Source organism: Heterodontus francisci, unplaced genomic scaffold (genome assembly GCF_036365525.1).
Source record: "Heterodontus francisci isolate sHetFra1 unplaced genomic scaffold, sHetFra1.hap1 HAP1_SCAFFOLD_75, whole genome shotgun sequence".
Taxonomy (NCBI): Eukaryota; Metazoa; Chordata; class Chondrichthyes; order Heterodontiformes; family Heterodontidae; genus Heterodontus; species Heterodontus francisci.
Window position 1 is genome coordinate 6,627,046 of NW_027141820.1, and position 72,089 is coordinate 6,699,134.

The window sequence follows — 72,089 nt, forward strand, 5'->3', positions numbered from 1 at the left end:
AATCAGGGGAACACACTCTCCTCACTTATATTGTTCACCTGGTAACATGTCCTGTGTGCATTAAACAATCAGGGGAACACACGCTCCTCACTTATACTGTTCACCTGGTAACATGTCCCGTGTGTATTAAACAATCAGGGGAACACACTCTCCTCACTTATACTGTTCAACTGGTAACATGTCCTGTGTGTATTAAACAATCAGGGGAACACACTCTCCTCACTTATACTGTTCACCTGGTAACATGTCCTGTGTGCATTAAACAATCAGGGGAACACTCTCTCCTCACTTCTACTGTTCACCTGGTAAGATGTCCTGTGTGCATTAAACAATCAGGGGAACACACACTCCTCACTTATCCTGTTCACCTGGTAACATGTCCTGTGTGCATTAAACAATCAGGGGAACACACTCTCCTCACTTATGCTGTTCAACTGGTAACATGTCCCGTGTATTTTTAACAATCAGGGGAACACACTCTCCTTACTTATACTGTTCACCTGGTAACATGTCCCGTGTATATTAAACAATCAGGGGAACACACTCTCCTCACTTTTACATGTTCACCTGGTAACATGTCCCGTGTATAATAAACAATCAGGGGAACACACTCTCATCACTTATACTGTTCACCTGGTAACATGTCCCGTGTATATTAAACAATCAGGGAATCACACTCTCCTCACTTTTACTGTTCACTTGGTATCATGTCCTGTGTATATTAAACCATCAGGGGAACACACTCTCCTCACTTATAATGTTCACCTGGTAACATGTCCTGTGTGCATTAAACAATCAGGGGAACACACTCTCCTCACTGATACAGTTCAAAAGGTAACATGTCCCGTGTATATTAAACCATCAGGGGAACAAAATCTCCTCACTTATTTTGTTCACCTGGTAACATGTCCTGTGTGCATTAAACAATGAGGGGATCACACACTCCTCACTTATACTGTTCACCTGGTAACATGTCCTGTGTGCATTAAACAATCAGGGGAACACACGCTCCTCACTTATACTGCTCACCTGGCAACATGTCCCGTGTGTATTAAACAATCAGGGGAACACACTCTCCTCACTTATACTGTTCACCTGATAACATGTCATGTTCGCATTAAACAATCAGGGGAACAAACTCTCCTCACTTATACTGTTCAACTGGTAACATGTCCCGTGTATATTAAACCATCAGGGGAACAAACTCTCCTCACTTATATTGTTCAACTGGTAACATGTCCCGTGTATATTAAACCATCAAGGGAACAAACTCTCCTCACTTAAACTGTTCACATGGTAACATGTCCCGTGTATGTTAAACCATCATGGGAACACACTCTCCTCACTTATACTGTTCACCTGGTAACATGCCCTGTGTATATTAAACAATCAGGGGAACACACTCTCCTCGCTTATACTGTTCACCTGGTAACATGTCCCGTTTATATTAAACAATCAGGGGAACACACTCTCCTCACTTCTACTGTTCACCTGGTAACATGTCCCGTGTATATTAAACAATCAGGGGAACACACTCTCCTCACTTATACTGTTCACCTGGTAACATGTCCTGTGTGCATTAAACAATCAGGGGAACACACTCTCCTCACTTATGCAGTTCAGCTGGTAACATGTCCCGTGTATATTAAACAATCAGGGGAACACACTCTCCTCACTTATACTGTTCACCTGGTAACATGTCTTGTGTATATTAAACAATCAGGGGAACACACTATCCTCACCTATACTGTTCACTTGGTATCATGTCCTGTGTGCATTAAACAATGAGGGAAACACACTCTCCTGACTTATACTGTTCACCTGGTAACATGTCCCGTGCAAATTAAACAATCAGGGGAACACACTATCCTCACCTATACTGTTCACATGGTAACATGTCCAGTGTATTAAACAATGAGGGGAACACACTCTCCTCACTTATACTGTTCACCTGGTAACATGTACTGTGTACATTAAACCATCAGGGGAAAACTCTCTCCTCACTTATACTGTTCACCTGGTAACATGTCCGGTGTGCATTAAACAATCAGGGGAACACACTCTCCGCACTTATGCTGTTCAACTGGTAACATGTCCCGTGCATATTAAACAATCAGGGGAACAAACTCTCCTCACTTATATTGTTCACCTGGTAACATGTCCTGTGTATATTAAACAATCAGGGGAACACACACTCCTTACTTATACTGTTCACCTGGTAACATGTCCCGTGTATGTTAAACCATCATCGGAACACACTCTCCTCACTTATACTGTTCACCTGGTGACATGTCCCGTGTGTATTTAACCATCAGGGGAAAACACTCTCCTCACTTCTACTGTGCACCTGGTAACATGTCCGTGTATATTAAACAATCAGGGGAACACACTCTCCTCACTTATACTGTTCACCTGGTAACATGTCCCGTGTATATTAAACAATCAGGGGAACACACTCTCCTCACATATACTGTTCACCTGGTAACATGTCCCGTGTATATTAAACAATCAGTGGAACACACTATCCTCACCTATACTGTTCACTTGGTATTATGTCCTGTGTGTATTAAACAATCAGGGGAACACACTCTCCTCACTTATACTGTTCACCTGGTAACATGTCCTGTGTACATTAAACCATCAGGGGAATACTCTCTCTTCACTTATACTGTTCATCTGGTAACATGTCCTGTGTGCATTAAACAATCAGGGGAACACACTCTCCTCACTTATCCTGTTCACCTGGTAACATGTCAACTGTGCATTAAACAATCAGGGGAACACATTCTCCTCACTTATACTGTTCAACTGGTAACATGTCCCGTGTATGTTAAACCATCAGGGGAACAAAATCCCCTCACTTATATTGTTCACCTGGTAACATGTCCGGTGTATATTAAACAATCAGGGGAACACACTCTCCTCACTTATATTGTTCACCTGGTAACATGTCCTGTGTGCATTAAACAATGAGGGGAACACAATCTCCTCACTTATACTGTTCACCTGGTAACATGTCCTGTGTATATTAAACAATCAGGGGAACACACTCTCCTCACTTATATTGTTGACCTGGTAACATGTCCTGTGTGCATGAAACAACCAGGGGAACACACGCTCCTCTCTTATACTGTTCACCTGGTAACATGTCCCGTGTGTATTAAACAATCAGGGGAACACACTCTCCTCACTTATACTGTTCACCTGGTAACATGTCCTGTGTGTATTAAACAATCAGGGGAACACACTCTCCTCATTTATATTGTTCACCTGGTAACATGTCCTGTGTATATTAAACAATCAGGGGAACACACTCTCCTCACTTATACTGTTCACCTGGTAACATGTTTCGTGTGTATTAAACAATCATGGGAACACACTCTCCTCACTTATAGTGTTCACCTGGTGACATGTCCTGTGTGTATTAAACAATCAGGGGAACACACTCTCCTCACTTATACTGTTCACCTGGTAACATGTCCCGTGTATATTAAACAATCAGTGGAACACACTATCCTCACCAATACTGTTCACTTGGTATTATGTCCTGTGTGTATTAAACAATCAGGGGAACACACTCTCCTCACTTATACTGTTCACCTGGTAACATGTCCTGTGTACATTAAGCCATCAGGGGAATACTCTCTCCTCACTTATACTGTTCACCTGGTAACATGTCCTGTGTGCATTAAACAATCAGGGGAACACACTCTCCTCACTTATCCTGTTCACCTGGTAACATGTCAACTGTGCATTAAACAATCAGGGGAACACATTCTCCTCACTTATACTGTTCAACTGGTAACATGTCCCGAGTATGTTAAACCATCAGGGGAACAAAATCCCCTCACTTATATTGTTCACCTGGTAACATGTCCGGTGTATATTAAACAATCAGGGGAACACACTCTCCTCACTTATATTGTTCACCTGGTAACATGTCCTGTGTGCATTAAACAATCAGGGGAACACACGCTCCTCACTTATACTGTTCACCTGGTAACATGTCCCGTGTGTATTAAACAATCAGGGGAACACACTCTCCTCACTTATACTGTTCAACTGGTAACATGTCCTGTGTGTATTAAACAATCAGGGGAACACACTCTCCTCACTTATACTGTTCACCTGGTAACATGTCCTGTGTGCATTAAACAATCAGGGGAACACTCTCTCCTCACTTCTACTGTTCACCTGGTAAGATGTCCTGTGTGCATTAAACAATCAGGGGAACACACACTCCTCACTTATCCTGTTCACCTGGTAACATGTCCTGTGTGCATTAAACAATCAGGGGAACACACTCTCCTCACTTATGCTGTTCAACTGGTAACATGTCCCGTGTATTTTTAACAATCAGGGGAACACACTCTCCTTACTTATACTGTTCACCTGGTAACATGTCCCGTGTATATTAAACAATCAGGGGAACACACTCTCCTCACTTTTACATGTTCACCTGGTAACATGTCCCGTGTATAATAAACAATCAGGGGAACACACTCTCATCACTTATACTGTTCACCTGGTAACATGTCCCGTGTATATTAAACAATCAGGGAATCACACTCTCCTCACTTTTACTGTTCACTTGGTATCATGTCCTGTGTATATTAAACCATCAGGGGAACACACTCTCCTCACTTATAATGTTCACCCGGTAACATGTCCTGTGTGCATTAAACAATCAGGGGAACACACTCTCCTCACTTATACAGTTCAACTGGTAACATGTCCCGTGTATATTAAACCATCAGGGGAACAAAATCTCCTCACTTATTTTGTTCACCTGGTAACATGTCCTGTGTGCATTAAACAATGAGGGGATCACACACTCCTCACTTATACTGTTCACCTGGTAACATGTCCTGTGTGCATTAAACAATCAGGGGAACACACTCTCCTCGCTTATACTGTTCACCTGGTAACATGTCCCGTTTATATTAAACAATCAGGGGAACACACTCTCCTCACTTCTACTGTTCACCTGGTAACATGTCCCGTGTATATTAAACAATCAGGGGAACACACTCTCCTCACTTATTCTGTTCAACTGGTAACATGTCCCGTGTATATTAAACCATCAGGGGAACAAACTCTCCTCACTTATATTGTTCAACTGGTAACATGTCCCGTGTATATTAAACCATCAAGGGAACAAACTCTCCTCACTTAAACTGTTCACATGGTAACATGTCCCGTGTATGTTAAACCATCATGGGAACACACTCTCCTCACTTATACTGTTCACCTGGTAACATGTCATGTTCGCATTAAACAATCAGGGGAACAAACTCTCCTCACTTATTCTGTTCAACTGGTAACATGTCCCGTGTATATTAAACCATCAGGGGAACAAACTCTCCTCACTTATATTGTTCAACTGGTAACATGTCCCGTGTATATTAAACCATCAAGGGAACAAACTCTCCTCACTTAAACTGTTCACATGGTAACATGTCCCGTGTATGTTAAACCATCATGGGAACACACTCTCCTCACTTATACTGTTCACCTGGTAACATGTCCTGTGTATATTAAACAATCAGGGGAACACACTCTCCTCGCTTATACTGTTCACCTGGTAACATGTCCCGTTTGTATTAAACAATCAGGGGAACACACTCTCCTCACTTCTACTGTTCACCTGGTAACATGTCCCGTGTATATTAAACAATCAGGGGAACACACTCTCCTCACTTATACTGTTCACCTGGTAACATGTCCTGTGTGCATTAAACAATCAGGGGAACACACTCTCCTCACTTATGCAGTTCAGCTGGTAACATGTCCCGTGTATATTAAACAATCAGGGGAACACACTCTCCTCACTTATACTGTTCACCTGGTAACATGTCTTGTGTATATTAAACAATCAGGGGAACACACTATCCTCACCTATACTGTTCACTTGGTATCATGTCCTGTGTGCATTAAACAATGAGGGGAACACACTCTCCTGACTTATACTGTTCACCTGGTAACATGTCCCGTGCAAATTAAACAATCAGGGGAACACACTATCCTCACCTATACTGTTCACATGGTAACATGTCCAGTGTATTAAACAATGAGGGGAACACACTCTCCTCACTTATACTGTTCACCTGGTAACATGTACTGTGTACATTAAACCATCAGGGGAAAACTCTCTCCTCACTTATACTGTTCACCTGGTAACATGTCCGGTGTGCATTAAACAATCAGGGGAACACACTCTCCGCACTTATGCTGTTCAACTGGTAACATGTCCCGTGCATATTAAACAATCAGGGGAACAAACTCTCCTCACTTATATTGTTCACCTGGTAACATGTCCTGTGTATATTAAACAATCAGGGGACCACACACTCCTTACTTATACTGTTCACCTGGTAACATGTCCCGTGTATGTTAAACCATCATCGGAACACACTCTCCTCACTTATACTGTTCACCTGGTGACATGTCCCGTGTGTATTTAACCATCAGGGGAAAACACTCTCCTCACTTCTACTGTGCACCTGGTAACATGTCCGTGTATATTAAACAATCAGGGGAACACACTCTCCTCACTTATACTGTTCACCTGGTAACATGTCCCGTGTATATTAAACAATCAGGGGAACACACTCTCCTCACATATACTGTTCACCTGGTAACATGTCCCGTGTATATTAAACAATCAGTGGAACACACTATCCTCACCTATACTGTTCACTTGGTATTATGTCCTGTGTGTATTAAACAATCAGGGGAACACACTCTCCTCACTTATACTGTTCACCTGGTAACATGTCCTGTGTACATTAAACCATCAGGGGAATACTCTCTCTTCACTTATACTGTTCACCTGGTAACATGTCCTGTGTGCATTAAACAATCAGGGGAACACACTCTCCTCACTTATCCTGTTCACCTGGTAACATGTCAACTGTGCATTAAACAATCAGGGGAACACATTCTCCTCACTTATACTGTTCAACTGGTAACATGTCCCGTGTATGTTAAACCATCAGGGGAACAAAATCCCCTCACTTATATTGTTCACCTGGTAACATGTCCGGTGTATATTAAACAATCAGGGGAACACACTCTCCTCACTTATATTGTTCACCTGGTAACATGTCCTGTGTGCATTAAACAATGAGGGGAACACAATCTCCTCACTTATACTGTTCACCTGGTAACATGTCCTGTGTATATTAAACAATCAGGGGAACACACTCTCCTCACTTATATTGTTGACCTGGTAACATGTCCTGTGTGCATTAAACAACCAGGGGAACACACGCTCTTCTCTTATACTGTTCACCTGGTAACATGTCCCGTGTGTATTAAACAATCAGGGGAACACACTCTCCTCACTTATACTGTTCACCTGGTAACATGTCCTGTGTGTATTAAACAATCAGGGGAACACACTCTCCTCATTTATATTGTTCACCTGGTAACATGTCCTGTGTATATTAAACAATCAGGGGAACACACTCTCCTCACTTATACTGTTCACCTGGTAACATGTTTCGTGTGTATTAAACAATCATGGGAACACACTCTCCTCACTTATAGTGTTCACCTGGTGACATGTCCTGTGTGTATTAAACAATCAGGGGAACAAACGCTCCTCACTTATAATGTTCACCTGGTGGCATGTCCTTTGTGTATTAAACAATCAGGGGAACACACTCTCCTCACTTATACTGTTCACCTGGTAACATGTCCCGTGTGTTTTAAACAATCAGGGGAAGACACTCTCCTCACTTATACTGTTCACCTGAAAACATGTCCTGTGTATATTAAACAATCAGGGGAACACGCTCTCCCCACTTTTAATGTTCACCTGGTAATATGTCCTTTGTGTATTAAACAATCAGGGGTACACACTCTCCTCACTTATACTGTTCACCTGGTAATATGTCCTGTGTACATTAAACAATCAGGGGAACACACTCTCTTCACTTATACTGTTCACCTGGTATCATGTCCTGTGTATATTAAACAATCAGGGGAACACGCTCTCCTCACTTATACTGTTCACCTGGTATCATGTCCTGTGTATATTAAACAATCAGGGGAACACACTCTCCTCACTTATACTGTTCACCTGGTAACATGTCCTGTGTGCATTAAACAATCAGGGGAACACACTCCCCTCAGTTCTACTGTTCACCTGGTAACATGTCCTGTGTACATTAAACAATCAGGGGAACACACTCTCTTCACTTATACTGTTCACCTGGTAACAAGTGCTGTGTGCTTTAAACAATCAGGGGAACACACTCTCCCCACTTATATTGTTCACCTGGTAACATGTCCTGTGCACATTAAACAATCAGGGGAACACACTCTCTTCACTTATACTGTTCACCTGGTAACATGTCCTGTGTGCTTTAAACAATCAGGGGAACACACTCTCCTCACTTATACTGTTCACCTGGTAACATGTCCCGTGTGTATTAAACAATCAGGGGAACACACTCTCCTCACTTATAATGTTCACCAGGTAACATGTCCCGTGTGTATTAAACCATCAGAGGAACACACTCTCCTCACTTATACTGTTCACCTGGTAACGTGTCCTGTGTGCTTTTAAACAATCAGGGGAACACACTCTCCTCACTTATACTGTTCACCTGGTAACATGTCCTGTGCACATTAAACAATCAGGGGAACACACTCTCTTCACTTATACTGTTCACCTGGTAACATGTCCTGTGTACTTTAAACAATCAGGGGAACACACTCTCTTCACTTATACTGTTCACCTGGTAACATGTCCTGTGTACATTTAACAATCAGGGGAACACACTCTCTTCACTTATACTGTTCACCTGGTAACACGTCCTGTGTGCTTTAAACAATCAGGGGAACACACTCTCCTCTCTTATACTGTTCACCTGGTAACATGTCCCGTGTGTATTAAACCATCAGGGGAACACTCTCTCCTCACTTATACTGTTCACCTGTTAACATGTCCTGTGCGCATTAAACAATCAGGGGAACACACTCTCCTCACTTATACTGTTCACATGGTAACATGTCCTGTGTGCATTATACAACCAGGGGAACACACTCTCCTCACTTATACTGTTCAACTGGTAACATGTTTCGTGTGTATTAAACAATCAGGGGAACAAACTCTCCTCACTTATACTGTTCACCTGGTAACATGTCCCGTGTGTTTTAAACAATCAGGGGAAGACACTCTCCTCACTTATACTGTTCACCTGAAAACATGTCCTGTGTATATTAAACAATCAGGGGAACACGCTCTCCCCACTTTTAATGTTCACCTGGTAACATGTCCTTTGTGTATTAAACAATCAGGGGTACACACTCTCCTCACTTATACTGTTCACCTGGTAATATGTCCTGTGTACATTAAACAATCAGGGGAACACACTCTCTTCACTTATTTTGTTCACCTGGTATCATGTCCTGTGTATATTAAACAATCAGGGGAACACGCTCTCCTCACTTATACTGTTCACCTGGTATCATGTCCTGTGTATATTAAACAATCAGGGGAACACACTCTCCTCACTTATACTGTTCACCTGGTAACATGTCCCGTGCATTAAACAATCAGGGGAACACACTCCCCTCACTTCTACTGTTCACCTGGTAACATGTCCTGTGTACATTTAACAATCAGGGGAACACACTCTCTTCACTTATACTGTTCACCTAGTAACAAGTCCTGTGTGCTTAAAACAATCAGGGGAACACACTCTCCCCACTTTTATTGTTCACCTGGTAACATGTCCTGTGTACATTAAACAATCAGGGGAACACACTCTCTTCACTTATACTGTTCACCTGGTAACATGTCCTGTGCGCTTTAAACAATCAGGGGAACACACTCTCCTCACTTATACTGTTCACCTGGTAACATGTCCCATGTGTATTAAACAATCAGGGGAACACACTCTCCTCACTTATAATGTTCACCAGGTAACATGTCCCGTGTGTATTAAACCATCAGAGGAACACACTCTCCTCACTTATACTGTTCACCTGGTAACATGTCCTGTGCACATTAAACAATCAGGGGAACACACTCTCTTCACTTATACTGTTCACCTGGTAACATGTCCTGTGTACTTTAAACAATCAGGGGAACACACTGTCTTCACTTATACTGTTCACCTGGTAACATGTCCTGTGTACATTTAACAATCAGGGGAACACACTCTCTTCACTTATACTGTTCACCTGGTAACACGTCCTGTGTGCTTTAAACAATCAGGGGAACACACTCTCCTCACTTATACTGTTCACCTGGTAACATGTCCTGTGTACATTAAACCATCAGGGGAACACTCTCTCCTCACTTATACTGTTCACCTGGTAACATGTCCTGTGTGCATTAAACAATCAGGGGAACACACTCTCCTTACTTATACTGTTCACATGGTAACATGTCCTGTGTGCATTATACAATCAGGGGAACACACTCTCCTCACTTATACTGTTCAACTGGTAACATGTCCCGTGTATATTAACCCATCAGGGGAACAAACTCTCCTCACTTATATTGTTCACCTGGTAACAAGACCTGTGTATATTAAACAATCAGGGGAACACACTCTCCTTACTTATACTGTTCACATGGTAACATGTCCCGTGTATGTTAAACCATCATGGGAACACACTCTCCTCACTTATACTGTTCACCTGGTGACATGTCCCGTGTGTATTTAACCATCAGGGGAACACACTCTCCTCACTTATACTGTTCACCTGGTAACATGTCCAGTGTATATTAAACAATCAGGGGAACACACTCTCCTCACTTCTACTGTTCACCTGGTAACATGTCCCGTGTATTTTAAACAATCAGGGGAACACACTCTCCTCACTTATATTGTTCACCTGGTAACATGTCCCGTTTATATTAAACAATCAGGGGAACACACTCTCCTCACTTCTACTGTTCACCTGGTAACATGTCCCGTGTATATTAAACAATCAGGGGAACACACTCTCCTCACTTATACTGTTCACCTGGTAACATGTCCCGTGTATATTAAACAATCAGGGGAACACACTCTCCTCACTTATACTGTTCACCTGTTAACATGTCCTGTGTGCATTGACCAATCAGGGGAACACACTCTCCTCGCTTATACTGTTCACCTGGTAACATGTCCCGTTTATATTAAACAATCAGGGGAACACACTCTCCTCACTTCTACTGTTCACCTGGTAACATGTCCTGTGTGCATTAAACAATCAGGGTAACACACTCTCCTCACTTATACAGTTCAACTGGTAACATGTCCCGTTTATATTAAACCATCAGGGGAACACACTCTCCTCACTTATATTGTTCACCTGTTAACATGTCCTGTGTGCATTAAACCATGAGGGGAACACACTCTCCTCACTTATACTGTTCACCTGGTAATATGTCCTGTGTACATTAAACAATCAGGGGAACACACTCTCTTCACTTATACTGTTCACCTGGTATCATGTCCTGTGTATATTAAACAATCAGGGGAACACGCTCTCCTCACTTATACTGTTCACCTGGTATCATGTCCTGTGTATATTAAACAATCAGGGGAACACACTCTCCTCACTTATACTGTTCACCTGGTAACATGTCCCGTGCATTAAACAATCAGGGGAACACACTCCCCTCACTTCTACTGTTCACCTGGTAACATGTCCTGTGTACATTAAACAATCAGGGGAACACACTCTCTTCACTTATACTGTTCACCTAGTAACAAGTCCTGTGTGCTTAAAACAATCAGGGGAACACACTCTCCCCACTTTTATTGTTCACCTGGTAACATGTCCTGTGTACATTAAACAATCAGGGGAACACACTCTCTTCACTTATACTGTTCACCTGGTAACATGTCCTGTGCGCTTTAAACAATCAGGGGAACACACTCTCCTCACTTATACTGTTCACCTGGTAACATGTCCCATGTGTATTAAACAATCAGGGGAACACACTCTCCTCACTTATAATGTTCACCAGGTAACATGTCCCGTGTGTATTAAACCATCAGAGGAACACACTCTCCTCACTTATACTGTTCACCTGGTAACATGTCCTGTGCACATTAAACAATCAGGGGAACACACTCTCTTCACTTATACTGTTCACCTGGTAACATGTCCTGTGTACTTTAAACAATCAGGGGAACACACTCTCTTCACTTATACTGTTCACCTGGTAACATGTCCTGTGTACATTTAACAATCAGGGGAACACACTCTCTTCACTTATACTGTTCACCTGGTAACACGTCCTGTGTGCTTTAAACAATCAGGGGAACACACTCTCCTCACTTATACTGTTCACCTGGTAACATGTCCTGTGTACATTAAACCATCAGGGGAACACTCTCTCCTCACTTATACTGTTCACCTGGTAACATGTCCTGTGTGCATTAAACAATCAGGGGAACACACTCTCCTTACTTATACTGTTCACATGGTAACATGTCCTGTGTGCATTATACAATCAGGGGAACACACTCTCCTCACTTATACTGTTCAACTGGTAACATGTCCCGTGTATATTAACCCATCAGGGGAACAAACTCTCCTCACTTATATTGTTCACCTGGTAACAAGACCTGTGTATATTAAACAATCAGGGGAACACACTCTCCTTACTTATACTGTTCACATGGTAACATGTCCCGTGTATGTTAAACCATCATGGGAACACACTCTCCTCACTTATACTGTTCACCTGGTGACATGTCCCGTGTGTATTTAACCATCAGGGGAACACACTCTCCTCACTTATACTGTTCACCTGGTAACATGTCCAGTGTATATTAAACAATCAGGGGAACACACTCTCCTCACTTCTACTGTTCACCTGGTAACATGTCCCGTGTATTTTAAGCAATCAGGGGAACACACTCTCCTCACTTATATTGTTCACCTGGTAACATGTCCCGTTTATATTAAACAATCAGGGGAACACACTCTCCTCACTTCTACTGTTCACCTGGTAACATGTCCCGTGTATATTAAACAATCAGGGGAACACACTCTCCTCACTTATACTGTTCACCTGGTAACATGTCCCGTGTATATTAAACAATCAGGGGAACACACTCTCCTCACTTATACTGTTCACCTGTTAACATGTCCTGTGTGCATTGACCAATCAGGGGAACACACTCTCCTCGCTTATACTGTTCACCTGGTAACATGTCCCGTTTATATTAAACAATCAGGGGAACACACTCTCCTCACTTCTACTGTTCACCTGGTAACATGTCCTGTGTGCATTAAACAATCAGGGTAACACACTCTCCTCACTTATACAGTTCAACTGGTAACATGTCCCGTTTATATTAAACCATCAGGGGAACACACTCTCCTCACTTATATTGTTCACCTGTTAACATGTCCTGTGTGCATTAAACCATGAGGGGAACACACTCTCCTCACTTATACTGTTCACCTGGTAATATGTCCTGTGTACATTAAACAATCAGGGGAACACACTCTCTTCACTTATACTGTTCACCTGGTATCATGTCCTGTGTATATTAAACAATCAGGGGAACACGCTCTCCTCACTTATACTGTTCACCTGGTATCATGTCCTGTGTATATTAAACAATCAGGGGAACACACTCTCCTCACTTATACTGTTCACCTGGTAACATGTCCCGTGCATTAAACAATCAGGGGAACACACTCCCCTCACTTCTACTGTTCACCTGGTAACATGTCCTGTGTACATTAAACAATCAGGGGAACACACTCTCTTCACTTATACTGTTCACCTAGTAACAAGTCCTGTGTGCTTAAAACAATCAGGGGAACACACTCTCCCCACTTTTATTGTTCACCTGGTAACATGTCCTGTGTACATTAAACAATCAGGGGAACACACTCTCTTCACTTATACTGTTCACCTGGTAACATGTCCTGTGCGCTTTAAACAATCAGGGGAACACACTCTCCTCACTTATACTGTTCACCTGGTAACATGTCCCATGTGTATTAAACAATCAGGGGAACACACTCTCCTCACTTATAATGTTCACCAGGTAACATGTCCCGTGTGTATTAAACCATCAGAGGAACACACTCTCCTCACTTATACTGTTCACCTGGTAACATGTCCTGTGCACATTAAACAATCAGGGGAACACACTCTCTTCACTTATACTGTTCACCTGGTAACATGTCCTGTGTACTTTAAACAATCAGGGGAACACACTCTCCTCACTTATACTGTTCACCTGGTAACATGTCCTGTGTACATTTAACAATCAGGGGAACACACTCTCTTCACTTATACTGTTCACCTGGTAACACGTCCTGTGTGCTTTAAACAATCAGGGGAACACACTCTCCTCACTTATACTGTTCACCTGGTAACATGTCCTGTGTACATTAAACCATCAGGGGAACACTCTCTCCTCACTTATACTGTTCACCTGGTAACATGTCCTGTGTGCATTAAACAATCAGGGGAACACACTCTCCTTACTTATACTGTTCACATGGTAACATGTCCTGTGTGCATTATACAATCAGGGGAACACACTCTCCTCACTTATACTGTTCAACTGGTAACATGTCCCGTGTATATTAACCCATCAGGGGAACAAACTCTCCTCACTTATATTGTTCACCTGGTAACAAGACCTGTGTATATTAAACAATCAGGGGAACACACTCTCCTTACTTATACTGTTCACATGGTAACATGTCCCGTGTATGTTAAACCATCATGGGAACACACTCTCCTCACTTATACTGTTCACCTGGTGACATGTCCCGTGTGTATTTAACCATCAGGGGAACACACTCTCCTCACTTATACTGTTCACCTGGTAACATGTCCAGTGTATATTAAACAATCAGGGGAACACACTCTCCTCACTTCTACTGTTCACCTGGTAACATGTCCCGTGTATTTTAAACAATCAGGGGAACACACTCTCCTCACTTATATTGTTCACCTGGTAACATGTCCCGTTTATATTAAACAATCAGGGGAACACACTCTCCTCACTTCTACTGTTCACCTGGTAACATGTCCCGTGTATATTAAACAATCAAGGGAACACACTCTCCTCACTTATACTGTTCACCTGGTAACATGTCCCGTGTATATTAAACAATCAGGGGAACACACTCTCCTCACTTATACTGTTCACCTGTTAACATGTCCTGTGTGCATTGACCAATCAGGGGAACACACTCTCCTCGCTTATACTGTTCACCTGGTAACATGTCCCGTTTATATTAAACAATCAGGGGAACACACTCTCCTCACTTCTACTGTTCACCTGGTAACATGTCCTGTGTGCATTAAACAATCAGGGTAACACACTCTCCTCACTTATACAGTTCAACTGGTAACATGTCCCGTTTATATTAAACCATCAGGGGAACACACTCTCCTCACTTATATTGTTCACCTGTTAACATGTCCTGTGTGCATTAAACCATGAGGGGAACACACTCTCCTCACTTATATTGTTCACCTGGTAACATGTCCCATGTGTATTAATCAATCAGGGGAGCACACTCTCCTCACTTATACTGTTCACCTGGTAACATGTCCCGTGTATATTAAACCATCAGGGGAACATCCTCTCCTCACTTAGACTGTTCACCTGGGAACATGTCCCGTGTATATTAAACCATCAGGGGAACATCCTCTCCTCACTTAGTCTGTTCACCTGGTAACATGTCCCATGTGTATTAATCAATCAGGGGAACACACTCTCCTCACTTATACTCTTCTCCTGGTAACATGTACCGTGTATATTAAACCATCAGGGGAACATCCTCTCCTCACTTAGACTGTTCACCTGGGAACATGTCCCGTGTATAGTAAAGCATCTGGGGAACACACTGTCCTCACTTATGCTGTTCACCTTGTGACATGTCCCGTGTATATTAAACCATCAGGGGAACACACTCTCCTCACTTATACTGTTCACCTGGTAACATGTCCTGTGTGCATTAAACAATCAGGGGAACACACTCCCCTCACTTCTACTGTTCACCTGGTAACATGTCCTGTGTACATTAAACAATCAGGGGAACACACTCTCTTCACTTATACTGTTCACCTGGTAACAAGTCCTGTGTGCTTTAAACAATCAGGGGAACACACTCTCCCCACTCATATTGTTCACCTGGTAACATGTCCTGTGTACATTAAACAATCAGGGGAACACACTCTCTTCACTTATACTGTTCACCTGGTAACATGTCCTGTGTGCTTTAAACAATCAGGGGAACACACTCTCCTCACTTATACTGTTCACCTGGTAACATGTCCCATGTGTATTAAACAATCAGGGGAACACACTCTCCTCACTTATAATGTTCACCAGGTAACATGTCCCGTGTGTATTAAACCATCAGAGGAACACACTCTCCTCACTTATACTGTTCACCTGGTAACGTGTCCTGTGTGCTTTTAAACAATCAGGGGAACACACTCTCCTCACTTATACTGTTCACCTGGTAACATGTCCTGTGCACATTAAACAATCAGGGGAACACACTCTCTTCACTTATACTGTTCACCTGGTAACATGTCCTGTGTACTTTAAACAATCAGGGGAACACACTCTCTTCACTTATACTGTTCACCTGGTAACATGTCCTGTGTACATTTAACAATCAGGGGAACACACTCTCTTCACTTATACTGTTCACCTGGTAACACGTCCTGTGTGCTTTAAACAATCAGGGGAACACACTCTCCTCACTTATACAGTTCACCTGGTAACATGTCCTGTGTACATTAAACCATCAGGGGAACACTCTCTCCTCACTTATACTGTTCACCTGGTAACATGTCCTGTGTGCATTAAACAATCAGGGGATCACACTCTCCTCACTTATACTGTTCACATGGTAACATGTCCTGTGTGCATTATACAATCAGGGGAACACACTCTCCTCACTTATACTGTTCAACTGGTAACATGTCCCGTGTATATTAACCCATCAGGGGAACAAACTCTCCTCACATATATTGTTCACCTGGTAACAAGACCTGTGTATATTAAACAATCAGGGGAACACACTCTCCTTACTTATACTGTTCACATGGTAACATGTCCCGTGTATGTTAAACCATCATGGGAACACACTCTCCTCACTTATACTGTTCACCTGGTGACATGTCCCATGTGTATTTAACCATCAGGGGAACACACTCTCCTCACTTATACTGTTCACCTGGTAACATGTCCAGTGTATATTAAACAATCAGGGGAACACACTCTCCTCACTTCTACTGTTCACCTGGTAACATGTCCCGTGTATTTTAAACAATCAGGTGAACACACTCTCCTCACTTATATTGTTCACCTGGTAACATGTCCCGTTTATATTAAACAATCAGGGGAACACACTCTCCTCACTTCTACTGTTCACCTGGTAACATGTCCCGTGTATATTAAACAATCAGGGGAACACACTCTCCTCACTTATACTGTTCACCTGGTAACATGTCCCGTGTATATTAAACAATCAGGGGAACACACTCTCCTCACTTATACTGTTCACCTGTTAACATGTCCTGTGTGCATTGAACAATCAGGGGAACACACTCTCCTCGCTTATACTGTTCACCTGGTAACATGTCCCGTTTATATTAAACAATCAGGGGAACACACTCTCCTCACTTCTACTGTTCACCTGGTAACATGTCCTGTGTGCATTAAACAATCAGGGTAACACACTCTCCTCACTTATACAGTTCAACTGGTAACATGTCCCGTTTATATTAAACCATCAGGGGAACACACTCTCCTCGCTTATATTGTTCACCTGTTAACATGTCCTGTTTGCATTAAACAATGAGGGGAACACACTCTCCTCACTTATATTGTTCACCTGGTAACATGTCCCATGTGTATTAATCAATCAGGGGAACACACTCTCCTCACTTATACTGTTCACCTGGTAACATGTCCCGTGTGTATTAAATAATCAGGGGAACGCACTTTCCTCACTTATACTGTTCACCTGGTAACATGTCCCGTGTACATTAAACAATCAGGGGAACACACTCTCCTCACTTATACTGTTCACCTGCTAACATGTCCCATGTGTATTAATCAATCAGGGGAACACACTCTCCTCACTTATACTGTTCACCTGGTAACATGTCCCGAAAGTATTAAACCATCAGGTGAACAAACTCACCTCACTTTTACTGTTCACCTGGTGACATGTCCCCTCTGTATTAAACCATCAGGGGAACACACTCTCCTCACTTACACTGTTCACCAGGTGACATGTCCCGTGTGCATTAAACAATCAGGGGAACAGAATCTCCTCACTTATATTGTTCACGTGGTAACATGTCCCGTGTGTATTAAACCATGAGGGGAAAATACTCTCCTCACTTATACTGTTCACCTGGTAACATGTCCCGTGTATATTAAACCATCAGGGGAACATCCTCTCCTCACTTAGACTGTTCACCTGGTAACATGTCCCGTGTATATTAAAGCATCAGGGCAACACACTGTCCTCACTTATGCTGTTCACCTTGTGACATTTCCCGTGTATATTAAACCATCAGGGGAACACTCTCCTCACTTATGCTGTTCACCTTGTGACATGTCCCGTGTATATTAAACCATCAGGGGAACATCCTCTCCTCACTTAGACTGTTCACCTGGTAACATGTCCCGTGTATATTAAACCATCAGGGGAACACACTCTCCTCACTTATACTGTTCACCTGGTATCATTTCCCGTGTGCATTAAACAATCAGGGAAACACACTCTCCTCATTTATACTGTTCACCTGGGAACATATCCCCTGTCTATTAAACAATCAGGGGAACACACTCTCCTCACTTAAACTGTTCACCTGGTAACAAGTCCCATGTATATTAAACCATCAGGGGAACAAACTCTCCTCACTTATACTGTTCACCTGGTAACAATTCCCGTGTATATTAAATCATCAGGGGAACACACTCTCCTCACTTATACTGTTCATCTAGTCACATGTCCCGTGCGTATTAAACCATCAGGGGAACACACTCTCCTCACTTATACTGTTTATCTGGTAACATGTCCCATGTATATTAAACCATCAGGGGAACACACTCTCCTCACTTGCACTGTTCACCTGGTAACATGTCCCGTGTATATTAAACAATCAGGGGAACACACTCTGCTCACTTATACTGTTTACCTGGTAACATGTCCCGTGTATATTCAACAATTAGGGGAACACACTCTCCTCACTTATACTGTTCATCTGGTCACATGTCCCGTATGTATTAAACCATCAGGGGAACTCACTCTGCTCACTTATACTGTTCACCTGGTGACATGTCCCGTGTATATTAAACAATCAGGGGAACACACTCTCCTCACTAACACTGTTCACCTGGTAACATGTCCCGTGTATATTATACAATCAGGGGAACAAACTCTCCTCACTTACACTGTTCATCTGGTAACATGGCCTGTGTGTATTAAACAATCTGGGTAAAACACTCTCTTCACTTATAGAGTTCACCTGATGACATGTCCCATGTGTATTAAACAATCAGGGGAACACACTCTCCTCACTTATACTGTTCACCTGGTAACATGTCCCGTGTGTATTAAACCATCAGGGGAACACACTCTCCTCACTTATACTGTTCACCTAATGAAATGTCCTGTGTGCATTAAACAATCAGGGGAACACACTCTCCTCACTTATGCTGTTCACCTTGTGACATGTCCCGTGTATATTAAACCATCAGGGGAACACACTCTCCTCACTTATACTGTTCACCTGGTATCATTTCCCGTGTGCATTAAACAATCAGGGAAACACACTCTCCTCATTTATACTGTTCACCTGGGAACATATCCCCTGTCTATTAAACAATCAGGGGAACACACTCTCCTCACTTAATCTGTTCACCTGGTAACAAGTCCCATGTATATTAAACCATCAGGGGAACAAACTCTCCTCACTTATACTGTTCACCTGGTAACAATTCCCGTGTATATTAAACCATCAGGGGAACACACTCTCCTCACTTATACTGTTCATATAGTCACATGTCCCGTGCGTATTAAACCATCATGGGAACACACTCTCCTCACTTATACTGTTTATCTGGTAACATGTCCCGTCAGTATTGAACAATCAGGGGAACAATCTCTCCTCACTTATACTGTTCTCCTGGTAACATTTCCCGTGTATATTAAACCATCAGGGGAACACACTCTCCTCACTTATACTGTTCACCTGGCAACATGTCCCATCAGCATTAAACAATCAGGGCAACACACTCTCCTCACTCATACTGTTCAAGTGGTTACATGTCCCGTCAGTATTATACAATCAGGGGAACACACTCTCCTCACTAACACTGTTCACCTGGTAACATGTCCCGTGTATATTATACAATCAGGGGAACAAACTCTCCTCACTTACACTGTTCATCTGGTAACATGGCCTGTGTGTATTAAACAATCTGGGAAAAACACTCTCTTCACTTATAGAGTTCACCTGATGACATGTCCCATGTGTATTAAACAATCAGGGGAACACACTCTCCTCACTTATACTGTTCACCTGGTAACATGTCCCGTGTGTATTAAACCATCAGGGGAACACACTCTCCTCACTTATACTGTTCACCTGGTGACATGTCCTGTGTGTATTAAACAATGAGGGGAACACACTCTCCTCACTTATACTGTTCACCTGGCAACATGTCCAGTGTGTATTAAACCATCAGGGGAACACACTCTCCTCACTTATACTGTTCACCTAATGAAATGTCCTGTGTGCATTAAACAACCAGGGGAACACACTCTCCTCACTTATACTGTTCTCCTGGTAACATTTCCCGTGTATATTAAACCATCAGGGGAACACACTCTCCTCACTTATACTGTTCACCTGGTAACATGTCCCGTCAGTATTGAACAATCAGGGAAACAATCTCTCCTCACTTATACTGTTCTCCTGGTAACATTTCCCGTGTATATTAAACCATCAGGGGAACACACTCTCCTCACTTATACTGTTCACCTGGCAACATGTCCCATCAGTATTAAACAATCAGGGCAACACACTCTCCTCACTCGTACTGTTCAAGTGGTTACATGTCCCGTCAGTATTATACAATCAGGGGAAGACACTCTCCTCACTTATACTGTTCACCGGGTAACATGTCCCGTGTTTATTAAACAATTAGGGGAACACACTCTCCTCACTTATACTGTTCACCTGGTAACATGTCCCATGTGTATTAATCAATCAGGGGAACACACTCTCCTCACTGATACTCTTCTCCTGATAACATGTCCCATGTTTTAATCAATCAGTGGAAAACACTCTCCTCACTTATACTGTTCTCCTGGTAACATGTCCCGTCAGTATTAAACCATCAGGGGAACAAACTCTCCTCACTTATACTGTTCACCTGGTAACATGTCCCATGTGTATTAATCAATCAGGGGAACACACTCTCCTCACTTATACTCTTCTCCTGGTAACATGTCCCATGTTTTAATCAATCAGGGGAAAACACTCTCCTCACTTATGCTGTTCACCTTGTGACATGTCCCGTGTATATTAAACCATCAGGGGAAAACACTCTCCTCACTTATACTGTTCACCTGGTATCATTTCCCGTGTGCATTAAACAATCAGGGAAACACACTCTCCTCATTTATACTGTTCACCTGGGAACATATCCCTTGTCTATTAAACAATCAGGGGAACACACTCTCCTCACTTAAACTGTTCACCTGGTAACAAGTCCCATGTATATTAAACCATCAGGGGAACAAACTCTCCTCACTTATACTGTTCACCTGGTAACAATTCCCGTGTATATTAAACCATCAGGGGAACACACTCTCCTCACTTATACTGTTCATCTAGTCACATGTCCCGTGCGTATTAAACCATCAGGGGAACACACTCTCCTCACTTATACTGTTTATCTGGTAACATGTCCCATGTATATTAAACCATCAGGGGAACACACTCTCCTCACTTGCACTGTTCACCTGGTAACATGTCCCGTGTATATTAAACAATCAGGGGAACACACTCTGCTCACTTATACTGTTTACCTGGTAACATGTCCCGTGTATATTCAACAATTAGGGGAACACACTCTCCTCACTTATACTGTTCATCTGGTCACATGTCCCGTGTGTATTAAACCATCAGGGGAACTCACTCTGCTCACTTATACTGTTCACCTGGTGACATGTCCCGTGTATATTAAACAATCAGGGGAACACACTCTCCTCACTAACACTGTTCACCTGGTAACATGTATCGTGTATATTATACAATCAGGGGAACAAACTCTCCTCACTTACAGTGTTCATCTGGTAACATGGCCTGTGTGTATTAAACAATCTGGGTAAAACACTCTCTTCACTTATAGAGTTCACCTGATGACATGTCCCATGTGTATTAAACAATCAGGGGAACACACTCTCCTCACTTATACTGTTCACCTGGTAACATGTCCCGTGTGTATTAAACCATCAGGGGAACACACTCTCCTCACTTATACTGTTCACCTAATGAAATGTCCTGTGTGCATTAAACAATCAGGGGAACACACTCTCCTCACTGATACTGTTCTCCTGGTAACATTTCCCGTCAGTATTGAACAATCAGGGGAACAATCTCTCCTCACTTATACTGTTCTCCTGGTAACATTTCCCGTGTATATTAAACCATCAGGGGAACACACTCTCCTCACTTATACTGTTCACCTGGCAACATGTCCCATCAGTATTAAACAATCAGGGCAACACACTCTCCTCACTCATACTGTTCATGTGGTTACATGTCCCGTCAGTATTATACAATCAGGGGAACACACTCTCCTCACTAACACTGTTCACCTGGTAACATGTCCCGTGTATATTATACAATCAGGGGAACAAACTCTCCTCACTTACACTGTTCATCTGGTAACATGGCCTGTGTGTATTAAACAATCTGGGTAAAACACTCTCTTCACTTATCGAGTTCACCTGATGACATGTCCCATGTGTATTAAACAATCAGGGGAACACACTCTCCTCACTTATACTGTTCACCTGGTAACATGTCCCGTGTGTATTAAACCATCAGGGGAACACACTCTCCTCACTTATACTGTTCACCTGGTGACATGTCCTGTGTGTATTAAACAATGAGGGGAACACACTCTCCTCACTTATACTGTTCACCTGGTAACATGTCCAGTGTGTATTAAACCATCAGGGGAACACACTCTCCTCACTTATACTGTTCACCTAATGAAATGTCCTGTGTGCATTAAACAACCAGGGGAACACACTCTCCTCACTTATACTGTTCTCCTGATAACATTTCCCGTGTATATTAAACCATCAGGGGAACACACTCTCCTCACTTATACTGTTCACCTGGTAACATGTCCCGTCAGTATTGAACAATCAGGGAAACAATCTCTCCTCACTTATACTGTTCTCCTGGTAACATTTCCCGTGTATATTAAACCATCAGAGGAACACACTCTCCTCACTTACACTGTTCACCTGGCAACATGTCCCGTCAGTATTATACAATCAGGGGAAGACACTCTCCTCACTCATACTGTTCACCGGGTAACATGTCCCGTGTTTATTAAACAATTAGGGGAACACTCTCTCCTCACTTATACTGTTCACCTGGTAACATGTCCCATGTGTATTAATCAATCAGGGGAACACACTCTCCTCACTGATACTCTTCTCCTGGTAACATGTCCCATGTTTTAATCAATCAGGGGAAAACACTCTCCTCACTTATACTGTTCGCCTGGTAACATGTCCCGTCAGTATTAAACCATCAGGGGAACAAACTCTCCTCACTTATACTGTTCACCTGGTAACATGTCCCATGTGTATTAATCAATCAGGGGAACACACTCTCCTCACTTATACTCTTCTCCTGGTAACATGTCCCATGTTTTAATCAATCAGGGGAAAACACTCTCCTCACTTATACTGTTCACCTGGTAACATGTCCCCTCTGTATTAAACCATCAGGGGAACACACTCTCCTCACTTATTCTCTTCTCCTGGTAACATGTCCCATGTTTTAATCAATCAGGGGAAAACACTCACCTCACTTATACTGTTCACCTGGTAACATGTCCCGTCAGTATTAAACCATCAGGGGAACAAACTCACCTCACTTATACTGTTCACCTGGTGACATGTCCCCTCTGTATTAAACCATCAGGGGAACACACTCTCCTCACTTACATTGTTCACCAGGTGAAATGTCCCGTGTGCATTAAACAATCAGGGGAACACACTCTCCTCACTTAAACTCTTCTCCTGGTAACATGTCCCGTGTATATTAAACCATCAGGGGAACATCCTCTCCTCACTTAGACTGTTCACCTGGGAACATGTCCCGTGTATATTAAACCATCAGGGGAACATCCTCTCCTCACTTAGACTGTTCACCTGGTAACATGTCCCATGTGTATTAATCAATCAGGGGAACACACTCTCCTCACTTATACTCTTCTCCTGGTAACATGTCCCGTGTATATTAAACCATCAGGGGAACATCCTCTCCTCACTTAGACTGTTCACCTGGGAACATGTCCCGTGTATAGTAAAGCATCAGGGGAACACACTGTCCTCACTTATGCTGTTCACCTTGTGACATGTCCCGTGTATATTAAAGCATCAGGGGAACACACTGTCCTCACTTATGCTGTTCACCTTGTGACATGTCCCGTGTATATTAAACCATCAGGGGAACACACTCTCCTCACTTATACTGTTCACCTGGTATCATTTCCCGTGTGCATTAAACAATCAGGGAAACACACTCTCCTCATTTATACTGTTCACCTGGGAACATATCCCGTGTCTATTAAACAATCAGGGGATCACACTCTCCTCACTTAAACTGTTCACCTGGTAACATGTCCCGTGTATATTAAACCATCAGGGGAAAACACTGTCCTCACTTATACAGTTCACTTGGCAACATGTCCCGTCAGTATTAAGCCATCAGGGGAACACACTCTCCTCACTTATACAGTTCACTTGGTGAAATGTCCCGTGTATATTAAACAATCAGGGGAACACACTCTCCTCACTTATACTGTTCACCTGGCAACATGTCCCGTAATATTAATCAATCTGGTGAACACACTCTCCTCACTTATACTGTTCACCTGGCAACATGTCCCGTCAGTATTAAGCCATCAGGGGAACACACTCTCCTCACATATACAGTTCACTTGGTGAAATGTCCCGTGTATATTAAACAATCAGGGGAGCACACTCTCCTCACATAAACTGTTCACCTGGTGACATGTCCCGTGTGTATTAAACAATCAGGGGAACACACTCTCCTCACCTATACTGTTCACCTGGTAAAATGTCCCGTGTAAATTAAGCCATCAGGGGAACACACTGTCCTCACTTATACTATTCACCTGGTAACATGTCCCGTGAGTATTAAACAATCAGGGGAACACACCCTCCTCACTTATACTGTTCACCTGGTAACATGTCCAGTGGATATTAAACCATCAGGGGAACACATTCTCCTCACTTATACTGTTCACCTGGTAACATGTCCCGTGTATATTGAACCATCAGGGGAACACACTCTCCTCGCTTATACAGTTCACCTGGAAACATGTCCCGTTAATATTAAACCATCGGTGGAAAGCACTCACCTCACTTAGACCTTTCTCCTGGTAACATGTCCCGTGTGCATTAAACAATCAGGGGAACACACTCTCCTCACTTATACTCTTCTCCTGGTAACATGTCCCGTGTATATTAAACCATCAGGGGAGCATCCTCTCCTCACTTAGACTGTTCACCTGGGAACATGTCCCGTGTATATTAAACCATCAGGGGAACATCCTCTCCTCACTTAGACTGTTCACCTGGTAACATGTCCCATGTGTATTAATCAATCAGGGGAACACACTCTCCTCACTTATACTCTTCTCCTGGTAACATGTCCCGTGCATATTAAACCATCAGGGGAACATCCTCTCCTCACTTAGACTGTTCACCTGGGAACATGTCCCGTGTATATTAAAGCATCAGGGGAACACACTGTCCTCACTTATGCTGTTCACCTTGTGACATGTCCCGTGTATATTAAAGCATCAGCGGAACACACTGTCCTCACTTATCCTGTTCACCTTGTGACATGTCCCGTGTATATTAAACCATCAGGGAAACACACACTCCTCATTTATACTGTTCAACTGGGAACATATCCCGTGTCTATTAAACAATCAGGGGATCACACTCTCCTCACTTAAACTGTTCACCTGGTAACATGTCCCGTGTATGTTAAACAATAAGGGGAACACACTCTCCTCACCTATACTGTTCACCTGGTAAAATGTCCCGTGTAAATTAAGCCATCAGGGGAACACACTGTCCTCACTTATACTGTTCACCTGGTAACATGTCCCGTGAGTATTAAACAATCAGGGGAACACACCCTCCTCACTTATACTGTTCACCTGGTAACATGTCCTGTGGATATTAAACCATCAGGGGAACACATTCTCCTCACTTATACTGTTCACCTTGTAACATGTCCCGTGTATATTAAACCATCAGGGGAACACACTCTCCTCGCTTATACAGTACACCTGGAAACTTGTCCCGTTAATATTAAACCATCAGCGGAAAGCACTCACCTCACTTAGACCTTTCTCCTGGTAACATGTCCCGTGTGCATTAAACAATCAGGGGAACACACTCTCCTCACTTATACTCTTCTCCTGGTAACATGTCCCGTGTATATTAAACCATCAGGGGAACATCCTCTCCTCACTTAGACTGTTCACCTGGGAACATGTCCCGTGTATATTAAAGCATCAGGGGAACACACTGTCCTCACTTATGCTGTTCACCTTGTGACATGTCCCGTGTATATTAAAGCATCAGGGGAACACACTGTCCTCACTTATGCTGTTCACCTTGTGACATGTCCCGTGTATATTAAACCATCAGGGGAACACACTCTCCTCACTTATACTGTTCACCTGGTATCATTTCCCGTGTGCATTAAACAATCAGGGAAACACACTCTCCTCATTTATACTGTTCACCTGGGAACATATCCCGTGTCTATTAAACAATCAGGGGATCACACTCTCCTCACTTAGACTGTTCACCTGGGAACATGTCCCGTGTATATTAAAGCATCAGGGGAACACACTGTCCTCACTTATGCTGTTCACCTTGTGACATGTCCCGTGTATATTAAAGCATCAGGGGAACACACTGTCCTCACTTATGCTGTTCACCTTGTGACATGTCCCGTGTATATTAAACCATCAGGGGAACACACTCTCCTCACTTATACTGTTCACCTGGTATCATTTCCCGTGTGCATTAAACAATCAGGGAAACACACTCTCCTCATTTATACTGTTCACCTGGGAACATATCCCGTGTCTATTAAACAATCAGGGGATCACACTCTCATCACTTAAACTGTTCACCTGGTAACATGTCCCGTGTATATTAAACAATCAGGGGAACACACTGTCCTCACTTATACTGTTTAGCTGGTAACATGTCCGGTGAGTATTAAACAATCAGGGGAACACACCCTCCTCACTTATACTGTTCACCTGGTAACATGTCCAGTGGATATTAAACCATCCGGGGAACACATTCTCCTCACTTATACTGTTCACCTGGTAACATGTCCCGTGTATATTAAACCATCAGGGGAACACACTCTCCTCACTTATACTGTTCACCTGGTAACATGTCCCGTGTATATTAAGCCATCAGGGGAACACATTCTCCTCACTTATACTGTTCACCTGGTAACATGTCCCGTGTATATTAAACCATCAGGGGAACACATTCTCCTCACTTATACTGTTCACCTGGTAACATGTCCCGTGTATATTAAACCATCAGGGGAACACATTCTCCTCACTTATACTGTTCACCTGGTAACATGTCCAGTGGATATTAAACCATCAGGGGAACACGTTCTCCTCGCTTATACAGTTCACCTGGAAACATGTCCCGTTAATATTAAACCATCAGGGGAAAGCACTCACCTCACTTAGACCATTCTCCTGGTAACATGTCCCGTGTGCATTAAACAATCAGGGGAACACACTCTCCTCACTTATACTCTTCTCCTGGTAACATGTCCCGTGTATATTAAACCATCAGGGGAACATCCTCTCCTCACTTAGATTGTTCACCTGGGAACATGTCCCGTGTATATTAAACCATCAGGGGAACATCCTCTCCTCACTTCGACTGTTCACCTGGTAACATGTCCCATGAGTATTAATCAATCAGGGGAACACACTCTCCTCACTTATACTCTTCTCCTGGTAACATGTCCCGTGTATATTAAACCATCAGGGGAACATCCTCTCCTCACTTAGACTGTTCACCTGGGAACATGTCCCGTGTATATTAAAGCATCAGGGGAACACACTGTCCTCACTTATGCTGTTCACCTTGTGACATGTCCCGTGTATATTAAAGCATCAGGGGAACACACTGTCCTCACTTATGCTGTTCACCTTGTGACATGTCCCGTGTATATTAAACCATCAGGGGAACACACTCTCCTCACTTATACTATTCACCTGGTATCATTTCCCGTGTGCATTAAACAATCAGGGAAACACACTCTCCTCATTTATACTGTTCACCTGGGAACATATCCCGTGTCTATTAAACAATCAGGGGATCACACTCTCCTCACTTGAACTGTTCACCTGGTAACATGTCCCGTGTATATTAAACCATCAGGGGAACATCCTCTCCTCACTTAGACTGTTCACCTGGGAACATGTCCCGTGTATATTAAAGCATCAGGGGAACACACTGTCCTCACTTATGCTGTTCACCTTGTGACATGTCCCGTGTATATTAAAGCATCAGGGGAACACACTGTCCTCACTTATACTGTTCACCTTGTGACATGTCCCGTGTATATTAAACCATCAGGGGAACACACTCTCCTCACTTATACTATTCACCTGGTATCATTTCCCGTGTGCATTAAACAATCAGGGAAACACACTCTCCTCATTTATACTGTTCACCTGGGAACATATCCCGTGTCTATTAAACAATCAGGGGAACACACTCTCCTCACTTATACTGTTCACCTGGTATCATTTCCCGTGTGCATTAAACTGTCAGGGAAACACACTCTCCTCACTTATACTGTTCACCTGGGAACATATCCCGTGTCTATTAAACAATCAGGGGAACACACTCTCCTCACTTAAACTGTTCACCTGGTAACAATTCCCATGTATATTAAACCATCAGGGCAACACACTTTCCTCACATATACTGTTCACCGGGTAACATGTCCCGTGTATATTAAACCATCAGGGGAACACACTCTCCTCACTTATACTGTTCACTGGTTAACATGTCCCGTGTATATTAAACCATCAGGGGAACACACTCTCCTCACTTATACTGTTCACCTGGTAACAATTCCCATGTATATTAAACCATCAGGGGAAAACACTGTCCTCACTTATACAGTTCACTTGGCAACATGTCCCGTCAGTATTAAGCCATCAGGGGAACACACTCTCCTCACTTATACAGTTCACTTGGTGAAATGTCCCGTGTATATTAAACAATCAGGGGAACACACTCTCCTCACTTATACTGTTCACCTGGCAACATGTCCCGTAATATTAATCAATCTGGTGAACACACTCTCCTCACTTATACTGTTCACCTGGCAACATGTCCCGTCAGTATTAAGCCATCAGGGGAACACACTCTCCTCACTTATACAGTTCACTTGGTGAAATGTCCCGTGTATATTAAACAATCAGGGGAGCACACTCTCCTCACATAAACTGTTCACCTGGTGACATGTCCCGTGTGTATTAAACAATCAGGGGATCACATACTCCTCACTTATACTGTTCACCTGGTGACATGTCCCGTGTGTATTAAACAATCAGGGGAACACACTCTCCTCACCTATACTGTTCACCTGGTAAAATGTCCCGTGTAAATTAAGCCATCAGGGGAACACACTCTCCTCACTTATACTGTTCACCTGGTAACATGTCCCGTGAGTATTAAACAATCAGGGGAACACACCCTCCTCACTTATACTGTTCACCTGGCAACATGTCCAGTGTATATTAAACCATCAGGGGAACACGTTCTCCTCACTTATACTGTTCACCTGGTAACATGTCCCGTGTATATTAAACCATTAGGGGAACACACTCTCCTCGCTCATACAGTTCACCTGGAAACATGTCCCGTTAATATTAAACCATCAGGGGAAAGCACTGACCTCACTTAGACCTTTCTCCTGGTAACATGTCCCGTGCGTATTAAACCATCAGGGGACCACACTCTCCTCACTTAGACTTTTCTCCTGGTAACATGTCCCGTGCGTATTAAACCATCAGGGGAACACACTCTCCTCACTTAGACTTTTCTCCTGGTAACATGTCCCGTGCGTATTAAACCATCAGGGGAACACACTCTCCTCACTTATACTGTTCATCTGGTAACATGTCCCGTCAGTATTAAACCATCAGTGGAACACTCTCTCCTCACTTACACTGTTCACCTGGTAACATGTCCTGTTTGCATTAAACCATCAGGGGAACACACTCTCCTCACTTATCCATTTCACTTGGTGAAATGCCCGTGCTTATTAAAACATAAGGGGAACACTCTCTCCTCACTTATACTGTTCAGCTGGTAACATATCCTGTGTGTATTAAACCATCAGGGGAACACACTCTCCTCACTGCGACTGTTCATCTGGTAACATGTCCCGTCAGTATTAAACCATCAGGGGAACACACTCTCCTCACTTATACTGTTTAGCTGGAAACATGTCCCGTGAATATTAAACCATCAGGGGAAAGCTCTCTCCTCACTTAGACTTTTCTCTTTTTAACATATCCCGTGTATATTAAACAATCAGGAGAACACATTCTCCTCACTTATACTGTTCACCTGGAAACGTGTCCCGTGAATATTAAACCATCAGGGGAAAGCACTCTCCTCACTTAGACTTTTCTCTTTTTAACATATCCCGTGCGTATAAAACAAACAGGAGAACACATTCTCCTCACTTATACTGTTGACCTGGAAACATGTCCCGTGTGTATTAAACAATCAGGGGAACACATTCTCCTCACTTTTTCTGTTCACTTGGTAACATGTCCCGTGCGTATTAAACAAACAGGGGAACACATTCTCCTCACTTATACTGTTCACCTGGAAACATGTACCGTGCGTATTAAACAATCAGGGTACACACTCTCCTCACTAATACTGTTCACCTGGTAACATATCCCGTGTATATTAGACCATCAGGGGAACATACTCTCCTCACTTATACTGTTCACCTGGTAACATATCCCGTGTATATTAAACCATCAGGGGAACACACTTTCCTCACATATACTGTTCACCTGGTAACATGTCCCGTGTATATTAAACCATCAGGGGAACACACTCTCCTCACTTATACTGTTCACTGGGTAACATGTCCCGTGTATATTAAACCATCAGGGGAACACACTCTCCTCACTTATACTGTTCATCTGGTAACATGTCCCGTCAGTATTAAACCATCAGGGGAACACACTCTCCTCACTTATACTGTTCACCTGGTAACATGTCCTTTGAACATTTAACCATCAGGGGAAAACATTCTGCTCACTTATACTGTTCACCTGGTAACATGTCCCATGTATATTAAACCATCAGAGGAACACACTCTCCTCACTTATACTGTTCAACTGGTAACATGTCCCGTGCGTGTTAAACCATCAAGGAAACACACTCTCCTCACTTATACTGTTCAACTGGTAACATGTCCCTTGAGTATTAAACAATCAGGGGAACACACTCTCCTCGCTTAAACTGTTCACCTGGTAACATGTCCCGTGTGTATTAAGCAATCAGGGGAACACACTCTCCTCACTGATACTGTTCACCTGGTAACATGTCACGTGTATATTAAACCATCAGGGGAACACACTCTCCTCGCTTATACTGTTCACCTGGAAACATGTCCCGTGAATATTAAACCATCAGGGGAAAGCACTCTCCTCACTTAGACTTTTCTCCTGGTAACATGTCCCGTGCGTATTAAACCATCAGGGGAACACACTCTCCTCACTTATACTGTTCATCTGGTAACATGTCCCGTCAGTATTAAACCATCAGTGGAACACTCTCTCCTCACTTATACTGTTCACCTGGTAACATGTCCTGTTTGCATTAAACCATCAGGGGAACACACTCTCCTCACTTATCCATTTCACTTGGTGAAATGCCCGTGCTTATTAAACCATAAGGGGAACACACTCTCCTCACTTATACTGTTCAGCTGGTAACATATCCTGTGTGTATTAAACCATCAGGGGAACACACTCTCCTCACTGAGACTGTTCATCTGGTAACATGTCCCGTCAGTATTAAACCATCAGGGGAACACACTCTCCTCACTTAGACTTTTCTCTTTTTAACATATCCCGTGTATTTAAACCATCAGGAGAACACACTCTCCTCACTTATACTTTTCTCTTTTTAACATATCCCGTGCGTATTAAACAAGCAGGAGAACACATTCTCCTCACTTATACTGTTGACCTGGTAACATGTCCCGTGTGTATTAAACAATCAGGGGAACACATTCTCCTCACTTTTTCTGCTCACTTGGTAACATGTCCCGTGCGTATTAAACAATCAGGGGACACAATCTCCTCACTTACACTGTTCACCTGGTAACATGTCCTGTGTATATTAAAACATCAGGGGAACACACTCTCTTCACTTACACTGTTCACCTGGTAACATGACCCGTGTGCATTAAACAATCAGGGGAGCACACTATCCTCACTTATACTGTTCACCTGATAACATGTCCCGTGTGTATTAAACCATCAGGGGAACACAATCTCCTCACTTATACTGTTCAACTGGTATCATGCCCTGTGCATATTAAACCATCAGGGGAACACACTCTCCTCACTTATACTGTTCACCTGGTAACATGTCCCGAGTATATTAAACCATCAGGGGAACACACTCTCCTCACTTTTACTGTTCACCTGGTAACATATCCCGAGTATATTAAACCATCAGGGGAACATACTCTTCTCACTTATACTGTTCACCTGGTAACATATCCCGTGTATATTAAACCATCAGGGGAACACACTCTCCTCACATATACTGTTCACCGGGTATCATGTCCCGTGTATATTAAACCATCAGGGGAACACACTCTCCTCACTTATACTGTTCACCGGGTAACATGTCCCGTGTATATTAAACCATCAGGGGAACACACTCTCCTCACTGAAACTGTTCATCTGGTAACATGTCCCGTCAGTATTAAACCATCAGGGGAACACACTCTCCTCACTTATACTGTTCACCTGGTAGCATGTCCTGTGTATATTAAACCATCAGGGGAACACAATCTCCTCACTTATACTGTTCATCTGGTAACATGTCCCGTGCGTGTTAAACCATCAGGGAAACACACTCTCCTCACTTATACTGTTCAACTGGTAACATGTCCCTTGAGTATTAAATAATCAGGGGAACACACTCTCCTCGCTTAAACTGTTCACCTGGTAACATGTCCCGTGTGTATTAAGCAATCAGGGGAACACACTCTCCTCACTTATACTGTTCACCTGGTAACATGTCCCGTGAATATTAAACCATCAGGGGAATACACTCTCCTCGCTTATACTGTTCACCTGGAAACATGTCCCGTGAGTATTAAACAATCAGGGGAACACACTCTCCTCACTTATACTGTTCAACTGGTAACATGTCCCTTGAGTATTAAACAATCAGGGGAACACACTCTCCTCGCTTAAACTGTTCACCTGGTAACATGTCCCGTGTGTATTAAGCTATCAGGGGAACACACTCTCCTCACTTATACTGTTCACCTGGTAACATGTCCCGTGAATATTAAACCATCAGGGGAATACACTCTCCTCGCTTATACTGTTCACCTGGAAACATGTCCCGTGAATATTAAACCATCAGGGGTAAGCACTCTCCTCACTTAGACTTTTCTCCAGGTAACATGTCTCGTGCGTATTAAACCATCAGGGGAACACACTCTCCTCACTTATACTGTTCATCTGGTAACATGTCCCGTCAGTATTAAACCATCAGTGGAACACTCTCTCCTCACTTATACTGTTCACCTGGTAACATGTCCTGTTTGCATTAAACTATCAGGGGAACACACTCTCCTCACTTATCCATTTCACTTGGTGAAATGCCCGTGCTTATTAAACCATAAGGGGAACACACTCTCCTCACTTATACTGTTCAGCTGGTGACATATCCTGTGTGTATTAAACCATCAGGGGATCACACTCTCCTCACTGAGACTGTTCATCTGGTAACATGTCCCGTCAGTATTAAACCATCAGGGGAAAACTCTCTCCTCTCTTATACTGTTCAGCTGGTAACATATCCTGTGTGTATTAAACCATCAGGGGAACACACTCTCCTCACTGAGACTGTTCATCTGGTAACATGTCCCGTCAGTATTAAACCATCAGGGGAACACACTCTCCTCACTTAGACTTTTCTTTTTTTAACATATCCCGTGTATTTAAACCATCAGGAGAACACACTCTCCTCACTTATACTTTTCTCTTTTTAACATATCCCGTGCGTATTAAACAAACAGGAGAACACATTCTCCTCACTTATACTGTTGACCTGGTAACATGTCCCGTGTGTATTAAACAATCAGGGGAACACATTCTCCTCACTTTTTCTGCTCACTTGGTAACATGTCCCGTGCGTATTAAACAATCAGGGTACACACTCTCCTCACTTACACTGTTCACCTGGTAACATGACCCGTGTGCATTAAACAATCAGGGGAGCACACTCTCCTCACTTATACTGTTTACCTGATAACATGTCCCGTGTGTATTAAACCATCAGGGGAACACAATCTCCTCACTTATACTGTTCAACTGGTAACATGCCCTGTGTATATTAAACCATCAGGGGAACACACTCTCCTCACTTATACTGTTCACCTGGTAACATGTCCCGAGTATATTAAACCATCAGGGGAACACACTCTCCTCACTTATACTGTTCACCTGGTAACATATCCCGTGTATATTAAACAATCAGGGGAACATACTCTCCTCACTTATACTGTTCACCTGGTAACATGTCCCGTGTATATTAAACCATCAGGGGAACACACTCTCCTCACTTATACTGTTCACCGGGTAACATGTCCCGTGTATATTAAACCATCAGGGGAACACACTCTCCTCACTTATACTGTTCATCTGGTAACATGTCCCGTCAGTATTAAACCATCAGGGGAACACACTCTCCTCACTTATACTGTTCACCTGGTAGCATGTCCTGTGTATATTAAACCATCAGGGGAACACAATCTCCTCACTTATACTGATCATCTGGTAACATGTCCCGTGCGTGTTAAACCATCAGGGAAACACACTCTCCTCACTTATACTGTTCAACTGGTAACATGTCCCGTGAGTATTAAACAATCAGGGGTACACACTCTCCTCACTTAAACTGTTCACCTGGTAACATGTCCCGTGTGTATTAAACAATCAGGGGAACACACTCTCCTCACTTATACTGTTCACCTGGTAACATGTCCCGTGTATATTAAACCATCAGGGGAACATACTCTCCTCACTTATACTGTTCACCTGGGAACATGTGCCGTGTATATTAAACCATCAGGGGAACACACTCTCCTCACTTATACTGTTCAGCTGGTAACATGTCCCGTGTATATTAAACCATCAGGGGAACATACTCTCCTCACTTATACTGTTCACCTGGTAACATGTCCCGTGTATATTAAACCATCAGGGGATCATACTCTCCTCACTTATACTGTTCACCTGGGAACATGTGCCGTGTATATTAAACCATCAGGGGAACACACTCTCCTCACTTTTTCTGTTCACCTGGTAACATGTCCCGTATATATTAAACCATCAGGGGAACATACTCTCCTCACTTATACTGTTCACCTGGGAACATGTGCCGTGTATATTAAACCATCAGGGGAACACTCTCTCCTCACTTATACTGTTCACCTGGCGACATGTCTCGTGTGTATTAAACAATCAGGGGAACACACTCTCCTCACTTATACTGTTCACATGGCGACATGTCTCGTGTGTATTAAACGATCAGGGGAACACACTCTCCTCACTTATACTGTTCATTTGGTAACATGTCCCGTCAGTATTCAGCCATCAGGGGAACACACTCTCCTCACTTATACTGTTCACTTGGTGAAATGTCCCGTGTGTATTAAACAATCAGGGGAACACGCTCTCCTCACTTATACTGTTCACCTGGCAACATGTCCCGTCAGTATTAAGCCATCAGGGGAACACACTCTCCTCACTTATACAGTTCATTTGGTGAAATGTCCCGTGTATATTAAACAATCAGGGGAACACACTCTCCTCACATATACTGTTCACCTGGCAACATGTCCCGTAATATTATTCAATCTGGTGAACACACTCTCCTCACTTATAGTGTTCACCTGGTGATATGTCCCGTGTGTATTAAACAATCAGGGGAACACATTCTCCTCACTTATACTGTTCACCTGGTGACATGTCCCGTGTGTATTAAACAATCAGGGGAACACACTCTCCTCACTTATACTGTTCACCTGGTAACATGTCCCGTGTATATTAAACCATCAGGGGAACACACTGTCCTCACTTATACTGTTCACCTGTTAACATGTCCCGTGAGTATTAAACAATCAGGGGAACACACCCTCCTCACTTATACTGTTCACCTGGAAACATGTCCCGTGAATATTAAACCATCAGGGGAAAGCACTCTCCTCACTTAGACTTTTCTCCTGGTAACATGTCCCGTCAGTATTAAACCATCAGTTGAACACTGTCTCCTCACTTATACTGTTCACCTGGTAACATGTCCTGTTTGCATTAAACCATCAGGGGAAAACAGTCTCCTCACTTATCCATTTCATTTGGTGAAATGCCCGTGCTTATTAAACCATAAGGGGAACACTCTCTCCTCAGTTATACTGTTCAGCTGGTAACATATCCTGTGTGTATTAAACCATCAGGGGAACACACTCTCCTCACTGAGACTGTTCATCTGGTAACATGTCCCGTCAGTATTAAACCATCAGGGGAACACACTCTCCTCACTTATACTGTTCATCTGGTAACATGTCCCTTCAGTATGAAACCATCAGGGCAACACACTCTCCTCACTTATACTGTTCACCTGGTAACATGTCCTGTGTATATTAAACCATCAGCGGAACACACTCTCCTCACTTATACTGTTCATCTGGTAACATGTGCCGTGCTTGTTAAACCATCAAGGAAACACACTCTCCTCACTTATACTGTTCAACTGGTAACATGTCCCTTGAGTATTAAACAATCAGGGGAACACACTCTCCTCACTTAAACTGTTCACCTGGTAACATGTCCCGTGTGTATTAAACAATCAGGGGAACACACTCTCCTCACTTATACTGTTCACCTGGTAACATGTCCCGTGTATATTAAACCATCAGGGGAACACACTCTCCTCGCTTATACTGTTCACCTGGAAACATGTCCCGTGAATATTAAACCATCAGGGGAAAGCACTCTCCTCACTTAGACTTTTCTCCTGGTAACATGTCCCGTGTATATTAAACCATCAGGGGAACATACTCTCCTCACTTATACTGTTCACCTGGGAACATGTGCCGTGTATATTAAACCATCAGGGGAACACACTCTCCTCACTTATACTGTTCAGCTGGTAACATGTCCCGTGTATATTAAACCATCAGGGGAACACTCTCTCCTCACTTATACTGTTCACCTGGCGACATGTCTCGTGTGTATTAAACAATCAGGGGAACACACCCTCCTCACTTATACTGTTCACCTGGAAACATGTCCCGTGAATATTAAACCATCAGGGGAAAGCACTCTCCTCACTTAGACTTTTCTCCTGGTAACATGTCCCGTGCGTATTAAACCATCAGGGGAACACACTCTCCTCACTTATACTGTTCACCTGGTAACATGTCACGTGAGAATAAAACAATCAGGGGAACACACTCTCCTCACTTATACTGTTCACCTGGTAACATGTCCTGTTTGCATTAAACCATCAGGGGAACACACTCTCCTCAGTTATCCATTTCACTTGGTGAAATGCACGTGCTTATTAAACCATCAGGGGAACACACTCTCCTCACTTATACTGTTCACCTGGTAACATGTCACGCGAGAATAAAACAATCAGGGGAACACACTCTCCTCACTTATACTGTTCACCTGGTGACATGTCCCGTCTGTATTAACCCATCAGGTGAACACACTCTCCTCACTTATACTGTTCATCTGGTAACATGTCCCGTGTATATAAAACCATCAGGGGAACACACACCCTCCTCACTTATACTGCTCACCTGGTAACATGTCCCGTGTATATTAAACCATCAGGGGAACACACTCTCCTCACTTATACTGTTCACCTGGTAACATGTCCTTTGCAAATTTATCCATCAGGGGAAAACATTCTGCTCACTTATACTGTTCACCTGGTGACATGTCCCGTGTGTATTAAACAATCAGGGGAACTGACTCTCCTCACTTACACTGTTCACCCGATGACATGTCCCGTGGGTATTGAACAATCAGGGGAACACACTCTCCTCACTTATACTGTTCACCTGGTAACATGTCCTGTGTATATTAAACCATCAGGGGAACACACTCTCCTCACTTATGCTGTTCACCTGGTGCCATGTCCCGTCAGTATTAAACCATCAGGGGAACACACTCTCCTCAATTATACTGTTCACCCGTTAACATGTCCCGTGCGTGTTAAACCCTCAGGGGAACACACTCTCCTCACTTATACTGTTCAACTGGTAACATGTCCCGTGAGTATTAAACAATCAGGAGAACACACTCTCCTCACTTATACCGTTCACCTGATAACATGTCCCGTGCGTATTAAACAATCAGGGGAACAAACTCTCCACACTTATACTGTTCAAATGGTAATATGCCCTGTGTATATTAAACAATCAGGGGAACACACTCTCCTCACTCATACAGTTCACCTGGCGAAAAGTCCCGTGTTTATTAAACAATCAGGGGAACACACTCTCCTCACTTATACAGTTCACCTGTTGAAATGTCCCTTGTGTATTAAACAATCAGGGGAACACACTCTCCTCACTTATACTGTTCACCTGGTGACATGTCCCATCAGTATTAAACAATCAGGGGAACACACTCTCCTCACTTATACTGTTCACCAGGTAACATGTCCCGTGTGTATTAAACCATCAGGGGAACACACTCTCCTCACTTATAATGTTCACCTGGTGACATGTCCCGTGTGTATTAAACAATCAGGGGATCACACTCTCCTCAATTATACTGTTCACCTGCTGACATGTCCCGTGTGTATTAAACAATCAGGGGAACACACTCTCCTCACTTATACTGTTCACCTGGGAACATGTCCCGGGTATATTAAACCATCAGGGGATCACACTCTCCTCAATTATACTGTTCACCTGCTGACATGTCCCGTGTGTATTAAACAATCAGGGGAACACACTCTCCTCACATATACTGTTCACCTGGTGACATGTCCCGTGTGTATTAAACAATCAGGGGAACACACTCTCCTCACTTATACTGTTCACGTGGTGACATGTCCTGTGTGTATTAAGCAATCAGGGGAACACACTCTCCTCATTTATACTGTTCACCTGGTGACATATCCCGTGTCTATTAAACAATCAGGGGATCACACTCTCCTCAATTATACTGTTCACCTGGTAACATGTCCCGTGTATATTAAACCATCAGGGGAACACACTCTCCTCACTTACACAGATCACCTGGTGACATGTCCCGTGAATATTAAACCATCAGGGGAAAGCACTCTCCTCACTTATACTGTTCACCTGGTACCATGTCCCGTGTGCATTAAAGCATCAGTGGAACACTCTCTCCTCACTTATACTGTTCACCTGGTAACATGTCCTGTATGCGTTAAATCATCAGTGGAACACTCTCTCCTCACTTATACTGTTCAGCTGGTAACATGTCCCGTGAATATTAAACCATCAGGGGAACACACTCTCCTCACTTATACTGTTCATCTAGTAACATGTCCAGTGAATATTAAACCATCAGGGGAACAAATTCTACTCACTTATCCAGTTCACTTGGTGAAATGCCCGTGCTTATTAAACCATAAGGGGAACACACTCTCCTCACTTATACTGTTCAGCTGGTAACATATCCTGTGTGTATTAAACCATCGGGGGAACACACTCTCCTCACTTATACTGTTCATCTGGTAACATGTCCCGTCAGTATTAAACCATCAGGGGAACACACTCTCCTCACTTACACAGTTCACCAGGTAACAAGTCCCGTGAACATTAAACCATCATGGGAACACACTCTCCTCACTTAGACTTTTCTCTTGGTAACATATCCCGTGTATATTAAACCATCAGGAGAACACACTCTCCTCACTTATACTGTTCACCTGGAAACATGTCCCGTGAATATTAAACCATCAGGGGAAAGCACTCTGCTCACTTAGACTTTTCTAGTGGTAACATGCCCCGTGCGTATTAAACCATCAGTGGAACACACTCGCCTCACTTATACTGTTCATCTGGTAACATGTCCCGTCATTATTAAACCATCAGTGGAACACACTCTCCTCACTTACACTGTTCACCTGGTAACATGTCCCGTGTGTATTAAACAATCAGGGGAACACATTCTCCTCACTTATCCTGTTCACTTGGGAACATGTCCCGTATGTATTAAACAAACAGGGGAACACATTCTCCTCACTTATACTGTTCACCTGGTAACATGTCCCGTGTGTATTAAACAAACAGGGGAACACATTCTCCTCACTTATACTGTTCACCTGGTAACATTTCCCGTGTGAATTAAACAATCAGGGGAACACATTCTCCTCACTTAGACTGTTCACTTGGTAACATGTCCCGAGCGTATTAAACAAACAGGGGAACACAATCTCCTCACCAATACTGTTCACCTTGTATCATGTCCTGTGTATATTAAAACATCAGGGGAACACACTCTCCTCACTTATACTGTTCACCTGGTAACATGTCCCGTGTGCATTAAACAATCAGGGGAACACACTCTCCTCACTTATACCGTTCACCTGATAACAAGTCCCGTGTGTATTAAAACATCAGGGGAACACAATCTCCTCACTTATAATGTTCACCTGGTAACATGCCCTGTGTATATTAAACCATCAGGGGAACACACTCTCCTCACTTATACTGTTTACCTGGTAAAATGTCCCGTCTATATTAAACCATCAAGGGAACACACTCTCCTCACTTCTACTGTTCACCTAGTCACCTGTCCCGTGTATATTAAACCATCAGGGGAACACACTCTCCTCACTTATGCTGTTCACCTGGTAACATGTCCCGTGTATATTAAACCATCAGGGGAACACTCTCTCCTGACTTATACAGTTCACTAGGTGACATGTCCCGTGCGTATTAAACCATCAGGTGAACACACTCGCCTCACCTATTCTGTTCATCTGGTAACATGTCCCGTATATATTAAACCATCAGGGGAACACACTCTCCTCACTTATACTGTTCACATGGTAACATGTCCCGTGTATATTAAACCATCAGGGGAAAACACTCTCCTCACTTATACTGTTCACCTGGTAACATGTCCTGTGTGCATTAAGCCATCAGGGAAACACACTCTCCTCACTTATACTGTACACCTGGTAACATGTCCTTTGCATATTTAACCATCAGGGGAAAACATTCTGCTCACTTATACTGTTCACCTGGTGACATGTCCCCTGTGTATTAAACAATCAGGGGAACACACTCTCCTCACTTATACAGTTCACCTGGTAACATGTCCTGTGTATATTAAACCATCAGGGGAACACACTCTCCTCAATTATACTGTTCACCTGGTGCCATGTCCTGTGTGTATTAAACAATCAGGGGAACACATTCTCCTCACTTATACTGTTCACCTGGTAACATGTCCTGTGTATATTAAACCATCAGGGGAACACACTCTCCTCACTTATACTGTTCACCTGGTGACATGTCCCGTCCGTATTAAACAATCAGGGGAACACACTCTCCTCACTTATACTGCTCACCCGGTGACATGTCCCGTGTGTATTAAACAATCAGGGGAACACACTCTCCTCACTTATACAGTTCACCTGGTAACATGTCCTGTGTATATTAAACCATCAGGGGAACACACTCTCCTCGATTATACTGTTCACCTGGTGCCATGTCCCGGGTATATTAATCAATCAGGGGAAAACACTCTCCTCACTTATACAGTTCACCTGGTAACATGTCCCATGCGTGTTAAACCATCAGGGGAACACACTCGCCTCACCTATACTGTTCAGCTGGTAACATGTCCCGTGAGTATTAAACAATCAGGGGAACACACTCTCCTCACTTATACTGTTCACCTGGTAATATGTCCTGTGTGTATTAAACAATCAAGGGAATACACTCGCCTCACCTATACTGTTCATCTGGTAACATGTCCCGTATATATTAAACCATCAGGGGAACACACTCTCCTCACTTATACTGTTCACATGGTAACATGTCCCGTGTATATTAAACCATCAGGGGAAAACACTCTCCTCACTTATACTGTTCACCTGGTGACATGTCCCCTGTGTATTAAAGAATCAGGGGAACACACTCTCCTCACTTATACTGTTCACCTGGTGAAATGTCCCGTGCTTATTCAACCATCAGGGGAACACACTCTCCTCACTTATACTGTTCACCAGGCAACATGTCCCTAATTTTAATCAATCTGGTGAACACACTCTCCTCACTTATACTGTTCACCTGGTAACATGTCCCGTGCGTATTAAACCAACAGGGGAACACATTCTCCTCACTTATACTGTTCACCTGGTAAAATGTCCCTTGTGTATTAAACAATCAGGGGAACACATTCTCCTCACTTATACTGTTCACCTGGTAACATGTCCTGTGTATATTAAACCATCAGGGGAACACACTCTCCTCACTTATACTGTTCACCTGGTGACATGTCCCGTCCGTATTAAACAATCAGGGGAACACACTCTCCTCACTTATACTGCTCACCCGGTGACATGTCCCGTGTGTATTAAACAATCAGGGGAACACACTCTCCTCACTTATGCAGTTCACCTGGTGCCATGTCCCGGGTATATTAATCAATCAGGGGAAAACACTCTCCTCACTTATACTGTTCACCTGGTAACATGTCCCATGCGTGTTAAACCATCAGGGGAACACACTCGCCTCACTTATACTGTTCAGCTGGTAACATGTCCCGTGAGTATTAAACAATCAGGGGAACACACTCTCCTCACTTATACTGTTCACCTGGTAATATGTCCTGTGTGTATTAAACAATCAGGGGAATACACTCTCCTCACTTATACTGTTCACCCGGTAACATGTCCCGTGTATATTAAACCATCAGTGGAACACACTCTCCTCAATTCTACTGTTCACCTGGTAACATGTCCCGTGAATATTAAACCATCAGGGGAAAGCACTTCCCTCACTTATTCTGTTCTCATGGTAACATGTCCCGTGCATATGAAACCATCAGTGGAACACACTCTCCTCACTTATACTGTTCAGCTGGTAACATGTCCCGTGTGCATTAAACAATCAGGAGAACACACTCTCCTCACTTATACTGTTCACCTGATAACATGTCCCGTGTGTATTAAACCATAAGGGGAACACACTCTCCTCACTTATACTGTTCACCTGGTAATATGCCCTGTGTATATTAAACCATCAGGGGAACACACTCTCCTCACTTATACTGTTCACCTGGTAACATGTTCCGTGTGTATTAAACCATCAGGGGAAAACAATCTCCTCACTTATACTGTTCACCTGGTAACATGTACCGTGTATATTAAACCATCAGGGGAACACACTCTCCTCAATTATACATTTCACTTGGTGACATGTCCCGTGCGTAGTGAACAATCAGGGGAACACACTCTCCTCACTTATACTGTTCACCTGGTAACATGTCCCGTGTGTATTGCACAATCAGGGGAACACACTCTCCTCACTTATACTGTTCACCTGGTAACATGTCCCGTGCGTATTAAACAATCAGGGGAACACATTCTCCTCACTTATACTGTTCACTTGGTAACATGTCCCGTGCGTATTAAAGCAACAGGGGAACTCATTCTCCTCACTTACACTGTTCACCTGGTAACATGTCTCCTGTGTATTAAACAATCAGGGGAACACACTCTCCTCACTTATACTGTTCACTTGGTAACATGTCCCGTGTATATTAAACCATCAGGGGAAAACACTCTCCTCACTTATACTGTTCACCTGGTAACATGTCCTGTGTGCATTAAACCATCAGGGGAACACACTCTCCTCACTTATACTGTACACCTGGTAACATGTCCTTTGCATATTTAACCATCAGGGGAAAACATTCTGCTCACTTATACTGTTCACCTGGTGACATGTCCCCTGTGTATTAAACAATCAGGGGAACACACTCTCCTCACTTATACTGTACATCTGGTAACATGTCCCGTCAGTATTAAACCATCAGGGGAACACACTCTCCTCACTTATACTGTTCACCTGGTGACATGTCCCGTGTGTATTAAACAATCAGGGGAACACACTCTCCTCACTAATACTGTTCATCTGGTAACATGTCCCGTCAGTATTAAACCATCAGGGGAACACACACTCCTCACTTATACAGTTCACTTGGTGAAATGTCCCGTGCTTATTAAACCATCAGGGGAACACACTCTCCTCACTTATACTGTTCACCAGGCAACATGTCCCGTAATTTTAATCAATCTGGTGAACACACTCTCCTCACTTATACTGTTCACCTGGTGAAATGTCCCGTGCTTATTAAACCATCAGGGGAACACACTCTCCTCACTTATACTGTTCACCAGGCAACATGTCCCTAATTTTAATCAATCTGGTGAACACACTCTCCTCACTTATACTGTTCACCTGGTAACATGTCCCGTGCGTATTAAACCAACAGGGGAACACATTCTCCTCACTTATACTGTTCACCTGGTGACATGTCCCGTCCGTATTAAACAATCAGGGGAACACACTCTCCTCACTTATACTGCTCACCCGGTGACATGTCCCGTGTGTATTAAACAATCAGGGGAACACACTCTCCTCACTTATACAGTTCACCTGGTAACATGTCCTGTGTATATTAAACCATCAGGGGAACACACTCTCCTCAATTATACTGTTCACCTGGTGCCATGTCCCGGGTATATTAATCAATCAGGGGATAACACTCTCCTCACTTATACTGTTCACCTGGTAACATGTCCCATGCGTGTTAAACCATCAGGGGAACACACTCGCCTCACTGAAACTGTTCAGCTGGTAACATGTCCCGTGAGTATTAAACAATCAGGGGAACACACACTCCTCACTTATACTGTTCACCTGGTAATATGTCCTGTGTGTATTAAACAATCAGGGGAATACACTCGCCTCACCTATACTGTTCATCTGGTAACATGTCCCGTATATATTAAACCATCAGGGGAACACACTCTCCTCACTTATACTGTTCACATGGTAACATGTCCCGTGTATATTAAACCATCAGGGGAAAACACTCTCCTCACTTATACTGTTCACCTGGTAACATGTCCTGTGTGCATTAAACCATCAGGGGAACACACTCTCCTCACTTATACTGTACACATGGTAACATGTCCTTTGCATATTTAACCATCAGGGGAAAACATTCTGCTCACTTATACTGTTCACCTGGTGACACGTCCCCTGTGTATTAAAGAATCAGGGGAACACACTCTCCTCACTTATACTGTACATCTGGTAACATGTCCAGTCAGTATTAAACCATCAGGGGAACACACTCTCCTCACTTATACTGTTCACCTGGTAATATGCCCTGTGTATATTAAACCATCAGGGGAACACACTCTCCTCACTTATACTGTTCACCTGGGAACATGTCCCGTGAATATTAAACCATCAGGGGAACACACTCTCCTCACTTATACTGTTCACCGGTTAACATGTTCCGTGCATATTAAACCATCAGGGGAAAACACTCTCCTCACTTATACTGTTCACCTGGTAACATGTACCGTGTATATTAAACCATCAGGGGAACACACTCTCCTCAATTATACATTTCACTTGGTGACATGTCCCTTGCGTAGTGAACAATCAGGGGCACACACTCTCCTCACTTATACTGTTCACCTGGTAACATGTCCCGTGTGTATTGCACAATCAGGGGAACACACTCTCCTCACTTATACTGTTCACCTGGTAACATGTCCCGTGCGTATTAAACAATCAGGGGAACACATACTCCTCACTTATACTGTTCACTTGGTAACATGTCCCGTGCGTATTAAAGCAACAGGGGAACACATTCTCCTCACTTACACTGTTCACCTGGTAACATGTCTCCTGTGTATTAAACAATCAGGGGAACACACTCTCCTCACTTATACTGTTCACTTGGTAACATGTCCTGTGTGCATTAAACCATCAGGGGAACACACTCTCCTCACTTATACTGTACACCTGGTAACATGTCCTTTGCATATTTAACCATCAGGGGAAAACATTCTGCTCACTTATACTGTTCACCTGGTGACATGTCCCCTGTGTATTAAACAATCAGGGGAACACACTCTCCTCACATATACTGTACATCTGGTAACATGTCCCGTCAGTATTAAACCATCAGGGGAACACACTCTCCTCACTTATACTGTTCACCTGGTGACATGTCCCGTGTGTATTAAACAATCAGGGGAACACACTCTCCTCACTAATACTGTTCATCTGGTAACATGTCCCGTCAGTATTAAACCATCAGGGGAACACACACTCCTCACTTATACAGTTCACTTGGTGAAATGTCCCGTGCTTATTAAACCATCAGGGGAACACACTCTCCTCACTTATACTGTTCACCAGGCAACATGTCCCGTAATTTTAATCAATCTGGTGAACACACTCTCCTCACTTATACTGTTCACCTGGTGAAATGTCCCGTGCTTATTAAACCATCAGGGGAACACACTCTCCTCACTTATACTGTTCACCAGGCAACATGTCCCTAATTTTAATCAATCTGGTGAACACACTCTCCTCACTTATACTGTTCACCTGGTAACATGTCCCGTGCGTATTAAACCAACAGGGGAACACATTCTCCTCACTTATACTGTTCACCTGGTGACATGTCCCGTCCGTATTAAACAATCAGGGGAACACACTCTCCTCACTTATACTGCTCACCCGGTGACATGTCCCGTGTGTATTAAACAATCAGGGGAACACACTCTCCTCACTTATACAGTTCACCTGGTAACATGTCCTGTGTATATTAAACCATCAGGGGAACACACTCTCCTCAATTATACTGTTCACCTGGTGCCATGTCCCGGGTATATTAATCAATCAGGGGATAACACTCTCCTCACTTATACTGTTCACCTGGTAACATGTCCCATGCGTGTTAAACCATCAGGGGAACACACTCGCCTCACTGAAACTGTTCAGCTGGTAACATGTCCCGTGAGTATTAAACAATCAGGGGAACACACACTCCTCACTTATACTGTTCACCTGGTAATATGTCCTGTGTGTATTAAACAATCAGGGGAATACACTCGCCTCACCTATACTGTTCATCTGGTAACATGTCCCGTATATATTAAACCATCAGGGGAACACACTCTCCTCACTTATACTGTTCACATGGTAACATGTCCCGTGTATATTAAACCATCAGGGGAAAACACTCTCCTCACTTATACTGTTCACCTGGTAACATGTCCTGTGTGCATTAAACCATCAGGGGAACACACTCTCCTCACTTATACTGTACACATGGTAACATGTCCTTTGCATATTTAACCATCAGGGGAAAACATTCTGCTCACTTATACTGTTCACCTGGTGACACGTCCCCTGTGTATTAAAGAATCAGGGGAACACACTCTCCTCACTTATACTGTACATCTGGTAACATGTCCAGTCAGTATTAAACCATCAGGGGAACACACTCTCCTCACTTATACTGTTCACCTGGTAATATGCCCTGTGTATATTAAACCATCAGGGTTACACACTCTCCTCACTTATACTGTTCACCTGGGAACATGTCCCGTGAATATTAAACCATCAGGGGAACACACTCTCCTCACTTATACTGTTCACCGGTTAACATGTTCCGTGCATATTAAACCATCAGGGGAAAACACTCTCCTCACTTATACTGTTCACCTGGTAACATGTACCGTGTATATTAAACCATCAGGGGAACACACTCTCCTCAATTATACATTTCACTTGGTGACATGTCCCGTGCGTAGTGAACAATCAGGGGCACACACTCTCCTCACTTATACTGTTCACCTGGTAACATGTCCCGTGTGTATTGCACAATCAGGGGAACACACTCTCCTCACTTATACTGTTCACCTGGTAACATGTCCCGTGCGTATTAAACAATCAGGGGAACACATACTCCTCACTTATACTGTTCACTTGGTAACATGTCCCGTGCGTATTAAAGCAACAGGGGAACACATTCTCCTCACTTACACTGTTCACCTGGTAACATGTCTCCTGTGTATTAAACAATCAGGGGAACACACTCTCCTCACTTATACTGTTCACTTGGTAACATGTCCTGTGTGCATTAAACCATCAGGGGAACACACTCTCCTCACTTATACTGTACACCTGGTAACATGTCCTTTGCATATTTAACCATCAGGGGAAAACATTCTGCTCACTTATACTGTTCACCTGGTGACATGTCCCCTGTGTATTAAACAATCAGGGGAACACACTCTCCTCACATATACTGTACATCTGGTAACATGTCCCGTCAGTATTAAACCATCAGGGGAACACACTCTCCTCACTTATACTGTTCACCTGGTGACATGTCCCGTGTGTATTAAACAATCAGGGGAACACACTCTCCTCACTAATACTGTTCATCTGGTAACATGTCCCGTCAGTATTCAACCATCAGGGGAACACACACTCCTCACTTATACAGTTCACTTGGTGAAATGTCCCGTGCTTATTAAACCATCAGGGGAACACACTCTCCTCACTTATACTGTTCACCAGGCAACATGTCCCGTAATTTTAATCAATCTGGTGAACACACTCTCCTCACTTATACTGTTCACCTGGTGAAATGTCCCGTGCTTATTAAACCATCAGGGGAACACACTCTCCTCACTTATACTGTTCACCAGGCAACATGTCCCTAATTTTAATCAATCTGGTGAACACACTCTCCTCACTTATACTGTTCACCTGGTAACATGTCCCGTGCGTATTAAACCAACAGGGGAACACATTCTCCTCACTTATACTGTTCACCTGGTGACATGTCCCGTCCGTATTAAACAATCAGGGGAACACACTCTCCTCACTTATACTGCTCACCCGGTGACATGTCCCGTGTGTATTAAACAATCAGGGGAACACACTCTCCTCACTTATACAGTTCACCTGGTAACATGTCCTGTGTATATTAAACCATCAGGGGAACACACTCTCCTCAATTATACTGTTCACCTGGTGCCATGTCCCGGGTATATTAATCAATCAGGGGATAACACTCTCCTCACTTATACTGTTCACCTGGTAACATGTCCCATGCGTGTTAAACCATCAGGGGAACACACTCGCCTCACTGAAACTGTTCAGCTGGTAACATGTCCCGTGAGTATTAAACAATCAGGGGAACACACACTCCTCACTTATACTGTTCACCTGGTAATATGTCCTGTGTGTATTAAACAATCAGGGGAATACACTCGCCTCACCTATACTGTTCATCTGGTAACATGTCCCGTATATATTAAACCATCAGGGGAACACACTCTCCTCACTTATACTGTTCACATGGTAACATGTCCCGTGTATATTAAACCATCAGGGGAAAACACTCTCCTCACTTATACTGTTCACCTGGTAACATGTCCTGTGTGCATTAAACCATCAGGGGAACACACTCTCCTCACTTATACTGTACACCTGGTAACATGTCCTTTGCATATTTAACCATCAGGGGAAAACATTCTGCTCACTTATACTGTTCACCTGGTGACACGTCCCCTGTGTATTAAAGAATCAGGGGAACACACTCTCCTCACTTATACTGTACATCTGGTAACATGTCTAGTCAGTATTAAACCATCAGGGGAACACACTCTCGTCACTTATACTGTTCACCAGGCAACATGTCCCTAATTTTAATCAATCTGGTGAACACACTCTCCTCACTTATACTGTTCACCTGGTAACATGTCCCGTGCATATTAAACCAACAGGGGAACACATTCTCCTCACTTATACTGTTCACCTGGTAACATGTCCCGTGTGTATTAAACAATCAGGGGAACACATTCTCCTCACTTATTCTGTTCACCTGGTAACATGTCCTGTGTATATTAAACCATCAGGGGAACACACTCTCCTCACTTATACTGTTCACCTGGTGACATGTCCCGTCCGTATTAAACAATCAGGGGAACACACTCTCCTCACTTATACTGCTCACCCGGTGACATGTCCCGTGTGTATTAAACAATCAGGGAACACACTCTCCTCACTTATACTGTTCACCAGGCAACATGTCCCTAATTTTAATCAATCTGGTGAGCACACTCTCCTCACTTATACTGTTCACCTGGTAACATGTCCCGTGCGTATTAAACCAACAGGGGAACACATTCTCCTCACTTATTCTGTTCACCTGGTAACATGTCCTGTGTATATTAAACCATCAGGGGAACACACTCTCCTCACTTATACTGTTCACCTGTTGACATGTCCCGTCCGTATTAAACAATCAGGGGAACACACTCTCCTCACCTATACTGCTCACCCGGTGACATGTCCCGTGTGTATTAAACAATCAGGGGAACACACTCTCCTCACTTATACAGTTCACCTGGTAACATGTCCTGTGTATATTAAACCATCAGGGGAACACACTCTCCTCAATTATACTGTTCACCTGGTGCCATGTCCCGGGTATATTAATCAATCAGGGGAAAACACTCTCCTCACTTATACTGTTCACCTGGTAACATGTCCCATGCGTGTTAAACCATCAGGGGAACACACTCGCCTCACTTATACTGTTCAGCTGGTAACATGTCCCGTGAGTATTAAACAATCAGGGGAACACACTCTCCTCACTTATACTGTTCACCTGGTAATATGTCCTGTGTGTATTAAACAATCAGGGGAATACACTCGCCTCACCTATACTGTTCATCTGGTAACATGTCCCGTATATATTAAACCATCAGGGGAACACACTCTCCTCACTTATACTGTTCACATGGTAACATGTCCCGTGTATATTAAACCATCAGGGGAAAACACTCTCCTCACTTATACTGTTCACCTGGTAACATGTCCTGTGTGCATTAACCTATCAGGGGAACACACTCTCCTCACTTATACTGTACACCTGGTAACATGTCCTTTGCATATTTAACCATCAGGGGAAAACATTCTGCTCACTTATACTGTTCACCTGGTGACATGTCCCCTGTGTATTAAAGAATCAGGGGAACACACTCTCCTCACTTATGCTGTACATCTGGTAACATGTCCAGTCAGTATTAAACCATCAGGGGAACACACTCTCCTCACTTATACTGTTCACCTGGTGAAATGTCCCGTGCTTATTAAACCATCAGGGGAACACACTCTCCTCACTTATGCTGTTCACCTGGTAACATGTCCCGTGCGTATTAAACCAACAGGGGAACACATTCTCCTCACTTATACTGTTCACCTGGTAACATGTCCCGTGTGTATTAAACAATCAGGGGAACACATTCTCCTCACTTATACTGTTCACCTGGTAACATGTCCTGTGTATATTAAACCATCAGGGGAACACACTCTCCTCACTTATACTGTTCACCTGGTGACATGTCCCGTCCGTATTAAACCAACAGGGGAACACATTCTCCTCACTTATACTGTTCACCTGGTAACATGTCCCGTGTGTATTAAACAATCGGGGGAACACATTCTCCTCACTTATACTGTTCACCAGGCAACATGTCCCTAATTTTAATCAATCTGGTGAACACACTCTCCTCACTTATACTGTTCACCTGGTAACATGTCCCGTGCGTATTAAACCAACAGGGGAACACATTCTCCTCACTTATACTGTTCACCTGGTAACATGTCCCGTGTGTATTAAACAATCAGGGGAACACATTCTCCTCACTTATACTGTTCACCTGGTAACATGTCCTGTGTATATTAAACCATCAGGGGAACACACTCTCCTCACTTATACTGTTCACCTGGTGACATGTCCCTCCGTATTAAACAATCAGGGGAACACACTCTCCTCACTTATACTGCTCACCCGGTGACATGTCCCGTGTGTATTAAACAATCAGGGGAACACACTCTCCTCACTTATACAGTTCACCTGGTGCCATGTCCCGGGTATATTAATCAATCAGGGGAAAACACTCTCCTCACTTATACTGTTCACCTGGTAACATGTCCCATGCTTGTTAAACCATCAGGGGAACACACTCGCCTCACTTATACTGTTCAGCTGGTAACATGTCCCGTGAGTATTAAACAATCAGGGGAACACACTCTCCTCACTTATACTGTTCACCTGGTAATATGTCCTGTGTGTATTAAACAATCAGGGGAATACACTCTCCTCACTTATACTGTTCACCCGGTAACATGTCCCGTGTATATTAAACCATCAGTGGAACACACTCTCCTCAATTCTACTGTTCACCTGGTAACATGTCCCGTGAATATTAAACCATCAGGGGAAAGCACACCCCTCACTTATTCTGTTCTCAAGGTAACACGTCCCGTGTATATGAAACCATCAGTGGAACACACTCTCCTCACTTATACTGTTCAGCTGGTAACATGTTCCGTGTGCATTAAACAATCAGGAGAACACACTCTCCTCACTTATACTGTTCACCTGATAACATGTCCCGTGTGTATTAAACCATAAGGGGAACACACTCTCCTCACTTATACTGTTCACCTGGTAATATGCCCTGTGTATATTAAACCATCAGGGGAACACACTCTCCTCACTTATACTGTTCACCTGGGAACATGTCCCGTGAATATTAAACAATCAGGGGAATACACTCTCCTCACTTATACTGTTCACCCGGTAACATGTCCCGTGTATATTAAACCATCAGTGGAACACACTCTCCTCAATTCTACTGTTCACCTGGTAACATGTCCCGTGAATATTAAACCATCAGGGGAAAGCACTCCCCTCACTTATTCTGTTCTCATGGTAACACGTCCCGTGTATATGAAACCATCAGTGGAACACACTCTCCTCACTTATACTGTTCAGCTGGTAACATGTCCCGTGTGCATTAAACAATCAGGAGAACACACTCTCCTCACTTATACTGTTCACCTGATAACATGTCCCGTGTGTATTAAACCATAAGGGGAACACACTCTCCTCACTTATACTGTTCACCTGGTAATATGCCCTGTGTATATTAAACCATCAGGGGAACACACTCTCCTCACTTATACTGTTCACCTGGGAACATGTCCCGTGAATATTAAACCATCAGGGGAACACACTCTCCTCACTTATACTGTTCACCTGGTAACATGTTCCGTGTATATTAAACCATCAGGGGAACACACTCTCCTCACTTATACTGTTCACCTGGTAACATGTACCGTGTATATTAAACCATCAGGGGAACACACTCTCCTCAATTATACATTTCACTTGGTGACATGTCCCGTGTGTAGTGAACAATCAGGGGAACACACTCTCCTCACTTATACTGTTCACCTGGTAACATGTCCCGTGTGTATTGCACAATCAGGGGAACACACTCCCCTCACTTATACTGTTCACCTGGTAACATGTCCCGTGCGTATTAAACAATCAGGGGAACACATTCTCCTCACTTATACTGTTCACTTGGTAACATGTCCCGTGCGTATTAAAGCAACAGGGGAACACATTCTCCTCACTTATACTGTTCACTTGGTAACATGTCCCGTGTATATTAAACCATCAGGGGAACACACTCTCCTCACTTATACTGTTCACCTGGTAATATGTCCTGTGTGTATTAAACAATCAGGGGAATACACTCGCCTCACCTATACTGTTCATCTGGTACCATGTCCCGTATATATTAAACCATCAGGGGAACACACTCTCCTCACTTATACTGTTCACATGGTAACATGTCCCGTGTATATTAAACCATCAGGGGAAAACACTCTCCTCACTTATACTGTTCACCTGGTAACATGTCCTGTGTGCATTAAACCATCAGGGCAACACACTCTCCTCACTTATACTGTACACCTGGTAACATGTCCTTTGCATATTTAACCATCAGGGGAAAACATTCTGCTCACTTATACTGTTCACCTGGTGACACGTCCCCTGTGTATTAAAGAATCAGGGGAACACACTCTTCTCACTTATACTGTACATCTGGTAACATGTCCAGTCAGTATTAAACCATCAGGGGAACACACTCTCCTCACTTATACTGTTCACCTGGTGAAATGTCCCGTGCTTATTAAACCATCAGGGGAACACACTCTCGTCACTTATACTGTTCACCAGGCAACATGTCCCTAATTTTAATCAATCTGGTGAACACACTCTCCTCACTTATACTGTTCACCTGGTAACATGTCCCGTGCGTATTAAACCAACAGGGGAACACATTCTCCTCACTTATACTGTTCACCTGGTAACATGTCCCGTGTGTATAAAACAATCAGGGGAACACATTCTCCTCACTTATACTGTTCACCTGGTAACATGTCCTGTGTATATTAAACCATCAGGGGAACACACTCTCCTCACTTATACTGTTCACCTGGTGACATGTCCCGTCCGTATTAAACAATCAGGGGAACACACTCTCCTCACTTATACTGCTCACCCGGTGACATGTCCCGTGTGTATTAAACAATCAGGGGAACACACTCTCCTCACTTATACTGTTCACCAGGCAACATGTCCCTAATTTTAATCAATCTGGTGAGCACACTCTCCTCACTTATACTGTTCACCTGGTAACATGTCCCGTGCGTATTAAACCAACAGGGGAACACATTCTCCTCACTTATACTGTTCACCTGGTAACATGTCCCGTGTGTATTAAACAATCAGGGGAACACATTCTCCTCACTTATACTGTTCACCTGGTAACATGTCCTGTGTATATTAAACCATCAGGGGAACACACTCTCCTCACTTATACTGTTCACCTGGTGACATGTCCCGTCCGTATTAAACAATCAGGGGAACACACTCTCCTCACTTATACTGCTCACCCGGTGACATGTCCCGTGTGTATTAAACAATCAGGGGAACACACTCTCCTCACTTATACAGTTCACCTGGTAACATGTCCTGTGTATATTAAACCATCAGGGGAACACACTCTCCTCAATTATACTGTTCACCTGGTGCCATGTCCCGGGTATATTAATCAATCAGGGGAAAACACTCTCCTCACTTATACTGTTCACCTGGTAACATGTCCCATGCGTGTTAAACCATCAGGGGAACACACTCGCCTCACTTATACTGTTCAGCTGGTAACATGTCCCGTGAGTATTAAACAATCAGGGGAACACACTCTCCTCACTTATACTGTTCACCTGGTAATATGTCCTGTGTGTATTAAACAATCAGGCGAATACACTCGCCTCACCTATACTGTTCATCTGGTAACATGTCCCGTATATATTAAACCATCAGGGGAACACACTCTCCTCACTTATACTGTTCACATGGTAACATGTCCCGTGTATATTAAACCATCAGGGGAAAACACTCTCCTCACTTATACTGTTCACCTGGTAACATGTCCTGTGTGCATTAACCTATCAGGGGAACACACTCTCCTCACTTATACTGTACACCTGGTAACATGTCCTTTGCATATTTAACCATCAGGGGAAAACATTCTGCTCACTTATACTGTTCACCTGGTGACATGTCCCCTGTGTATTAAAGAATCAGGGGAACACACTCTCCTCACTTATACTGTACATCTGGTAACATGTCCAGTCAGTATTAAACCATCAGGGGAACACACTCTCCTCACTTATACTGTTCACCTGGTGAAATGTCCCGTGCTTATTAAACCATCAGGGGAACACACTCTCCTCACTTATACTGTTCACCAGGCAACATGTCCCTAATTTTAATCAATCTGGTGAACACACTCTCCTCACTTATACTGTTCACCTGGTAACATGTCCCGTGCGTATTAAACCAACAGGGGAACACATTCTCCTCACTTATACTGTTCACCTGGTAACATGTCCCGTGTGTATTAAACAATCAGGGGAACACATTCTCCTCACTTATACTGTTCACCTGGTAACATGTCCTGTGTATATTAAACCATCAGGGGAACACACTCTCCTCACTTATACTGTTCACCTGGTGACATGTCCCGTCCGTATTAAACAATCAGGGGAACACATTCTCCTCACTTATACTGGTCACCCGGTGACATGTCCCGTGTGTATTAAACAATCAGGGGAACACACTCTCCTCACTTATACAGTTCACCTGGTGCCATGTCCCGGGTATTTTAATCAATCAGGGGAAAACACTCTCCTCACTTATACTGTTCACCTGGTAACATGTCCCATGCGTGTTAAACCATCAGGGGAACACACTCGCCTCACTTATACTGTTCAGCTGGTAACATGTCCCGTGAGTATTAAACAATCAGGGGAACACACTCTCCTCACTTATCCTGTTCACCTGGTAATATGTCCTGTGTGTATTAAACAATCAGGGGAATACACTCTCCTCACTTATACTGTTCACCCGGTAACATGTCCCGTGTATGTTAAACCATCAGTGGAACACACTCTCCTCAATTCTACTGTTCACCTGGTAACATGTCCCGTGAATATTAAACCATCAGTGGAACACACTCTCCTCAATTCTACTGTTCACCTGGTAACATGTCCCGTGAATATTAAACCATCAGGGGAAAGCACTCCCCTCACTTATTCTGTTCTCATGGTAACACGTCCCGTGTATATGAAACCATCAGTGGAACACACTCTCCTCACTTATACTGTTCAGCTGGTAACATGTCCCGTGTGCATTAAACAATCAGGAGAACACACTCTCCTCACTTATACTGTTCACCTGATAACATGTCCCGTGTGTATTAAACCATAAGGGGAACACACTCTCCTCACTTATACTGTTCACCTGGTAATATGCCCTGTGTATATTAAACCTTCAGGGGAACACACTCTCCTCACTTATACTGTTCACCTGGGAACATGTCCCGTGAATATTAAACCATCAGGGGAACACACTCACCTCACTTATACTGTTCACCTGGTAACATGTTCCGTGTATATTAAACCATCAGGGGAACACACTCTCCTCACTTATACTGTTCGCCTGGTAACATGTACCGTGTATATTAAACCATCAGGGGAACACACTCTCCTCAATTATACATTTCACTTGGTGACATGTCCCGTGTGTAGTGAACAATCAGGGGAACACACTCTCCTCACTTATACTGTTCACCTGGTAACATGTCCCGTGTGTATTGCACAATCAGGGGAACACAATCCCCTCACTTATACTGTTCACCTGGTAACATGTCCCGTGCGTATTAAACAATCAGTGGAACACATTCTCCTCACTTATACTGTTCACTTGGTAACATGTCCCGTGCGTATTAAAGCAACAGGGGAACACATTCTCCTCACTTATACTGTTCACCTGGTAACATGTCTCCTGTGTATTAAACCATCAGGGGAACACACTCTCCTCACTTATACTGTTCACTTGGTAACATGTCCCGTGTATATTAAACCATCAGGGGAAAAAACTCTCCTCACTTATAATGTTCACCTGGTAACATGTCCTGTGTGCATTAAACCATCAGGGGAACACACTCTCCTCACTTATACTGTACACCTGGTAACATGTCCTTTGCATATTTAGCCATCAGGGGAAAACATTCTGCTTACTTATACTGTTCACCTGGTGACATGTCCCCTGTGTATTAAACAATCAGGGGAACACACTCTCCTCACTTATACTGTACATCTGGTAACATGTCCCGTCAGTATTAAACCATCAGGGGAACACACTTTCCTCACTTATACTGTTCACCTGGTGACATGTCCCGTGTGTATTAAACAATCAGGGGAACACACTCTCCTCACTAATACTGTTCATCTGGTAACATGTCCCGTCAGTATTAAACCATCAGGGGAACACACACTCCTCACTTATACAGTTCACTTGGTGAAATGTCCCGTGCTTATTAAACCATCAGGGGAACACACTCTCCTCACTTATACTGTTCACCAGGCAACATGTCCCGTAATTTTAATCAATCTGGTGAACACACTCTCCTCACTTATACTGTTCACCTGGTGAAATGTCCCGTGCTTATTAAACCATCAGGGGAACACACTCTCCTCACTTATACTGTTCACCAGGCAACATGTCCCTAATTTTAATCAATCTGGTGAACACACTCTCCTCACTTATACTGTTCACCTGGTAACATGTCCCGTGCGTATTAAACCAACAGGGGAACACATTCTCCTCACTTATACTGTTCACCTGGTAACATGTCCCGTGTGTATTAAACAATCAGGGGAACACATTCTCCTCACTTATACTGTTCACCTGGTAACATGTCCCGTCCGTATTAAACAATCAGGGGAACACACTCTCCTCACTTATACTGCTCACCCGGTGACATGTCCCGTGTGTATTAAACAATCAGGGGAACACACTCTCCTCACTTATACTGTTCACCTGGGAACATGTCCCGTGAATATTAAACAATCAGGGGAATACACTCTCCTCACTTATACTGTTCACCCGGTAACATGTTCCGTGTATATTAAACCATCAGTGGAACACACTCTCCTCAATTCTACTGTTCACCTGGTAACATGTCCCGTGAATATTAAACCATCAGGGGAAAGCACTCCCCTCACTTATTCTGTTCTCATGGTAACACGTCCCGTGTATATGAAACCATCAGTGGAACACACTCTCCTCACTTATACTGTTCAGCTGGTAACATGTCCCGTGTGCATTAAACAATCAGGAGAACACACTCTCCTCACTTATACTGTTCACCTGATAACATGTCCCGTGTGTATTAAACCATAAGGGGAACACACTCTCCTCACTTATACTGTTCACCTGGTAATATGCCCTGTGTATATTAAACCTTCAGGGGAACACACTCTCCTCACTTATACTGTTCACCTGGGAACATGTCCCGTGAATATTAAACCATCAGGGGAACACACTCACCTCACTTATACTGTTCACCTGGTAACATGTTCCGTGTATATTAAACCATCAGGGGAACACACTCTCCTCACTTATACTGTTCGCCTGGTAACATGTACCGTGTATATTAAACCATCAGGGGAACACACTCTCCTCAATTATACATTTCACTTGGTGACATGTCCCGTGTGTAGTGAACAATCAGGGGAACACACTCTCCTCACTTATACTGTTCACCTGGTAACATGTCCCGTGTGTATTGCACAATCAGGGGAACACAATCCCCTCACTTATACTGTTCACCTGGTAACATGTCCCGTGCGTATTAAACAATCAGGGGAACACATTCTCCTCACTTATACTGTTCACTTGGTAACATGTCCCGTGCGTATTAAAGCAACAGGGGAACACATTCTCCTCACTTATACTGTTCACCTGGTAACATGTCTCCTGTGTATTAAACCATCAGGGGAACACACTCTCCTCACTTATACTGTTCACTTGGTAACATGTCCCGTGTATATTAAACCATCAGGGGAAAACACTCTCCTCACTTATAATGTTCACCTGGTAACATGTCCTGTGTGCATTAAACCATCAGGGGAACACACTCTCCTCACTTATACTGTACACCTGGTAACATGTCCTTTGCATATTTAGCCATCAGGGGAAAACATTCTGCTCACTTATACCTTTCACCTGGTGACATGTCCCCTGTGTATTAAACAATCAGGGGAACACACTCTCCTCACTTATACTGTACATCTGGTAACATGTCCCGTCAGTATTAAACCATCAGGGGAACACACTCTCATCACTTATACTGTTCACCTGGTGACATGTCCCGTGTGTATTAAACAATCAGGGGAACACACTCTCCTCACTAATACTGTTCATCTGGTAACATGTCCCGTCAGTATTAAACCATCAGGGGAACACACACTCCTCACTTATACAGTTCACTTGGTGAAATGTCCCGTGCTTATTAAACCATCAGGGGAACACACTCTCCTCACTTATACTGTTCACCAGGCAACATGTCCCGTAATTTTAATCAATCTGGTGAACACACTCTCCTCACTTATACTGTTCACCTGGTGAAATGTCCCGTGCTTATTAAACCATCAGGGGAACACACTCTCCTCACTTATACTGTTCACCAGGCAACATGTCCCTAATTTTAATCAATCTTGTGAACACACTCTCCTCACTTATACTGTTCACCTGGTAACATGTCCCGTGCGTATTAAACCAACAGGGGAACACATTCTCCTCACTTATACTGTTCACCTGGTAACATGTCCCGTGTGTATTAAACAATCAGGGGAACACATTCTCCTCACTTATACTGTTCACCTGGTAACATGTCCTGTGTATATTAAACCATCAGGGGAACACACTCTCCTCACTTATACTGTTCACCTGGTGACATGTCCCGTCCGTATTAAACAATCAGGGGAACACACTCTCCTCACTTATACTGCTCACCCGGTGACATGTCCCGTGTGTATTAAACAGTCAGGGGAACACACTCTCCTCACTTATACAGTTCACCTGGTAACATGTCCTGTGTATATTAAACCATCAGGGGAACACACTCTCCTCAATTATACTGTTCACCTGGTGCCATGTCCCGGGTATATTAATCAATCAGGGGAAAACACTCTCTTCACTTATACTGTTCACCTGGTAACATGTCCCATGCGTGTTAAACCATCAGGGGAACACACTCGCCTCACTTATACTGTTCAGCTGGTAACATGTCCCGTGAATATTAAACAATCAGGGGAACACACTCTCCTCACTTATACTGTTCACCTGGTAATATGTCCTGTGTGTATTAAACAACCAGGGGAATACACTCGCCTCACCTATACTGTTCATCTGGTAACATGTCCCGTATATATTAAACCATCAGGGGAACACACTCTCCTCACTTATACTGTTCACATGGTAACATGTCCCGTGTATATTAAACCATCAGGCGAAAACACTCTCCTCACTTATACTGTTCACCTGGTAACATGTCCTGTGTGCATTAAACCATCAGGGGAACACACTCTCCTCACTTATACTGTTCACCTGGTAACATGTCCCGTGCGTATTAAACAATCAGGGGAACACATTCTCCTCACTTATACTGTTCACTTGGTGACATGTCCCGTGCGTATTAAAGCAACAGGGGAACACATTCTCCTCACTTATACTGTTCACCTGGTAACATGTCTCCTGTATATTAAACAATCAGGGGAACACACTCTCCTCACTTATACTGTTCACTTGGTAACATGTCCCGTGTATATTAAACCATCAGGGGAAAACACTCTCCTCACTCATACTGTTCACCTGGTAACATGTCCTGTGTGCATTAAAACATCAGGGGAACACACTCTCCTCACTTATACTGTACACCTGGTAACATGTCCTTTGCATATTTAACCATCAGGGGAAAACATTCTGCTCACTTATACTGTTCACCTGGTGACATGTCCCCTGTGTATTAAACAATCAGGGGAACACACTCTCCTCACTTATACTGTACATCTGGTAACATGTCCCGTCAGTATTAAACCATCAGGGGAACACACTCTCCTCACTTATACTGTTCACCTGGTGACATGTCCCGTGTGTATTAAACAATCAGGGGAACACACTCTCCTCACTAATACTGTTCATCTGGTAACATGTCCCGTCAGTATTAAACCATCAGGGGAACACACACTCCTCACTTATACAGTTCACTTGGTGAAATGTCCCGTGCTTATTAAACCATCAGGGGAACACACTCTCCTCACTTATACTGTTCACCAGGCAACATGTCCCGTAATTTTAATCAATCTGGTGAACACACTCTCCTCACTTATACTGTTCACCTGGTGAAATGTCCCGTGCTTATTAAACCATCAGGGGAACACACTCTCCTCACTTATACTGTTCACCAGGCAACATGTCCCTAATTTTAATCAATCTGGTGAACACACTCTCCTCACTTATACTGTTCACCTGGTAACATGTCCCGTGCGTATTAAACCAACAGGGGAACACATTCTCCTCACTTATACTGTTCACCTGGTAACATGTCCCGTGTGTATTAAACAATCAGGGGAACACATTCTCCTCACTTATACTGTTCACCTGGTAACATGTCCTGTGTATATTAAACCATCAGGGGAACACACTCTCCTCACTTATACTGTTCACCTGGTAACATGTCCCATGCGTGTTAAACCATCAGGGGAACACACTCGCCTCACTTATACTGTTCAGCTGGTAACATGTCCCGTGAGTATTAAACAATCAGGGGAACACACTCTCCTCACTTATACTGTTCACCTGGTAACATGTCCCATGCGTGTTAAACCATCAGGGGAACACACTCTCCTCACTTATACTGCTCACCCGGTGACATGTCCCGTGTGTATTAAACAATCAGGGGAACACACTCTCCTCACTTATACAGTTCACCTGGTAACATGTCCTGTGTATATTAAACCATCAGGGGAACACACTCTCCTCAATTATACTGTTCACCTGGTGCCATGTCCCGGGTATATTAATCAATCAGGGGAAAACACTCTCCTCACTTATACTGTTCACCTGGTAACATGTCCCATGCGTGTTAAACCATCAGGGGAACACACTCGCCTCACTTATACTGTTCAGCTGGTAACATGTCCCGTGAGTATTAAACAATCAGGGGAACACACTCTCCTCACTTATACTGTTCACCTCGTAATATGTCGTGTGTGTATTAAACAATCAGGGGAATACACTCTCCTCACTTATACTGTTCACCCGGTAACATGTCCCGTGTATATTAAACCATCAGTGGAACACACTCTCCTCAATTCTACTGTTCACCTGGTAACATGTCCCGTGAATATTAAACCATCAGGGGAAAGCACTCCCCTCACTTATTCTGTTCTCATGGTAACATGTCCCGTGTATATTAAACCATCAGTGGAACACACTCTCCTCACTTATACTGTTCAGCTGGTAACATGTCCCGTGTGCATGAAACAATCAGGAGAACACACTCTCCTCACTTATACTGTTCACCTGATAACATGTCCCGTGTGTATTAAACCATAAGGGGAACACACTCTCCTCACTTATACTGTTCACCTGGTAATATGCCCTGTGTATATTAAACCATCAGGGGAACACACTCTCCTCACTTATACTGTTCACCTGGGAACATGTCCCGTGAATATTAAACCATCAGGGGAACACACTCTCCTCACTTATACTGTTCACCTGGTAACATGTTCCGTGTATATTAAACCATCAGGGGAACATACTCTCCTCACTTATATTGTTCACCTGGTAACATGTACCGTGTATATTAAACCATCAGGGGAACACACTCTCCTCAATTATACATTTCACTTGGTGACATGTCCCGTGTGTAGTGAACAATCAGGGGAACACACTCTCCTCACTTATACTGTTCACCTGGTAACATGTCCCGTGTGTATTGCACAATCAGGGGAACACACTCTCCTCACTTATACTGTTCACCTGGTAACATGTCCCGTGCGTATTAAACAATCAGGGGAACACATTCTCCTCACTTATACTGTTCACCTGGTAACATGTCCCGTGCGTATTAAAGCAACAGGGGAACACATTCTCCTCACTTATACTGTTCACCTGGTAACATGTCTCCTGTGTATTAAACAATCAGGGGAAAACACTCTCCTCACTTATACTGTTCACCTGGTAACATGTCCTGTGTGCATTAAACCATCAGGGGAACACACTCTCCTCACTTATACTGTACACCTGGTAACATGTCCTTTGCATATTTAACCATCAGGGGAAAACATTCTGCTCACTTATACTGTTCACCTGGTGACATGTCCCCTGTGTATTAAACAATCAGGGGAACACACTCTCCTCACTTATACTGTACATCTGGTAACATGTCCCGTCAGTATTAAACCATCAGGGGAACACACTCTCCTCACTTATACTGTTCACCTGGTGACATGTCCCGTGTGTATTAAACAATCATGGGAACACACTCTCCTCACTAATACTGTTCATCTGGTAACATGTCCCGTCAGTATTAAACCATCAGGGGAACACACTCTCCTCACTTATACTGTTCACTTGGTGAAATGTCCCGTGCTTATTAAACCATCAGGGGAACACACTCTCCTCACTTATACTGTTCACCAGGCAACATGTCCCGTAATTTTAATCAATCTGGTGAACACACTCTCCTCACTTATACTGTTCACCTGGTAACATGTCCCGTGCGTATTAAACCAACAGGGGAACACATTCTCCTCACTTATACTGTTCACCTGGTAACATGTCCCGTGTGTATTAAACAATCAGGGGAACACACTCTCCTCACATATACCGTTCACCTGAAAACATGTCCCGTGTGTATTAAAACATCAGGGGAACACAATCTCCTCACTTATACTGTTCACCTGGTAACATGCCCTGTGTATATTAAACCATCAGGGGAACACACTCTCCTCACTTATACTGTTTACCTGGTAACATGTCCCGTGTATATTAAACCATCAGGGGAACACACTCTCCTCACTTATACTGTTCACCTGGTTACATATCCCGTGTATATTAAACCATCAGGGGAACACACTCTCCTCACTTACACTGTTCACCTAGTAAAATGTCCTGTGTGCATTAAACCATCAGGGGAACACTCTCCTGACTTATACAGTTCACTTGGTGACATGTCCCGTGCGTATTAAACGATCAGGTGAACACACTCGCCTCACTTATGCTGTTCATCTGGTAACATGTCCTGTTTATATTAAACCATCAGGGGAACACACTCTCCTCACTTGTACTGTTCACCTGGTATCATGTCCCGTGTATATTAAATCATCAGGGGAAAACACTCTCCTCACTTATACGTTTCACCTGGTAACATGTCCTGTGTGCATTAAACCATCAGGGGAACACACTCTCCTCACTTATACTGTACACCTGGTAACATGTCCTTTGCATATTTCACCATCAGGGGAAAACACTCTCCTCACTTATACTGTTCACCTTGTAACATGTCCTGTGTGTATTAAACAATCAGGGGAACACACTCTCCTCACTTATATTGTACATCTGGTAACATGTCCTGTCAGTATTAAACCATCAGTGGAACTCACTCTCCTCACTTACACTGTTCACCTGGTGACATGTCCTTTGCATATTTAACCATCAGGGGAAGACATTCTGCTCACTTATACTGTTCACCTGGTGACATGTCCCATGTGTATTAAACAATCAGGGGAACACACTCTCCTCACTTATACGGCTCACCCGGTGACATGTCCAGTGTGTATTAAACAATCAGGGGAACACACTCTCCTCACTTATACAGTTCACCTGGTAACATGTCCTGTGTATATTAAACCATCAGGGGAACACACTCTCCTCACTTATACTGTTCACCTGGTAACATGTTCTGTGTATATTAAACCATCAGGGGAACACACTCTCCTCACTTATACTGTTCACCTGGTAACATGTATCGTGTATATTAAACCATCAGGGGAACACACTCTCCTCAATTATACATTTCACTTGGTGACATGTCCCGTGTGTAGTGAACAATCAGGGGAACACACTCTCCTCACTTAGACTGTTCACCTGGTAACATGTCCCGTGTGTATTGAACAATCAGGGGAACACACTCTCCTCACTTATACTGTTCACCTGGTAACATGTCCCGTGCGTATTAAACAATCAGGGGAACACATTTTCCTCACTTATACTGTTCACTTGGTAACATGTCCCGTGCGTATTAAAGCAACAGGGGAACACACTCTCCTCACTTATACTGTTCACTTGGTAACATGTCCCGTGCTTATTAAACAAACAGGGGAACACATTCTCCTCAATTATACTGTTCACCTGGTAACATGTCCCGTGTGTATTAAACAATCAGGGGAACACATTCTCCTCACTTATACTGTTCACTTGGTAACATGTCCCTTGCGTATTAAACAAACAGGGGAACACATTCTCCTCACTTATACTGTTCACCTGGAAACATGTCCCGTGTGTATTAAACAAACAGGGGAACACATTCTCCTCACTTCTACTGTTCACCTGGTAACATGTCCTGTGCGTATTAAACAATCAGGTTAACACACTCTCCTCACTAATACTGTTCACCTGGCAACATGTCCTGTGTATATTAAACCATCAGTGGAACACACTCTCCTCACTTATACTGTTCACCTGGTAACATGTCCCGTGTATATTAAAACATCAGGGGAACACACTCTCCTCACTTATACTGTTCACCTGGTAAAATGTCCCGTGTGCATTAAACAATCAGGGGAACACACTCTCCTCACTTATACCGTTCACCTGATAACATGTCCCGTGTGTATTAAACCATCAGGGGAACACAATCTCCTCACTTATACTGTTCACCTGGTAACATGCCCTGTGTATATTAAACCATCAGGGGAACACACTCTCCTCACTTATACTGTTTTCCTGGTAACAAGTCCCGTGTATATTAAACCATCAGGGGAACACACTCTCCTTACTTATACTGTTCACATAGTCACATGTCCCGTGTATATTAAACCATCAGGGGAACACACTCTCCTCACTTATACTGCTCACCCGGTGACATGTCCCGTGTGTATTAAACAATCAGGGGAACACACTCTCCTCACTTATACAGTTCACCTGGTAACATGTCCTGTGTATATTAAACCATCAGGGGAACACACTCTCCTCAATTATACTGTTCACCTGGTGCCATGTCCCGGGTATATTAATCAATCAGGGGAAAACACTCTCCTCACTTATACTGTTCACCTGGTAACAAGTCCCGTGCGTGTTAAACCATCAGGGGAACACACTCTCCTCACTTATACTGTTCAGCTGTTAACATGTCCCGTGAGTATTAAACAATCAGGGGAACACACTCTCCTCACTTATACTGTTCACCTGGTAATATGTCCTGTGTGTATTAAACAATCAGGGGAATACACTCTCCTCACTTATACTGTTCACCTGGTAACATGTCCCGTGTATATTAAACCATTAGGGGAACACACTCTCCTCAATTATACTGTTCACCTGGTGACATGTCCCGTGAATATTAAACCATCAGGGGAAAGCACTCTCCTCACTTATTCTGTTCTCATGGTAACATGTCCCGTGTATATGAAACGATCAGGGGAACACACTCTCCTCACTTATACTGTTCAGCTGGTAACATGTCCCGTGTGCATTAAACAATCAGGGGAACACACTCTCTTCACTTATACTGTTCACCTGATAACATGTCCCGTGTGTATTAAACCATAAGGGGAACACACTCTCCTCACTTATACTGTTCACCTGGTAATACGCCCTGTGTATATTAAACCATCAGGGGAACACACTCTCCTCACTTACACTGTTCACCTGGGAACATGTCCAGTGAATATTAAACCATCAGGGGAACACACTCTCCTCACTTATACTGTTCACCTGGTAACATGTTCCGTGTATATTAAACCATCAGGGGAACACACTCTCCTCACTTATACTGTTCACCTGGTAACATGTAACGTGTATATTAAACCATCAGGGGAACACACTCTCCTCAATTATACATTTCACTTGGTGACATGTCCCGTGTGTAGTGAACAAACAGGGGAACACATTCTCCTCACTTCTACTGTTCACCTGGTAACATGTCCTGTGCGTATTAAACAATCAGGTTAACACACTCTCCTCACTAATACTGTTCACCTGGCAACATGTCCTGTGTATATTAAACCATCAGTGGAACACACTCTCCTCACTTATACTGTTCACCTGGTAACATGTCCCGTGTATATTAAAACATCAGGGGAACACACTCTCCTCACTTATACTGTTCACGTGGTAAAATGTCCCGTGTGCATTAAACAATCAGAGGAACACACTCTCCTCACTTATACCGTTCACCTGATAACATGTCCCGTGTGTATTAAACCATCAGGGGAACACAATCTCCTCACTTATACTGTTCACCTGGTAACATGCCCTGTGTATATTAAACCATCAGGGGAACACACTCTCCTTACTTATACTGTTCACCTAGTCACATGTCCCGTGTATATTAAACCATCTGGGGAACACACTCTCCTCACTTATACTGCTCACCCGGTGACATGTCCCGTGTGTATTAAACAATCAGGGGAACACACTCTCCTCACTTATACAGTTCACCTGGTAACATGTCCTGTGTATATTAAACCATCAGGGGAACACACTCTCCTCAATTATACTGTTCACCTGGTGCCATGTCCCGGGTATATTAATCAATCAGGGGAAAACACTCTCCTCACTTCTACTGTTCACCTGGTAACTTGTCCCGTGCGTGTTAAACCATCAGGGGAACACACTCTCCTCACTTATACTGTTCAGCTGTTAACATGTCCCGTGAGTATTAAACCATCAGGGGAACACACTCTCCTCACTTATACTGTTCACCTGGTAATATGCCCTGTGTGTATTAAACAATCAGGGGAATACACTCTCCTCACTTATACTGTTCACCTGGTAACATGTCCCGTGTATATTAAACCATTAGGGGAACACACTCTCCTCAATTATACTGTTCACCTGGTAACATGTCCCGTGAATATTAAACCATCAGGGGAAAGCACTCTCCTCACTTATTCTGTTCTCATGGTAACATGTCCCGTGTATATGAAACGATCAGGGGAACACACTCTCCTCACTTATACTGTTCAGCTGGTAACATGTCCCGTGTGCATTGAACAATCAGGGGAACACACTCTCCTCACTTATACTGTTCACCTGATAACATGTCCCGTGTGTATTAAACCATAAGGGGAACACACTCTCCTCACTTATACTGTTCACCTGGTAATACGCCCTGTGTATATTAAACCATCAGGGGAACACTCTCCCCTCACTTACACTGTTCACCTGGGAACATGTCCCGTGAATATTAAACCATCAGGGGAACACACTCTCCTCACTTATACTGTTCACCTGGTAACATGTTCCGTGTATATTAAACCATCAGTGGAACACACTCTCCTCACTTATACTGTTCACCTGGTAACATGTACCGTGTATATTAAACCATCAGGGGAACACACTCTCCTCAATTATACATTTCACTTGGTGACATGTCCCGTGTGTAGTGAACAATCAGGGGAACACACTCTCCTCACTTATACTGTTTACCTGGTAACATGTCCCGTGTGTATTGAACAATCAGGGGAACACACTCTCCTCACTTATACTGTTCACCTGGTAACATGTCCCGTGCGCATTAAACAATCATGGGAACACATTTTCCTCACTTATACTGTTCACTTGGTAACATGTCCCGTGCGTATTAAAGCAACAGGGGAAAACACTCTCCTCACTTATACTGTTCACTTGGTAACATGTCCCGTGCTTATTAAACAAACAGGGGAACACATTCTCCTCAATTATACTGTTCACCTGGTAACATGTCCCGTGTGTATTAAACAATCAGGGGAACACATTCTCCTCACTTATACTGTTCACTTGGAAACATGTCCCGTGTGTATTAAACAATCAGGGGAACACATTCTCCTCACTTATACTGTTCAGCTGGGAACATGTCCCGTGAATATTAAACCATCAGGGGCACACACTCTCCTCACTTATACTGTTCACCTGGTAACATGTTCCGTGTATATTAAACCATCAGGGGAACACACTCTCCACACTTATACTGTTCACCTGGTAACATGTACCGTGTATATTAAACCATCAGGGGAACACACTCTCCTCAATTATACATTTCACTTGGTGACATGTCCCGTGTGTAGTGAACAAACAGGGGAACACATTCTCCTCACTTCTACTGTTCACCTGGTAACATGTCCTGTGCGTATTAAACAATCAGGTTAACACACTCTCCTCACTAATACTGTTCACCTGGCAACATGTCCTGTGTATATTAAACCATCAGTGGAACACACTCTCCTCACTTATACTGTTCACCTGGTAACATGTCCCGTGTATATTAAAACATCAGGGGAACACACTCTCCTCACTTATACTGTTCACGTGGTAAAATGTCCCGTGTGCATTAAACAATCAGGGGAACACACTCTCCTCACGTATACCGTTCACCTGATAACATGTCCCGTGTGTATTAAACCATCAGGGGAACACAATCTTCTCACTTATACTGTTCACCTGGTAACATGCCCTGTGTATATTAAACCATCAGGGGAACACACTCTCCTTACTTATACTGTTCACATAGTCACATGTCCCGTGTATATTAAACCATCTGGGGAACACACTCTCCTCACTTATACTGCTCACCCGGTGACATGTCCCGTGTGTATTAAACAATCAGGGGAACACACTGTCCTCACTTATACAGTTCACCTGGTAACATGTCCTGTGTATATTAAACCATCAGGGGAACACACTCTCCTCAATTATACTGTTCACCTGGTGCCATGTCCCGGGTATATTAATCAATCAGGGGAAAACACTCTCCTCACTTACACTGTTCACCCGGTAACATGTCCCGTGCGTGTTAAACCATCAGGGGAACACACTCTCCTCACTTATACTGTTCAGCTGTTAACATGTCCCGTGAGTATTAAACAATCAGGGGAACACACTCTCCTCACTTATACTGTTCACCTGGTAATATGTCCTGTGTGTATTAAACAATCAGGGGAATACACTCCCCTCACTTATACTGTTCACCTGGTAACATGTCCCGTGTATATTAAACCATTAGGGGAACACACTCTCCTCCATTATACTGTTCACCTGGTAACATGTCCCGTGAATATTAAACCATCAGGGGAAAGCACTCTCCTCACTTATTCTGTTCTCATGGTAACATGTCCCGTGTATATGAAACGATCAGGGGAACACACTCTCCTCACTTATACTGTTCAGCTGGTAACATGTCCCGTGTGCATTGAACAATCAGGGGAACACACTCTCCTCACTTATACTGTTCACCTGATAACATGTCCCGTGTGTATTAAACCATAAGGGGAACACACTCTCCTCACTTATACTGTTCACCTGGTAATACGCCCTGTGTATATTAAACCATCAGGGGAACACACTCTCCTCACTTTCACTGTTCACCTGGGAACATGTCCCGTGAATATTAAACCATCAGGGGAACACACTCTCCTCACTTATACTGTTCACCTGGTAACATGTTCCGTGTATATTAAACCATCAGGGGAACACACTCTCCTCACTTATACTGTTCACCTGGTAACATGTACCGTGTATATTAAACCATCAGGGGAACACACTCCTCAATTATACATTTCACTTGGTGACATGTCCCGTGTGTAGTGAACAATCAGGGGAACACACTCTCCTCACTTATACTGTTCACCTGGTAACATGTCCCGTGTGTATTGAACAATCAGGGGAACACACTCTCCTCACTTATACTGTTCACCTGGTAACATGTCCCGTGCGTATTAAACAATCATGGGAACACATTTTCCTCACTTATACTGTTCACTTGGTAACATGTCCCGTGCGTATTAAAGCAACAGGGGAACACACTCTCCT